Source organism: Rutidosis leptorrhynchoides, chromosome 3 (assembly GCF_046630445.1).
Source record: "Rutidosis leptorrhynchoides isolate AG116_Rl617_1_P2 chromosome 3, CSIRO_AGI_Rlap_v1, whole genome shotgun sequence".
Taxonomy (NCBI): Eukaryota; Viridiplantae; Streptophyta; class Magnoliopsida; order Asterales; family Asteraceae; genus Rutidosis; species Rutidosis leptorrhynchoides.
The window spans coordinates 525,322,193-525,394,281 of record NC_092335.1 but is presented as its reverse complement, the minus strand read 5'-3'; the positions used below and the strand labels follow the sequence as shown (position 1 = coordinate 525,394,281).

At 34.5% G+C, this 72,089-nt stretch overlaps 1 protein-coding gene and 1 long non-coding RNA gene across 5 annotated transcripts; one reads left to right on the top strand and one right to left on the bottom strand.

Moving 5' to 3' along the window:
• Nucleotides 1-18,550: 18,550 nt before the first annotated feature.
• Nucleotides 18,551-21,516, bottom strand: LOC139898345 (uncharacterized). The gene is made up of 6 exons (XR_011776982.1): nt 21,257-21,516; nt 20,845-21,065; nt 20,673-20,757; nt 19,236-20,584; nt 19,031-19,082; nt 18,551-18,733 (listed from the first exon to the last, which is right to left on the bottom strand). It is a non-coding gene; the product is annotated as an uncharacterized lncRNA (long non-coding RNA).
• A 1,652-nt stretch (nt 21,517-23,168) lies between these two features.
• Nucleotides 23,169-49,893, top strand: LOC139898343 (uncharacterized). Of its 4 annotated transcripts, none has more exons than XM_071881076.1 (8): nt 23,169-23,307; nt 45,522-45,792; nt 46,632-47,201; nt 47,370-47,492; nt 47,788-47,949; nt 48,046-48,159; nt 48,253-48,689; nt 48,812-49,893. In XM_071881076.1, the coding sequence occupies exons 2-8, from the start codon at nt 45,561-45,563 to the stop codon at nt 49,484-49,486; spliced, it is 2,313 nt and encodes a 770-aa protein (XP_071737177.1). In that variant the 5' UTR covers nt 23,169-23,307; nt 45,522-45,560; the 3' UTR covers nt 49,487-49,893. The 4 variants fall into 4 exon arrangements, with proteins under 4 accessions (XP_071737177.1, XP_071737178.1, XP_071737176.1 ...); XM_071881077.1 differs by lacking the exon at nt 23,169-23,307 and adding an exon at nt 44,502-44,676; XM_071881075.1 differs by lacking the exon at nt 23,169-23,307 and having other exon boundaries at nt 45,358-45,792.
• Nucleotides 49,894-72,089: the final 22,196 nt, after the last annotated feature.

Below are 72,089 nucleotides of genomic sequence, written 5' to 3'. Positions count from 1 at the left end.
CGCTCTAAAAGTTCTTGTAATTGGCTTTACAGTTCTTTCATCTCGCTGGGTGCGAGTCTGTAAGGAGCACGAGCTATTGGTGCAGCTCCTGGTACAAGATCTATTTGAAATTCAACGGATCGATGTGGGGGTAATCCCGGTAATTCTTTCGGAAATACATCGGGAAATTCTTTTGCAATGGGAACATCATTGATGCTCTTTTCTTCAGTTTGTACTTTCTCGACGTGTGCTAGAACAGCATAGCAACCTTTTCTTATTAGTTTTTGTGCCTTCAAATTACTAATAAGATGTAGCTTCGTGTTGCCCTTTTCTCCGTACACCATTAAGGGTTTTCCTTTTTCTCGTATAATGCGAATTGCATTTTTGTAACAAACGATCTCTGCTTTCACTTCTTTCAACCAGTCCATACCGATTATCACATCAAAACTCCGTAACTCTACTGGTATCAAATCAATCTTAAATGTTTCGCTAACCAGTTTAATTTCTCGATTCCGACATATATTATCTGCTGAAATTAATTTACCATTTGCTAATTCGAGTAAAAATTTACTATCCAAAGGCGTCAATGGACAACTTAATTTAGCACAAAAATCTCTACTCATATAGCTTCTATCCGCACCCGAATCAAATAAAACGTAAGCAGATTTATTGTCAATAAGAAACGTACCCGTAACAAGCTTCGGGTCTTCCTGTGCCTCTGCCGCATTAATATTGAAAACTCTTCCGCGGCCTTGTCCATTCGTGTTCTCCTGGTTCGGGCAATTTCTAATAATGTGGCCCGGTTTTCCACATTTATAACAAACTACATTGGCATAACTTGCTCCGACACTACTTGCTCCGCCATTACTCGTTCCGACACCATTTGTTCCTTTCGTTCTATTAACCCCTGGTCCATAGACCTCACACTTCGCCGCGCTATGACCATTTCTTTTACACTTGTTGCAAAATTTGGTGCAGAACCCCGAGTGATACTTTTCACACCTTTGGCATAGCTGCTTCTGATTGTTGTTGTTGTTGCGGTTATTATTGTTGTTGGGATGATTGTTGTAGTTGCTGTTGTTGTTGTTGTTGTTGTTGGGCCGTTTGTTGTAGTTGCGATTGATATTGCGATTGTTGGGATAATTGTTGCGATTATTGTTGTAATTGCTATTGTTGTTGTATTGGTGATTCTTATCACCGTTTTCCTCCCACTTTCTTTTGACTTGCTTCACATTGGCCTCTTCAGTAGTCTGTTCTTTAATTCTTTCTTCAATCTGGTTCACTAGTTTGTGAGCCATTCTACATGCCTGTTGTATGGAGGCGGGCTCGTGTGAACTTATATCTTCTTCGATTCTTTCCGGTAATCCTTTCACAAACGCGTCGATCTTCTCTTCCTCATCTTCGAATGCTCCCGGACACAATAGGCACAATTCTATGAATCGTCTTTCGTACGTGGTAATATCAAATCCTTGGGTTCGTAACCCTCTAAGTTCTATCTTGAGCTTATTGACCTCGGTTCTGGGACGGTACTTCTCGTTCATCAAGTGCTTGAATGCTGACCACGGTAGTGCATACGCATCATCTTGTCCCACTTGCTCTAAATAGGTATTCCACCATGTTAACGCAGAACCTGTGAAGGTATGCGTAGCGTACTTCACTTTGTCCTCTTCAGTACACTTACTTATGGCAAACACCGATTCGACCTTCTCGGTCCACCGTTTCAATCCGATCGGTCCTTCGGTTCCATCAAATTCCAAAGGTTTGCAGGCAGTGAATTCTTTGTAGGTGCATCCTACACGATTTCCTGTACTGCCAGATCCAAGGTTATTGTTGGTATGTAGCGCAGCCTGTACTGCGGCTATGTTTGAAGCTAGAAAAGTACGAAATTCCTCTTCATTCATATTCACGGTGTGTCGAGTAGTCTGTGTCATTTCCTTCAAAATAGTCAAATGAAACAAGTTAATCATACAGAATATTAAGAGTAGTTAATAGTATTTCGTAGCATAATATGAACTCATTTATAAAAGCTTTTTCTTCATATTAGCGTTTTATAAGTTTAAATTCGGGTAGTACCTACCCATTAAGTTCATACTTAGTAGCTAATATACAATTCAACTACTACAATTCTATATGAAAAACTGATTGTAATAATATTTCGCGTTCAAACTTTTATACAATATTTTACAAACTTACAATACCGCTTATTTTACATAAAGCATGAAATATAGCACACAATAACTTTGATACAAGATAGTTGTGAAGATAATTCTAGCTAGTACACAAGTCGTTCAGCAAAGGCAATAAAGACACGTAATTCATACGTCCAGAAACAAGTCATGCATTCTGGTTTTACTAGAACTACTTCCCATCCTTGGTCTTGTGGAACATAATCGTTATGGCTGTTGATAAGACAGCGTGTTGTAACGTCGTCAAAGGGACGAGGGTTACGTAATGACCAACAGTCTCGTAATAACCTAAAAACCTCATTTCTTACCCCAATTACCAACTCCGTCACTTGTGGGAACGTTTTGTTTAATAGTTGTAGCCCGATGTTCTTGTTCTCACTTTGGTGAGAAGCGAACATTACTAACCCGTAAGTATAACATGCCTCTTTATGTTGCATGTTAGCCGCTTTTTCTAAATCACGAAGTCCTATATTCGGATATACTGAGTCAAAATAATTTCTTAACCCGTTGCGTAAAATAGCATTTGGGTTCCCCGCAATATATGCGTCAAAGTAAACACATCGTAACTTATGGATTTCCCAATGTGATATCCCCCATCTTTCAAACGAAAGCCTTTTATAAACCAAGGCATTCTTGGAACGTTCTTCGAATGTCTTACAAACTGATCTCGCCTTAAATAGTTGTGCCGAGGAATTCTGACCGACTCTAGACAAGATTTCATCAATCATGTCTCCGGGTAGGTCTCTTAAAATATTGGGTTGTCTATCCATTTTGTGTTTTTATACTGTAAAATAGACAAGAGTTAGATTCATAAAAAAAAATACTTATTAATACAAGCAATTTTTACATATATCATAAAGCATAAGCACACTATATTACATATATTACACCACACGAATACAACTATCTTATTCCGACTCGCTCGTTTCTTCTTGTTCGGTTTTGGTTCGTTTTGCCAAGTTTCTAGGGATATATGATGTTCCCCTAATACGAGCCGTCGTTGTCCACATTGGTTTAGAAAAACCTGGTGGTTTAGAGGTTCCCGGGTCATTGTTACAACTTAAGGACTTTGGGGGTTGACGATACATATAAAGTTCATCGGGGTTGGAATTAGATTTCTCTATTTTTATGCCCTTTCCCTTATTATTTTCTTTTGCCTTTTTAAATTCAGTTGGGGTAATTTCTATAACATCATCGGAATTCTCGTCGGAATCCGATTCATCGGAGAATTGGTAATCCTCCCAATATTTTGCTTCCTTGGCGGAAACACCATTGACCATAATTAACCTTGGTCGGTTGGTTGAGGATTCTCTTTTACTTAACCGTTTTATTATTTCCCCACCGGTTCTATTTCTTCTTCCGGTTCCGATTATTCTTCCGGTTCCGATTCTTCTTCCGGTTCCGATTCTTCTTCCGGTTCCGACTCTTCTTCCGGTTCCTCTTCGGGAACTTGTGAATCAATCCACGAATCATTCCAATTTACATTTGACTCTTCATTATTATTAGATGAGTCAATGGGACTTGTTCTAGAGGTAGACATCTATCACATAATATCAAACACGTTAAGAGATTAATATATCACATAATATTCATATGTAAAAATATATAGTTTCCAACAAAAATTGTTAAGTAATCATTTTTAAAGAAAACACGGTCGAAGTCCAGACTCACTAATGCATCCTAACAAACTCGATAAGACATACTAATGCAAATTTTCTGGTTCTCTAAGACCAACGCTCGGATACCAACTGAAATGTCCCGTTCTTATTGATTAAAAACGTTCCATATTAATTGATTTCGTTGCGAGGTTTTGACCTCTATATGAGACGTTTTTCAAAGACTGCATTCATTTTTAAAACAAACCATAACCTTTATTTCATAAATAAAGGTTTAAAAAGCTTTACGTAGATTATCAAATAATGATAATCTAAAATATCCTGTTTACACACGACCATTACATAATGGTTTACAATACAAAAATGTTACATCGAAATCAGTTTCTTGAATGCAGTTTTTACACAATATCATACAAACATGGACTCCAAATCTTGTCCTTATTTTAGTATGCAACAGCGGAAGCTCTTAGTATTCACCTGAGAATAAACATGCTTTAAACGTCAACAAAAATGTTGGTGAGTTATAGGTTTAACCTATTGTGATGACCCGAAAATTTCTGACCAAATTTAAACTTAATCTTTGTATGATTAACATTTTCGACACGATAAGCAAAGTCTGTAAACTGAATCTCAAAATTTTTGAACTACTTTTATATATTTAAATACCCTTCGGTTGTTTTCGACGATTCGCGAACAATTATATGTATATAGATACATATATATATATATATATATATATATATATATATATATATATATATATATATATACTATAACTTGAAAACGTAACAATGTATTAATTGTTTAATACCGTACATTAAACTTATTGGTTTAAATATTTATTTGAATATATATGATAAGTTAGAATATTAATTGTATGAATAACTTGCGACGTATATTTTAAACCGTGTTTAAAAATATTGAGAATAGATATTAACTTGGTTATGAAACGTTTGATAAATACTATTATATTAATAAATAACGAGACAATGATTTATAGAAGTAAATGACCAAAACACTCGAAAGATTAAGATATACTTTGAGTGATATAGTTTATGGATAATTTAAGGCTATATTTTGACAAAGGTACGTGTCACGAAACGTAAAATGCAAGTTTTCTAAGTGTACGAAAATGCATTTGAGAAACTGAAACCGGGACATAAGTTGAGTAACAACGTACGAGTCATCGGAACGAAAATTACAGATCAACTATGCACATGAATTTAATATAATATATAATTAATTATATAAATTAAATATATTATATATATTTAAATAATATGTCGACAAACAAGAAAACAAAAGTTTGTGAGCTGGATCAGAGGGCCATGCGATCGCATGGCCTTGAAGCACAAATCCCATGCGATCGCATGGGGTGCTTTTTCAGAAAAAGTTCTATAAATTGCACGATTCTGGTTCAGTTTTCTCACACTTTATATTACTCCGTATTACTTATGTTATTTATTTAATTTATTATTTATAATTATTATAATTATAATAATAATAATAATAATTATTATTATTATTATTATTAATATTAAGATTATTATTATTAATCTTATTATTAATAGTATTAGTATTATTATTTTCACGACGGAGGGATGTCCAAATGATTTCAAAACGGGTTTCCGAGCAAGCTAGAGCTAAGGAAATTATGGGTTATTGTCAAAGAGGTTATGGGTAATATTCGGGGATATATTTGTGAATCAAACCTAGTGTTTATCATCTCTGTTGCGTCTACGTAATTTCCTACAATATTAAATCTCAATATTGGTACGTAAGCACTCATATTTTATCTTTTATATATTAATTGTGTATTCATATCTAGTGCTCGAGTATATATATTTATACATGCTTGTATGCTAAATTTCGTCGCTAAACAGTTTATAATGATTCACGAATTAAATACATATATTACTGGTAAAAAGTATATGATATACATGTTTTTGGAAAGCTGGCGAAAAATCAATAACTTTTCATTTAGATATCGAATAGTTTCGATAAACGGATTAAAAGATACGATCAACTGAATTATGATTGACGTTAATTGGAATTGCTTTTGAATCTGCAATTAATATTTAAAACAACTTGTTTGCAAGATTGATAAATTGGATTTTTGAATATTACCAACCGAGTAAATGAATCCTTATATAAGGTATGTCTCGTTTTGTTGAACTATTGTCAAAATTGACTTTTTGAAACGACTTTGGATAACTTTTGTATGTCGATCTCGAGCATTAGGATTGTTATACACTATGACCTGACCTAGCTTGATAGACATTTATTGACCAACATATGTTCTCTAGGTTGAGATCTACGGTTATTTGATATTCCGAGTTTCGGTCACGTTTTGGTGAACAACTTTATGTGCTGCTAAGGTGAGTTTCATTGATCCCTTTTTAATTGCTTTTGCAATATATATTTTTGGGCTGAGAATACATGCGACTATTTATAAATACTGAAAATACTAGATTTATATGCGTGAGTTTCATTTGCTCCCTTTTTAATTGCTTTTGCAATCTATATTTTTGGGCTGAGAATACATGCACTTTATTTTAAACGCAATGGATACAAGTACATACTAAATTCTACACTGAGTTTAAACCGAAAATCCCTTAGCTTTGGTAACTAGTAACTGCCAGTTATAAGAACTGGTGGGCGCGAGTAGTAGTATATGGATCCATAGGGCTTAATATCCCCGTCCGAGCTAGAGCACTAGCCTTTTAACGGACGTATGCTATTTGAGAAGCGTACATGTTGGTTTGCGTGTACTATTAAGATGATTATACAAAGGGTACAAATTATATATACGTTAAGTTTAGTTACCAGGATGCTCAATCTTGTAGAATATTTTGATAAACGTTTCTGGATGAAACAACTGAAATCTTGTGATCCATCTTTATGTACAGATTATGCAAAACATTAAAACTATGAACTCACCAACCTTTGTGTTGACACTTGTTAGCATGTTTATTCTCAGGTTCCCTAGGAGTCTTCCGCTGTTTGATTATATGTTAGACAAGCTATGTGCATGGAGTCTTACATGGCATATTTTTCAAGGAAACGTTGCATTCACCAAATCATCACCATGTATCTTATTTTGACTGCATTGTCAACAGAAGTACTATTGTAAACTATTATTTATGGTGATTTTCTATATGTAGAAATCATCAGATGTCGAAAACCTTTGATTTAAATATTCATTTATGGTGTGCCTTTTCAAAAGAATGCAATGTTTACAAAACGTATCATATAGAGGTCAAATACCTCGCAATGAAATCGATGAATGACGTGTTCGTCCATATGGATTTGGAGCGATCGTCACAGTTGGTATCAGAGCGTTGGTCCTAGCGAACCAGGTCTTGCATGAGTGTGTCTAACTGATAGTGGTTAGAATGCATTAGTAAGTCTGGACTTCGACCGTGTTTACATGTTAAAAGTTTTTCTTATCATTTCTTGTCGGAAATTACATGCTTATCATCTTAATCTAAACGCGTCTTATTGCATTGATTGCATAGATAGTGTATAGACAAAATTCATATCTTAGCGTATCTGTTACTGTAAACTATTCCTGACATATTCCGAAAATTTCTCTGTAATTTACGGGATTTTGGTATTATATATACATATGTAAATTATGTATTGAAGAGTACCAATCAAATTCTATAATCTATTTCATATCAAAAATCATCTCTCTAATTATACAAGATGGATCCCGTATCTAGTTCAAATTCCTTAAATTCCGACAGCTATTCCGATATGGATATTCACCTGAACTCTGAAGAAAGTGTAACCGGAATGGATCAACCAATCAACCATCACCTATTCTGGATGAATTGGGGATGGGTTCATAGCCTACTTAATCATTGGAGACAAGAAGAAGGTGATCCCTTCCATCCATCACATTGCCCTCTTGGCGAAGAACTTGCAGCACTTACTGGCGAACCTGTTCGTAATATCATTTTCTCTCTCATTTCTAGAGTATCTAGTCATGATTATATACTATCTCACATTCTAAATCTTATTCGTCCGCTCGTCCGAACCACCGATCATCCTGGTATAATAGAAGAAGTCAACGAGCTTCGCGCTCGGGTAGTGGCTTTGGAGAATATGGTGCGAAGGTTACAAACACCAGCAGCAGCACCAACAGCATAACCAGTACCACCATCATCAACAACAATAGTACCATTACCACCACCAACAACCACATCCACATCCCACACCTCAATATCACATCTAAAAACTGTACTTCGGATATCAACATCATACGCACCGTGGATACCAAGGAGTGCCAACAACAATAAATGATGAAGTACTGATTCATAACTTCATCGAAGAAATATTCTACGGTGATTATGTAATCTCTAAAATCTTAGAGATTATTTATCCCAGTTCTAACCGTAAATCAGATAAATAGAAGGAAAAATAGAAACCCTGACAAGAATGATGCGTAAGGTACAAGCTAGACTTGTTTTACCAACAGCATCAATAGTACCCTTAGCCTCACCAGCACAGTTAGTGCTGTCAACATCATTAGAATCATCAGCACCTCTAACATCACAAGCTCCGCCAGTTTAAGAAAGCACCGTGGATATTATTACAACAACGCGTATATTTGTATCAACGAGTTATGAAATATTAACTCATTCCCTCTGAAGAATTTATATGTATATCTTATATATATTTTAAAACCATCATAAATCTTTTCGTACTAAGCTATTAAGTATGAATTGAAAAAGGGTAAATACTACTCGGTTAAATTCATATTACTAATATGCTATGATGTACATCCTTCGTTAACAACTTAACCTTCGTTAACTACAATCTCTGTTTCCAACTCAATGAATTCCATTTCATAATAAACTAAGTATATTATTCAATTATATGGTTGATTTTATACTTTCATCTTCGATGTATTCGAAACTTTCTATAAAACATCATTCGTACCTTGCGAAGTTAGCAAGAGTTCCATGAGCACCAACATGATTCACTGAGAAAATATCAATAAATAATGAAGTATTGATTTCATTAGCGAAATACTCCGCAAAGATTATGTAATCTTTAATATTTTATAGATTATTCATTTCTAATTCAAGCCGAAAATCAATTGAGCTTAATATGATATTAACTCATTAAATCTGTATTACATATGAAGAAAATATACATACATATATTTTCATAAAAACGGTAATAAAAATTCTTTTGTACAAAGTATTAATTGTGAAATCTTTAACGGGTAGGTAATACTCGGGAAATATATAAGTTCACAATTAATATGTTATATTGTACATTCTTCAACTTTGATTCAAAAATTATTAACTATTCTCATAGCGATATACAATCGTTTTCATACAAATTCAATTACATATTCTGATATTGACGGATCAGAATCCAAGTCATAACTCTGAATCGGTGAAATCATTCTTAGATCTCTACATCTTTCAAAGCTATACTTTGACTTCAAAACTGTGAAAGATCCTTTGGTATTGTTTATACCAAAAATAACCTTGCAATTTCTTTTCAAAGTATCCAGTATTATCAACCGTTCAACCAGTCAACGACGACCTTTCAGACTTGTAACTTTGGCATATACGTTTTTGTTATCGGGGAATCTTTCATGTTCCACCACATTAGCAGTAAACTTACCAACAACTTCATTGATCTTTGACCTTCCGAAAAATCCTTATACTCATTGAAACTGTATCATGTACTCATCCACATCTTGTAATGGCAATTGCCATACCAACTATCGGGAATTAGCAATCAGTATTTTGAAATCTTGTAGCACGTCTACGCCAACAGTTATATGTGTACATATAACGTCTACCTCCTGGAATTACATACTTCGAATGTGAAGTTTCCGTAAAACACCCCAAACTACGAAACTAGTTCTCCGAATTTTGGAAAAATGTTGATGAAGCAGCAAAAACTATAAACGACCTTAACAGTCAAAAGTTTGATGATAAAGAATAGTATGGTGGTAAAGCTGAGAAAAAGAGAAGGTTTGGAATTGAAAAACGGATTGAGCAGACCATGAAGGAGGCTGTGGACAAATCACAAAGACTAAATCTACCTTCAAAGAATGCAAATGATTCAGAGTCTGCTGAAATCATTAGCGAATACCTTGCTCCTTACTCTAAAACCTTTGCGGACAATATTCTTCATCATCATCTTATCTTAAATATTCTAAGATATCATCGTATCTCCCATTATAAATATCCTCCATATTTCTGAAGATATTTTTCGAAGCCATTCTTATCTGAAATCATTACCTCTTCGCGCTATCTGTGTTACATCATAAAAGAAACTATTTTAGTTTCTAAAATCTGAAAAATTCGAAAAAATGGATGTTTTGAAGTAATGTTGGGAACTGAAGCATGAGTTAGTATAATATAATGACACTTGATCAACGTGATTATATTACAGTAAGTCATGTTGAGTTTCTAATGGAACGTGACAAAGGTTCACATATCATACCCTCATCATGAACCATGTTACATAACTCTTTTATTCTATTTAACCTCTAAACATATAAAGAAAATATTTTTCTTGATGATTCGGTCTTTTTCGAGGTATTCTGGTAATTTGACAAGTCAGATTGTGCCATTACCGTTTCTTTCTTAGAACATTAATTATGTTCATTCTGAAATTCATACCTACGAATTCTGGACCATTATTCGCTTAACTTAAGGTCGGGAAGAGAAAACGAAAGCATGAAGCTCCGAAATATAATGGAGAACATAAAGCCCGATAACAACCCTGAAATTACAAACCGTGAATATCAATGCGTATAGCAATATAAAGACACGGGAGAATGAAAAACACTATAACCCCAAGGTAATAGTAGAAGAAAATAACCTCCTCTGGTGGCAGATGAAAAAGAAGAATGAATGATATGATAGCCAAGAAAATATCAAGAATCAGAGCTGGATTAAGCATTTTCACAATCTATTGGGATGTATGAAATAAGAAAGAAGATTATAGGAGTGGTGAAAATAAATGCGGAATAGGTCAATTTATAGCGAAATATCAGACATAGCAATCGAGGCAGATTACGCATTTAATCAAAGAAAATCCTAATTTCCGCAAATTCCGAAGAATCAAATTTTATTTAGATTATGAAGATTTTCTATTCCTTAAATTTCGTAAATCAATCGTAACTACGTCAAAAGTTAAGACGAATCTCTATTCTTTCATTTCACTCTTTTACGATAACTTCTCTCATACGCTTCAAGAAATCGGATTGTTTTATCCATATAATTCAACGGTGATAAAATTCTATTTATCAACTCATATCTGTCATGAAAACATTTTTATTGTTAGCCATGACGACCTCACTCAAATTTCGGGACGAAATTTCTTTAACGGGTAGGTACTGTGATGACCCGAAAATTTCTGACCAAATTTAAACTTAATCTTTGTATGATTAACATTTTTGACACGATAAGCAAAGTCTGTAAACTGAATCTCAAAATTTTTGAACTACTTTTATATATTTAAATACCCTTCGGTTGTTTTCGACGATTCGCGAACAATTATATGTATATAGATACATATATATATATACTATAACTTGAAAACGTAACAATGTATTAATTGTTTAATACCGTACATTAAACTTATTGGTTTAAATATTTATTTGAATATATATGATAAGTTAGAATATTAATTGTATGAATAACTTGCGACGTATATTTTAAAACGTGTTTAAAAATATTGAGAATAGATATTAACTTGGTTATGAAACGTTTGATAAATACTATTATATTAATAAATAACGAGACAATGATTTATAGAAGTAAATGACCAAAACACTCGAAAGATTAAGATATACTTTGAGTGATATAGTTTATGGATAATTTAAGGCTATATTTTGACAAAGGTACGTGTCGCGAAACGTAAAATGCAAGTTTTCTAAGTGTACGAAAATGCATTTGAGAAACCGAAACCGGGACATAAGTTGAGTAACAACGTACGAGTCATCAGAACAAAAATTACAGATCAACTATGCACATGAATTTAATATAATATATAATTAATTATATAAATTAAATATATTATATATATTTAAATAATATGTCGACAAACAAGAAAACAAAAGTTTGTGAGCTGGATCAGAGGGCCATGCGATCGCATGGCCTTGAAGCACAAATCCCATGCGATCGCATGGGGTGCTTTTTCAGAAAAAGTTCTATAAATTGCACGATTCTGGTTCAGTTTTCTCACACTTTATATTACTCCGTATTACTTATGTTATTTATTTAATTTATTATTTATAATTATTATAATTATAATAATAATAATAATTATTATTATTATTAATATTAAGATTATTATTATTAATCATATTATTAATAGTATTAGTATTATTATTTTCACGACGGAGGGATGTCCAAATGATTTCGAAACGGGTTTTCGAGCAAGCTAGAGCTAAGGAAATTATGGGTTATTGTCAAAGAGGTTATGGGTAATATTCGGGGATATATTTGTGAATCAAACCTAGTGTTTATCATCTCTGTTGCGTCTACGTAATTTCCTACAATATTAAATCTCAATATTGGTACGTAAGCACTCATATTTTATCTTTTATATATTAATTGTGTATTCATATCTAGTGCTCGAGTATATATATTTATACATGCTTGTATGCTAAATTTCGTCGCTAAACAGTTTATAATGATTCACGAATTAAATACATATATTACTGGTAAAAGGTATATGATATACATGTTTTTGGAAAGCTGGCGAAAAATCAATAACTTTTCATTTAGATATCGAATAGTTTCGATGAACGGATTAAAAGATACGATCAACTGAATTATGATTGACGTTAATTGGAATTGCTTTTGAATCTGCAATTAATATTTAACACAACTTGTTTGCAAGATTGATAAATTGGATTTTTGAATATTACCAACCGAGTAAATGAATCCTTATATAAGGTATGTCTCGTTTTGTTGAACTATTGTCAAAATTGACTTTTTGAAACGACTTTGGATAACTTTTGTATGTCGATCTCGAGCATTATGATTGTTATACACTATGACCTGACCTAGCTTGATAGACATTTATTGACCAACATATGTTCTCTAGGTTGAGATCTACGGTTATTTGATATTCCGAGTTTCGGTCACGTTTTGGTGAACAACTTTATGTGCTGCTAAGGTGAGTTTCATTGATCCCTTTTTAATTGCTTTTGCAATATATATTTTTGGGCTGAGAATACATGCGACTATTTATAAATACTGAAAATACTAGATTTATATGCGTGAGTTTCATTTGCTCCCTTTTTAATTGCTTTTGCAATCTATATTTTTGGGCTGAGAATACATGCACTTTATTTTAAACGCAATGGATACAAGTACATACTAAATTCTACACTGAGTTTAAACCGAAAATCCCTTAGCTTTGGTAACTAGTAACTGCCAGTTATAAGAACTGGTGGGTGCGAGTAGTAGTATATGGATCCATATGGCTTAATATCCCCGTCCGAGCTAGAGCACTAGCCTTTTAACGGACGTATGCTATTTGAGAAGCGTACATGTTGGTTTGCGTGTACTATTAAGATGATTATACAAAGGGTACAAATTATATATACGTTAAGTTTAGTTACCAGGGTGCTCAATCTTGTAGAATATTTTGATAAACGTTTCTGGATGAAACAACTGAAATCTTGTGATCCATCTTTATGTACAGATTATGCAAAACATTAAAACTATGAACTCACCAACCTTTGTGTTGACACTTGTTAGCATGTTTATTCTCAGGTTCCCTAGGAGTCTTCCGCTGTTTGATTATATGTTAGACAAGCTATGTGCATGGAGTCTTACATGGCATATTTTTCAAGGAAACGTTGCATTCACCAAATCATCACCATGTATCTTATTTTGACTGCATTGTCAACAGAAGTACTATTGTAAACTATTATTTATGGTGATTGTCTATATGTAGAAATCATCAGATGTCGAAAACCTTTGATTTAAATATTCATTTATGGTGTGCCTTTTCAAAAGAATGCAATGTTTACAAAACGTATCATATAGAGGTCAAATACCTCGCAATGAAATCGATGAATGACGTGTTCGTCCATATGGATTTGGAGCGATCGTCACACCTATATATATCAAATCGTAACAATAGACCACAAGATTTCATATTTTAATACACATCCCATACATAGAGATAAAAATCATTCATATGATGAACACCTGGTAACCGACATTAACAAGATGCATATATAAGAATATCCCCATCATTCCGGGACACCCTTCGGATATGATATAAATTTCGAAGTACTAAAGCATCCGGTACTTTGGATGGGGCTTGTTGGGCCCGATAGATCTATCTTTAGGATTCGCGTCAATTAGGGTGTCTGTTCCCTAATTCTTAGATTACCAGACTTAATAAAAAGGGGCATATTCGATTTCGATAATTCAACCATAGAATGTAGTTTCACGTACTTGTGTCTATTTTGTAAATCATTTATAAAACCTGCATGTATTCTCATCCCAAAAATATTAGGTTTTAAAAGTGGGACTATAACTCACTTTCACAGATTTTTACTTCGCCGGGAAGTAAGACTTGACCACTGGTTGATTCACGAACCTATAACAATATATACATATATATCAAAGTATGTTCAAAATATATTTACAACACTTTTAATATATTTTGATGTTTTAAGTTTATTAAGTCAACTGTCCTCGTTAGTAACCTACAACTAGTTGTTCACAGTTAGATGTACAGAAATAAATCGATAAATATTATCTTGAATCAATCCACGACCCAGTGTATACGTATCTCAGTATTGATCACAACTCAAACTATATATATTTTGGAATCAACCTCAACCCTGTATAGCTAACTCCAACATTCACATATAGAGTGTCTATGGTTGTTCCGAAATATATATAGATGTGTCGACATGATAGGTCGAAACATTGTATACGTGTCTATGGTATCTCAAGATTACATAATATACAATACAAGTTGATTAAGTTATGGTTGGAATAGATTTGTTACCAATTTTCACGTAGCTAAAATGAGAAAAATTATCCAATCTTGTTTTACCCATAACTTCTTCATTTTAAATCCGCTTTGAGTGAATCAAATTGCTATGGTTTCATATTGAACTCTATTTTATTAATCTAAACAGAAAAAGTATAGGTTTATAGTCGAAAAAAGAAGTTACAAGTCGTTTTTGTAAAGGTAGTCATTTCAGTCGAAAGAACGACGTCTAGATGACCATTTTAGAAAACATACTTCCACTTAGAGTTTAACTATAATTTTTGGATATAGTTTCATGTTCATAATAAAAATCATTTTCTCAGAATAACAACTTTTAAATCAAAGTTTATCATAGTTTTTAATTGACTAACCCAAAACAGCCCGCGGTGTTAATACGACGGCGTAAATCCGGTTTTACGGTATTTTTCGTGTTTCCAGGTTTTAAATCATTAAGTTAGCATATCATATAGATATAGAACATGTGTGTAGTTAATTTTAAAAGTCAAGTTAGAAGGATTAACTTTTGTTTGCGGACAAGTTTAGAATTAACTAAACTATGTTCTAATGATTACGAGTTTAAACCTTCGAATAAGATAGTTTTATATATATGAATCGAATGATGTTATGAACATCATTACTACCTCAAGTTTAGTAGGTAAACCTACTGGAAGTGACAAGAAATGATCTAGCTTCAAAGGATCTTGGATGGCTTGAAAGTTCTTGAAGTAGGATCATGACACAAAAACAAGTTCAAGTAAGATTTTTACTCGAATTAAGATAGTTTATAGTTATAGAAATTGAATCAAAGTTTGAATATGAATATTACCTTGAATAAGAAAGATAACCTACTATATATAACAAATGTTTCTTGATCTTAGATGATTACTTGGAATGGATTAGAAAGCTTGGAAGTAAATTAGTAAACTTGAAGGGATTTTTGAAGTGTTCTTGAAGTGTTCTTCCTATGATGATTATAGCTTGATTCTTGAAGTGATTTTTGATGAAGATGATGATTAACTACTGGAAAAATACGTTCATAATAGTGTGTGTGTGTGTGTGTGTGTGTGTGTTTAGAGAGAATTAGAAAGAGAATTGGAAGTGAAATGGAGTGAATGATGAGTGGTAATTGGTGAGTGGTGAGTGGGGTTAAAAGGAGTTCTAGTTAGTTGACTAGCTCATGGTAGAAGTTAAAATTGATTAGTCATACATGACATAATCAAGAGTGGAATCCCATGCTAGTTCCTATTGGTATATACTCATAGTAAGTACGTTTTGAAGCTGTGTATAATACGGGTAAGAATACGACTAGAATTCTTGATGAAAGAAAAGAATGGAAAAGTAACTGTAACCATTTTCGTTAAGTATGAGTGTTTTGATATATGTCTTGAAGTTTTACAAAAGTATTTTAATACATCTAAATACACTACATGTATATACATTTTAACTGAGTCTATACATTTTAACTGAGTCGTTAAGTCATCGTTAGTCGTTACATGTAAGTGTTGTTTTGAAACCTTTAAGTTAACGATCTCAATTAATGTTGTTAACCCATTGTTTATTATATCTAATGAGATGTTAAATTATTATATTATCATGATATTATGATATATTAATATATCTTAATATGATATATATACATTTAAATGTCGTTACAACGATAATCGTTACATATATGTCTCGTTTCGAAATCCTTAAGTTAGTAGTCTTGTTTATATGTATATAACTCATTGTTAATATACTTATGGAGATACTTACTTATCATAATCTCATGTTAACCATATGTATATCCATATATATATCGTCATGTTGTTTTTACAAGTTTTAACGTTCGTGAATCGCCGGTCAACTTGGGTGGTCAATTGTCTATATGAAACATATTTCAATTAATCAAGTCTTAACAAGTTTAATTGCTTAACATGTTGGAAACATTTAATCATGTAAATATCAATCTCAATTAATATATATAAACATGGAAAAGTTCGGGTCACTACACGTTAGGCCCAATAGATCTATCTTTAGGATTCGCGTCAATTAGTAGATCGGTTTACTAATTCTTAGGTTACCAAGCAAAAGGGGCATATTCGGCTTCGATCATTCACCCATATAATGTAGTTTAAATTACTTGTGTCTATTTCGTAAAACATTTATAAAACTGCATGTATTCTCATCCCAAAATATTAGATTTTAAAAGTGAGACTATAACTCACTTTCACAGATTTTACTTCGTCGGGAAGTAAGACTTGGTCACTGGTCAATTCACGAACCTATAACAAATATGTACATATATATCAAAGTATGTTCAAAATATATTTACAATATTTTTAATACGTTTTACTGTTTTAAGTTTATTAAGTCAGCTGTCCTTGTTATTAACCTACAACTAGTTGTCCATAATTAGATGTACAGAAATAAATCGATATATATTATCTTGAATCAATCCACGACCCAGTGTATACACGTCTCATGCTATATCATAACTCATAAAGTATATATATTTTTAGAATCAACCTCAACCCTGTATAGCTAACTCCAACATTACTGCATATAGAGTGTCTATGGTTGTTCCAAATAATATATATACATGGGTCGATATGGTATGTCAAAACATTTTCATACGTATCTATGGTATCCCAAGATTACATTAAAATACATGTATAATATAATATAAGTTAGCTAGAATATGATTTGTATAGAATTGTTACAATATTTCCCATAGCTACAACAATAAAAAAAATATCTAATCTTGTTTTACCCATAACTTCAGAATAAGCTATCAAACAACTTATTTTCATCATTTAATTTTGAACCATTTCAGTGCTAGAATACTCAGTTTTATCGAAAACAGCCTAAAATCAAGGATTGTTGAATTATAACGAAAATCATCAGCAACAAAACAAAGATTGATATTTGACCAAGTCAAGAGGCTCAGATCTGCAAATTATGGAAACGGGTTAAGGGGTTCAAACACCGCCATGGCTGCAAACACACAAACTTATCAATTCGGGTTGCCCTGCCAAGATACGGGCCGAATTTCACCCAGATCCGATATCCTTTTCAATACATGCTCGGAAAATAATTTGCAGAAAAAGGTAATCATCATAGCCTCAACATGTTGTATAAATAAATTAATAAATAAATAAATTGATAAATAAATAAATAAATATTACGGAGTATAATCTTAAGTATCTTTCAGGTCTCTGATTTCATTTGCTCCGCAAGCTTTGTTGATTTGATAGAAGTAGAGTATTAAAAAAATGGAGTGAAATCATGGGCTCAAACGCGCATCATTTACCGATTAACAAATCTGTATGGATGCTGACGTGGCAATAGAGAGGTGGCAACTACCCTTTTGAAACCTTCCCTCTCTTTCGCCGGAGCATCATTCAATACTTTCCGAGCGTTCCCCATTTTTAACCCTAATATCGGCAAGTATGTTTATATAGGATTCAGTTTTTTGCAATTTACCCCAGTTTTTGTGGTTATTTACATTTGAAGGACAAAATCGCTCGTGAGCTGATTTTTTTTTTTTATTAACAAGAGTTAGAGGTTCGCGCGTTGCTGCTCTAAGGTTTATGTGACTTTAACGCAAGCTATCGATTTAGACGGCACATTTTACTTCATGTTTTTTTTTTTTGCGCACACAAACTACAACTAAAAACAATTATAGTCTCCCAAAACGACCTATCATTTATTCAATATGTAATTGAAATAACATTGGTCCAAAGGCCATGTCTATCAATATGTAATTGAAATAACATTGGTCCAACAGAAAATGAGTACTAATTGTAAGTTAATATAGATGTTAGAACGTTAAAGAAAAAACCTTGCGAATCTTTAAAAACACTCCATCCTCTTTAATTCTCCCTAAGTTCTTGAACTCTTCAAAAACTTCCAGAGTAGTAACAGTATATGGCAAGTTCCTCACATAAACAGACTTCGATTCACCTAGTAATAACATAAATAGTACTTGAACATTAATAGGTATTTTTCACCATTCTTGATGATTGTGCAAAATATATTCAAACAATGTTACACAAATATAATACACACAACCCACCTTAATCAAACAATATTATTGAAAATAAACTGAATAGTTTCGAAGATTATAGACTAATACTGACTAGTGCTACGGGCCAAGTCAAACAGAGAGTTTCAACCTTAACCTATTTGACCCATTACCAGAGACGCCCATTTTATCATAGATAACCAAAAGAAAGACAAAAAAATAGTTAGAATGAACACCTTCTTCATTAACTAAAGTTTCCTCTGTAACTTGATAAGTGGGCTCAGGCAACTACAACGACAAACATATACCAAAAAAATAGTTGATCAAAGTTAGCGTGGAGAAAAAAAATAATTGAAGCCCTAATAAGAATCGACTATGAGAAACACAAAAGAGAAAGAAGATTAAGGTACGAACCCTAAAATGAAGAAAAGTGAAGAATACCTTTTTTCAAGTGATGATATCAAATGCGCAGATCAGAAAGCGGATCTCTAAAATTGGAAGCTAAAAGATGATTGGATTTCGGTTTGATTTTTGCAATTCACTTCTTGAAAGTTAGATTTATAATACTCAAAAATATATACAATAAATCGTAAACAATAAAAACACTACAACAATTTCAGTGCATAAATTAAAATGACTATGAACCTCGATGGCTAATTTGCTTCCCGTTACATCAAAATCGTCAAATGCCAACGATGAGGAATTGTGTTCACTGCCTGTAGATAGCACAACTATCTAATACAGAGTATAATAAAAAGTTAAAATGTAGCATATGTAGAGGAGAATTATACGATATGAACTTAAAATATAAGCAAATAACATAGCATTTTCAGTCACGATAGTCTAATAACCTGAGAATTGTGCACTTCTCATAAGTACGCATACGGGTCAATATCAGGGGCGGATCTATGTTATGGTCACTGGGGGCACGTGCAACCAGTGACTTTGGCCAAAACACTACTATTGTAAGCCTGCGTAGTATCAATGAATTAATAAACGGGGCAGTTTACTAGTCTTTGGGTGCACCAGACATCTGAAAGTCAAAGTGGCTACATGTTGTCAAGGAGTGGAGCCATGTGATTTTGTTCATTCCGGATTTCGTCGTTATAAATTGTAATACCGTGAATTTTAGTTGGAAAAAAGCTTGAATATGCACTTTAATGGAAGTATGAAAAATTTGTATTGAGAAGATAACTCGCACTCTCCGAAGTCCATGACCTGTATCTTTATATTATTTTTTTCTTTTAAACACCCGTACTATTATTAATTCACATTTAGTCCCTATATTTAATATTTATAGTGCTACCGAGGAGTACATACAACAACAACAACATACCCAATCTCACGTGTGTGAGGTATGGAGGAGGTGAGACGTAGGGTACATAGTACTCTGTAATATTTATCCATTCTACATATTTTTTTTTAAACACCCATATAAGGATAGAGTTTATCTCAGAGATTGAAATACTATGTATTTAAATAAATTTAGGTGTAAATAGTACTCCGTAGTTAACTTATCTTGGTTCAAAGTTTTAAATATTATAGTGCCGTCACTTAGTAAAATTTTATTAGGAGATTTTTCAAATGTTTCGCCCGGATCAAAATCGGTAAGATCGGTCCTGATTGCACGCTTCTTATTTGTGCTACCAGTGATTAAAAAACCTAGATCCGCCACTGGTCAATATAGGCGCATATGACCAAATTGGGTTATGAACTTCCATGTCAATCAAAATACGCCCGTATGCTTGGTTTCGAGTGTGCACCAGCTTAAACAGTCAGAGATGGTTGACCTTCAAAAAGTATGAAGTAAAATTTTTTTTAAAACATACATGTAACAAAGTGTACCTAAAAACATTAAATATGCAAAAAATAACATACCGACGTCGTTAGTAATGTTTTGAAAGAAACTCAGTGGTCTTCAAAGCGCCTACTGTTTGTATTGTTACCGAGTTAGCACCTACAACTACAAAATATATCATATTAAAAATGAGATATGCATTACTAAAACATGTGACAAATAAATTGTAAAGTACATCACTACTTGACATACATGGGACGAATTTGTAGAGGAACCCTCAATGGACACGGAAGCCAACTGAAGCAAATCAATAGTCAAAGCAAATCAATCCATACTGTTTTGGGCTGCTGTCCCAAGCCTACCTTTGAAAAAGCTTTTGTCTTAGTCTCCTTTTCACGGATCTTAATCAGTTCCATTTCACGCTCAATCAGCTTCCGAGAATCCATCAAAGCCTGCTCATAAGAGGCACTAACCTACATCAACCCGTATGAGAAAACAAAACCGGATGTCAATAAGGTGTAGAGTAACTAAAGTGAAGTACAGTTATCCATCTTTTCACATATAAATTTTAAAACCAGCTAAAATTTCAAGTAGCATCTACATGTGTAAATGTCAATTAAGAGTGAAACAATACGGTAATAATGAATCAGAAAATACAAATAACCTTTTTATCCTTGATCTCACTGGATTGTATCCATGTCTTAATCTAATCTCTATACCTTTGAAGCTTCTTTATTTTTTTCTTCAAATCAGCCTCAAACTTCTCTTTTTGATTCGCATTATCAGTATTGTAAATATTGTAAACCTAAATTACGTAACTTTCAGTATAATTAAGCGTTGAGCATAATAAACATTACACAAAAAAGTTAATGAATTAAAATAATTAGAAAGGCTTACAAAATTACGTGCATGAATACCTTGTAATTACAAAATAATTACATATGGCTATTGGCTGTCAATACAAAAATACATATGCCCACCATGGATAAAAAAAATTATTTCAGTTCACTAACTCTTGAACAAATAACATTTATCCAGTGGCGATTCTAGGATGAAATGCCAATGGGTCCTAATTTTTTTTTCTAAGGCTAATTATATTTGAAGGGTACTTTAATGATTATTTACCTCTAAAGAAACACAAATTTTAAAAATATATGGGGTCCTATACTTAAATTTAGTGGTGTCCTGTACAATTTGAAGTATACATTGTATAAAAAAAATTTCCACTAGTGGGGTCACAGGACCCCACTCCCTTCAAGGTAGAGTCGACTCTGCATTTATCCAAATAAATGGAATTTGATATTTTATATAGGTAAATTCCATCAGAAATTCTCATAAATTTTCTCACAAAAATTCAAAAAACTATCAAATTACTCCTATTCGCAATTAATTAACTTCATTCAAAACATTAAAATTAACTTCTTGTTAATCTTAAAAGCTGAAAAAAAAAAAAATTATAAGAAAAACATGACTATGTGATTGATGATTCGAAACATGACCGACGGCCGGCGCAACAACATCAACAGAAAAAAAGAAAAGAGGCAGACTCATAAAATATGCTCAAGATGGGTTAGTCTGAAAAGCTTTATCACCAAAAACCATCTCATCTGCCGCTCCGCCGGTCGTCGATATAGGGGTAAAAGAATTATTAAAGCCATTAATCAGAAGAAGCAATCACAAAATCACCATTCTCAATTGCCTCAAACAGGAAGGGAGAAATGGATGTATGGTTATGAAGCGGTGTAAAAAAAGAAAATCAAGAAGAAGGCGTGCAGGGTATGGGAGGAGATGTGTTTGAGTAAAGGGCGGTAAAGATAAAAGGAAAAGAATTGTGTGGTTGAGAAATAAGGAAATGGTGAACAGAAAGCTTTTGTGAGAGGGAGGGATAAACATGGCCCAATCAAATGAAAGGAAACTCACTTGTATTTAGTAGTAGGATAATAATTTTTAGGTTTAGAAGACACGATTTTATTTACTCCGTAAGAAATGTAACTCAACTCAAATCCAACACTAAATGATGCTCAAACACGTAATAAAATGACGATGTTTTACGTTGCACAAATCAAAATTTTGTGAACATAATATTGCAAGGAATAAAGAATAAAACGAGGCTCAAATATGTAAACTATGGAACAAAGTACAATCTACAAAGTCCGCAATTACATATGTCATTGCAATACATACTCGATTTTCAGGTTGCCAAAGATAGATTGTATGTCATTACTCATTGGGATTAAACTTACCACACCTCGATGTAACTTTGCTTTACAAAGATGGGGAGAGGTCGATTGCAACAAGTCTACAACAAGTGGAAATTGTAGTGTAATAAAAACAAAAATCGGTAGACAAGCAAGTCCACATATCAGAGAGTACTAAATTAATCGTTTTTGTTTCGATGTTTTTTCTCCTTCTTATGAAGCATATTGACTAGAGAGTACTAAATTAATCGTTTTTGTAATTTAGGATGGTGAAATATCTAATTACCTACCTTGAAGTATACCAAAATTCAATTTGAGTTTTGAGTACTACTTAAAGGACATAAATAACTTGTTATTTGGTCTTTAACAAACTTTAAAGTTCAAACATAAATTATCATCACCCAAAACAAAAGAATGTAAACTACTTCCACTCGTACTAGAAATGAGGCCGTATTAGAGGAAATTTTAAGGTTTCTAGGGATGGTTGCTCTCCTCTCCTCTGTTCAACTCAAAAAAGGTTCAGTTTTGACTCTTTCTATTAATTTAGGCAAAGTAGTTGTGAACTAATCGGTCCCAAATCAGACTGTTAACTTTTATGCATAGTCGAGTTCATTCAATGTTTACAAATACACAGTTACTTTCAACTCTGTTCTTATTTGGCCTGGCCTTTTGGTTTTGTTTGTTACAGAAATTTGTGGCGTTATATATTTGAGACCAAATCGATGGCTCCGAATTTGTGATTCAGTTCATAAAAGGAGTTTGAGAAAGTTTATAGTTCAAAAGTTATAACCAAATACTACAATGATATGAAAAGTAGAGTATGAAGTTGTGATGAAAGATTTCATGTAGAAGCACAGTGCTATCTGCATCATTGCTTACATTAAAAAAATCTCAGTTTCTCTCCTCAATTATTTGTCTACCTAAACTCAGTACTTTTCATTTATGCTTCCACCTAAACCTATTAATAAATCAACTTCTATTTCTATTTTTATTTTTTTATAAGTTGCAAGGTATAGAACTAAGGTACTATATAATATCAGTTTCACTTACAAAAAGTATCTATCTTTTATAAAAAGGACATGGTTAGTCTAGGAGAGTTGTACCTTTTATCTTATTTTTGTCACTTTTTGCTTATCAAATGTTTATAAAAAGGGAATTATCTAATCTTTATCATTTTGACTTTGTTAATACGTAGTATCCTATTATCTATACATGCATATGCACGTTTTTACTTATTTAAAATGGGTAAAGTTTAAATCAAAATGATAAATATTGTGCTTTGAAAATTCTAAAACTATCTTTAAAATGATGCATACATTTTTATAAAAAGTTATGTTGTTATTCTAGCCTTAATGAAGGTTTATACTTTTTTTTTCGGCGAAAATATTAATATATATATATATATATATATATATATATATATATATATATATATATATATATATATATATATATATAAGATCGTAAAGATCCGGTGGAATACACAAACGATTACAATTGAAAGGTCTCGCTCTAATCGTCCTACACATTGGACGATAACATTCAAAGAGAGCGAGTACATTGATTGAAAAAGAAATTGAAAGATACAATACGTTCGTACAAACCACGAAACCTAAATCTAAAACTATATAAATGTGATGACCCGGGAATTTCCAACCAAATTTAAACTTTATTCTTGTATGATTTCGACGCGATAAGCAAAGTCTGATAGGTTAAGTCTCAAAATTTTTGAACTGTTTTTATATATTCAATTGACCTTCGACTGTTCCCAACGATTCACGAACAATTGTGTGTAAATAGATATGTATGTATAAATATTAAATATCAAATATATGTTATTACATAGTATATGTTAAATAATTATTAAATATTACATAATTAATAATATATAATATTAATATATTAAAATTTATTACAAGTTAAAATATAGTTGTTATATCATTCTTATTACTTTTATTATTAATATTAAGATTAATATTAATATCAGTATTATTAATTTTATTATAAAAATAATATAATTTATTATTACTATCATTAATAATATCATTATTATCATTTGCATAGTTAATATCATTATTATTTATTATTATTATTATTATTATAATTACTATTAATATAATTATTATTAGTATTAGTATTATTAATATTAATATATTTACCAAGTATTAATAGTTATTAAATACAAATTTAACACAGTAATTTACAAAATCTGTTTCCAATCCTTTTAATACTTTTAAATTTGTCTACTTGATTGATATTTATGTTGAATTAAAACCACAATATAGACAAAATCGGTTAGGGATCCATATCAACTTTTTTATATTTTTGTTTGGCTGTGATTCCTTGTCGATCACCTACACTAAATAACAATCAAGAACACTGTTTCAATTATTCAATTAAGATTATTGTTATCATTTATATAAAGCTTGATCAACCCATATCTTCAACCGAATACCCCACTCTTCCTCTTCAAACAATCACGGCAACCACCCTAGTCACCAACGGCCAACGGGTACTATATTTTTCTTTCCCTTTCTTTTCTTTTCGTGAAACCTAAACTGAAACAAATGATCACCATCGTGAATCAATTACTAACCACCACTTGAAACTCTTAAACCATCAACATAAACCGATCATGGATTGCCACTATTCGAGTTTTCTGTTTCGTTTCTCTTGATTCAACACAACAGATACAACCATGAATAATCACCACCCTACAAACACCACCATCACCACCACTAATATAAATTATTGCAGCTGCTATTAAACTTACATTTTTTTTTCGTGTCTCTTCTTTCTATGCTTGCTGCTACACTGCCGATCCAACTGCTATTGCGGTATAACTAAATCACCTCTTTAAACTATTATACATTGCTGCTACCATATTTTTTATTTCTCTTCTTTCTTCTCCTTCTTTTTCTTTTCGACGGCAACTAATGAAACCATCATCTTTATCGTGATGTTGCTGCTGTTTTCTTTTCCTTCTTATGTTTCTATATCCTGGAACAGTTAATTGACAATTATAGGATGTTGAAGGAAGTTGTTGAAACCGTAAATTCTTGATAATAATAGTTAAAAATGATGGGTCACGTTTGGTAATTTAGATGTAGAGAACATTATTATATAAAGCACTAGCATATTCCTAGACAAATGATAATGCTTGTTGGACAAAGTAAAACTTATTGGAAGACAAACTAATTAACCAATTTGGACTTATTTTCTTGATGGGGTCGTAAATGGCGTTGGATATGCCAAAGTATTAGGTACCGAATTTTAGTACTAGATCTTATACATACCCTTTACTATTTGAAAAGCTTTTGTGATGAACTCAATGGAAGTATAACGAAGAAAATATTGATGATGATTGAGGGTATTATGAAAAACGAATATGATGAAGTTGATGATCGATAGAGATGATGCAGTGTTGAAACGGGGAGGTTGATAATAATTTGATGATGATAACAAAAGGTTATGATTTTATGTGGTGATGTTTTGATAAAAGATATTGATGAAATAAGTTTATATGGATATGGTTATAACGATGATGATGAATATGATCTTAAAGATGATAATAATAGAAAACGAAAATGATAATGATAGAAGTTAGGATGATGGAAATCATGAAATGGGTTTGATTATGATTAAAATGATGAGGAAGAAGAAGAGAATAGAAACAGATTATAAAATTGGGTTAAATAAAATTTGTGCGAAGATTATAACAGAAAGACAGATTGGCTCAGGTGATTATGGGTGTTCGCAAGGAATGAGAGGCCTCGGGTTTAAGCTCGGGCAGTGACAGTTTTTCTTTTTGGAAGCCTATTAATCCATTTAAGGTTCGTGAATCCGAGGCCAACCTTGCATTGTTCAATATAGTCATATGTATTTTTACTACAAAATACAATATGGTGAGTTTCATTTGCTCCTTTTTTAAATGCTTTTGCAATATATATTTTTGGGACTGAGAATACATGCGCTTTTATAACTGTTTTACGAAATAGACACAAGTAATTGAAATTACATTCTATAGTTGAATTATGGAAATCGAATATGCCCTTTTTTATTAAGTCTGGTAATCTAAGAATTAGGGAACAGACACCCTAATTGACGCGAATCCTAAAGATAGATCTATGGGCCCGACGAACCCCATCCAAAGTTCCGGATGCTTTAGTACTTCGATTTGTTTTATATCATGTCCGAAGGGTTTCCCGGAATGATAGGGGATATTCTTATATGCATCTTGTTAATGTCGGTTACCAGGTGTTCACCATATGATTGACTATTTTTGTCTCTATTCATGGGACGTATGTTTATGAGAATTGAAAATATGAAATCTTGTGGTCTATTAAAATTATGAAATGATTATTTATGTTAAACTAATGAACTCACCAACCTTTTGGTTGACACTTTAAAGCATGTTTATTCTCAGGTATGAAAGAAATCTTCCGCTGTGCATTTGCTCATTTTAGAGATATTACTTGGAGTCATTCATGACATATTTCAAAAGACGTTGCATTCGAGTCGTTGAGTTCATCAAGATTATTATTAAGTCAATTATAGTTAGATATATTATGAAATGGTATGCATGCCGTCAACTTTCGATATAATGAAAGTTTATCTTTTCAAAAACGAATGTAATGTTTGTAAAATGTATCATATAGAGGTCAAGTACCTCGCGATGAAATCAACTGTTGTGAATCGTTTATAATCGATATGGACTTTGTCCGGATAGATTAGGACGGGTCTCTACAGTTGGTATCAGAGCGGTGGTCTTAGCGAACCAGGTTTGCATTTGTGTGTGTAACTGATAAGTCGTTAGGATGCATTAGTGAGTCTGGACTTCGACCATGTCTGCATGTCAAAATTTTTGCTTATCATTTCTAGTCGGAAATCATCTGCTTATCATGCTTAGGAAATTACCTGCTTATCAATGTTAGTCTAGACATGTCTTACTGCCTCTACTGCATAGACAGTGTATAGATAAATTCATATCTTAGCATATCTGTTATTGTTACCATTGCCTGACTGCTTTCGTAGATTCCTCTGTAACTTATAGGATTTTAGTATTATATATGCATATGTAAATTATGTATTGCATGGTACTAATCTACATCCTATAATCTATTTCTTATCAAAAATCCTTCATCTGATCGTACGAGATGGATCCCTCAACCAGTTCGAGTCCCTCAGATTTCGATATCTATTCCGATAGTTATTCCGACAGCTATTCTGATATGGAGTTTCATCTAAGCTCCGAAAGCAGTGTCACCAGAATGAATCAACCAATTTATTTGATGGGTTCGTAGCCTACTTAACCGATGGAGACGAGAAAAAGGCGATCCTTTTCACCCACCAATCTGCACTCTTGGCAATGAACCCGAAGCTCTTACCGGCGAACCTGTTCGTAACACCATTTTCTCTCTCATTTCCAGAGTATCTCGCCACGACTATATCATAACTCAGATTCTAAACCTTATTCATTCGCCCGTTCTTACCGACAATCATCTCGAAGTAATAAGTCAACGAACTACGCGCCCGAGTTGTAGCCTTGAAAAAATATGGTGCAAAACGTACCAGCTTCAGCAACATCAACGGCACCAACAGTACCACCAACATCAATACCAGTACCACCAACAACCTAAGTTCAAAATCTCACACCTCAACATCACAATCGGTACCCCGAACACAATCATCGTTCTACGTATCTTTCTGTAACATCCCGCCTTTTTCCGGTTACTTTCCGTTTAACTATTTTAAAGTCCGTTATATATTTATAACATCTTTCGTTAATACGCGTTTTAAATTATCTCGATTAGGTAATTCACGCACCCGATTCAAACTTGAGGGACTAAACTTGCCAAAATTCCAAAATGGTGACTAGGTCAAAGGAGTCAAACTCCTCTCATCCATTCATTTCATCTTCTCCATCTTTCTTCTTCTTCTTTTTCTCTCAAAAACACCAACAAGAATTCATCATCTAAATTCGGATTAGGAAGTTAGCAACAAAACAAATTACAAATTCGTGATCCTTGCATCTTCCTCTTCGATTCCATACCGATTTCATTACATTTGGGTAACTTTCTAAAATCACTAGATTTTGTGTTCTTGATGTTTTTAACTTATAAAAGTGTTAATTAGTGTCTATGGCTCAAGTCTAACATGAATATATGAATTGTATGCTCGATCTTGTTGTTTTGAAGTAACTAGCATGAACTTGAATTTTGGTGTGTTGTTCTTGAGTTTTGGATGATCATATGTTGTTAGATGTTAAAAGTTCATGTTCTAATTGTGTTCCTAGTATCACTAGCTTCAATTTGATGTGTAGGTTGCTTTAGAAAAGTTCATGAACTTGATTTATGATTTTGGTGAATTTGGGTTAGGGTTTGATGAACTTGAAATGGACTTTTGATGCATTGAATGCCATGGATTATTATTGGTAAGTGTTTAGTTGGATTGTATGCTTGATTACCTTCGAAACGGCATATCATTCATGTAAATTGGTTGCCCGAATCATTGAATTGCATTTATGAACTTGTATGCGATTAATGTTAAGCATTAGATGCGGTTTTGGTTGTTGTAATAGGTAGATTGATTGATGAAATGTGTTTAGTTGTTTTCCTCGTCAAATTACCTTCCCAACGGTATAAGATACTTGTCTTGATTGTTTGCGGATCATAAATTGTGTTTGTTTGGATTTTGGTTCGTGCACTTGAGACTTTCAGCAAACAGAACCTGAATACTAATCTGGACGCCGTCCAGATATTAGGACGCCGTCCAGTTCTTCGATACTGGACGCCGTCCAGATATTGGGACGCCGTCCAGTCCTTTAATACTGGACGCCGTCCAGAAAATCTGGACGCCGTCCAGTTACACTTGAAGTTTCTGTTTCGTTTTACCATTTTTCGAAAAATGTTTACTATGCTACGCACCTCCGATTCACATGTAACTTGTTCTAACGTGCTCATATATGATTAAAAACCTCAGAGAAATAGTTCGGGACCCGACCCGAAATTGTTGACTTTTTCGTTGACTTTGACCCGACCAAGTTGACTTTTAATCAAACTTAACTAAATGTTTGTGCAAATCGTTCTAACATGCTTTTATACTCGTATTTTGCATGAAACATGACAATTTGACTCACATGTTGTAGTATTCGAGTCGTAACGAGCCATAGGACTAATTGAACATCTTTGACCTATCGTGTTTACCGTTATTGATACAACCTATTGTTTAGGTCAAGACTAGCATTGTTCTTTGCACACGTTTACTTGTTGAAGTACTTTACTACTCGTGCACTCAAGGTGAGATCATAGTCCCACTTTTAATCTTTTGAAACTTACATTTGGGATGAGAAAACATAAACGTTCCTTTTTAACTAAGTGAACACAAGTACAGGAAAACAAACATTCTACATACGAGTTTAGAACAAAAATCCTCAATTCGATTATCATTAGTTACACTTGCCGGGTGTAAGCGAGAACTTATGTTATATGGCCATATGGGTTTGACAAACCCTCATTCAAACGGTTCGCTACCGTTTACGAATGAAATATATTTTCGAGAAACAGTGTATGTTCTAGCACTAAGGTGATGGGGTTCTATGGAAGGAATGTTAAGCATTGATAATTGGGTGCTCGTGATAACAAATTTTTGGAATGGTTAACTATTATTGAAATGTTATAAATCTTGTGGTTCATTTGTACTTACTTACTTAAACCTATGATTTCACCAACGTTTTCGTTGACAGATTTCTATGTTTTTCTCAGGTCCTTGAACGATACATGATACATGCTTCCGCTCATTATTTTGATACTTGCATTGGATGTCGAGTATATATGCATACATGGAGCGTCTTTTGGCTACTTTTAAATTGTGTCGCATAAGTTTCATTTGTACTTATAACTTTGTAACGTAACTTGTGGTGGAACTATTCTTGTAAACTTTGAATAATCTTTACATTTGAAATGAATGCGACATATCTTTTGGTCAAACGTTGTTTAAAAGACTTATGACCACGTAACGGGACCTAAGTAGACGGCGCCGTCAATGACGATTTTTTCGGGTCGCTACAGATGGTATCAGAGCGTTGGTTGTAGGGATTTAGAGTTCATTGGTGTCAACCTCGAGTCATAGGGTACATTGGTGAGTCTAGACTACAACCGGCATATAGACTTGAAGTAGGAATTACTTGACTACTTGTGCATTTATACTCGAACGCTTCTACTCATATCTACTCTTAGTTCATCTTAATCTCACGTTGTTTAATTTGATTGACACGCCACCTTGACTATATGAAATGATGTCGAATGCACATATGAATCAGGGTAATATAATTTTCGGGATTATATTACGGTGACTCATATGAACGTTCCGACATTGTGGCATAAAGAATTTAAGGCGAGTCAAGGAAAATTTTCTCTCTATCTTTATTCCATATCACGGTTAGTATTATTTAGAATACTAACCAACGGTATTCTTTTGTTTTGAAGGAACAATGCCTCCTCGCCATGCGCCACGCCGTGAAACTCCCGAACAAGCTCTACAACGCATGATAGCCACCGCCGTAGATGCGGCCATGGCCGGTCACTCATCCAACAACAATAATAATAACAACCACAACAACAACAACAACAACAACAACAACAATGGAGCCGGTAACTCAAACGAGGGATGCTCCTATAAAGCTTTCATGGGGTGTAAACCTCACACTTTCGATGGAACCGGAGGACCGGTTGCTCTCACTCGATGGTTTGAGCAAAAGGAAGCCGTTTTTAGCATAAGCGGTTGTCGGGACCAAGACAAGGTCAAGTACTCCACTCACACTTTCTCCGGCGTCACTCTCACTTGGTGGAACACCTATGTACAATCGGTGGGTACCGATGAAGCCCACGCTCTCTCTTGGTCCGATTTGAAAGGAAAGATGATCACCGAATACTTTCCGCGCGAGGAAACCCGAAAGCTCGAACAAGAGCTAAGAACTCTAAAAGCGGTCAGAAACGATCTCAAGGCCTATAATCAACGATTTTCTGAACTAGCCTTGATGTGCCCAAACCTTGTGAACCCCAAGTCTTTAAGGGTTGAACTTTACATGGATGGTCTTCCAAAGAGCATCAAACACGGAGTAATGTCATCCAAACCCCCTAATCATCAAGAAGCTTTGAACATGGCCCGCAAATTGATAGAGACGGTGGACGAAATCGTAGTACCGGCACCTAAAGCCGAGGACAAGTCGGGTAACAACAAAAGAAAATGGGAAGCTCCCCAATCAAGCAACAACAACTTTGCCAAGAAATCTTTCACCTCCGACGGCAAGAAGGGTTATGCCGGAAATCTACCTCTTTGCAACAAATGCAACAAACATCACTTTGGCGAATGTAGTAAGCTAATTTGCCATCGGTGCCAAGGAATTGGTCATAAGGCCAACGATTGTGAAAGTGCCACTCCCGTCGCTCGAAAGTGGCCCCATGCACCAAAGACGGGCACTTGTTACGAATGTGGCCAAACGGGTCATTATAGAAATGCATGCCCAAAGAAGAAAGATAACCCCAACACGCGCGGCCGAGCTTTCAACATCAACACCGAGGAAGCCCAGGATGACACTGAACTAGTCACGGGTACGTTTCTTCTCAACAATTCTTATGTCTCTTGCTTATTCGATTCGGGTGCCGATAAATGCTTTGTATCCAAGACTTTGACTCATTCTTTTAGCACTCCACCTCTTCCATTAGATACCACTTATACCATTGAAGTGGCTAACGGGAAACTATTAAGTGCCGACACATATTACCGGGGGTGTACGTTAAACATTTTGGGTAAGGAATTTGAAATTGACTTGATACCCATGGAACTAGGAAGCTTTGATGTAATAATCGGTATGAATTGGTTAGTCAAAACAAAATCTCACATCCTTTGTGATCTTAACGCAATCCGAATTCCTATCGAGAATGGTGAACCTTTGATTGTTTATGGCGATAAGAGTTGCACCAGACTCAACCTCGTTTCGTGTCTTAAAGTTAGAAAACTACTCCGTAAGGGTTGTTTTGCGATCCTTGCCCACGTTAAGAAAGTCGAGTCCGATGAGAAGCATATCGATGATGTGCCAATTGTTAGTGACTTTTCCGATGTATTTCCCGACGAATTGCCGGGTCTTCCACCTCATCGACCGGTAGAATTCCAAATCGATCTTATTCCGGGAGCCGCACCCGTAGCACGTGCACCGTATAGACTTGCTCCATCCGAAATGCAAGAATTGCAAAGTCAAATCCAAGAACTACTTGACCGTGGTTTTATCCAACCTAGCCATTCACCATGGGGCGCTCCGATTTTGTTTGTTAAAAAGAAAGACGGATCCCTACGAATGTGCATTGATTATCGTGAACTAAATAAATTGACGGTTAAGAACCGATATCCTCTTCCTCGCATCGATGACCTCTTTGATCAACTACAAGGGTCTTGTGTATATTCGAAAATCGATCTCCGCTCGGGTTATCATCAATTAAGGGTTAAGGGGGAAGATGTCTCCAAAACCGCTTTCCGGACTCGTTATGGTAGTTATGAATTCCTTGTCATGCCATTTGGTCTCACTAACGCACCGGCGGTGTTCATGGATCTTATGAACCGTGTGTGCAAACCGTATCTCGATAAATTCGTTATTGTGTTCATCGATGACATATTGATCTATTCTAAAAATGAAGAAGAGCACGAACAACATCTCCGACTTGTGCTTGAACTCTTGAGACAAGAACGACTTTATGCCAAATTCTCCAAGTGTGAATTTTGGTTGAAGGAAGTTCAATTTCTTGGTCATGTTGTAAGTGATCAAGGTATTAAAGTCGATCCCACGAAAATCGAAGCCATTAGTAAATGGGAGACTCCTACTACTCCTACTCACATTCGTCAATTCTTGGGTCTCGCCGGGTACTATCGTAGATTCATCGAAAACTTCTCTTTGGTTGCACGTCCTCTAACCGCATTAACTCACAAGGGAAAGAAATTCATTTGGGCGACCGAGCAAGAATCCGCGTTTCAAATCTTGAAGACAAAGCTAACCACCGCTCCTATCTTGTCACTTCCCGAAGGCAATGATGATTTTGTTGTATATTGCGATGCCTCGAAACATGGTTTTGGGTGTGTATTGATGCAACGGAAGAAAGTCATTGCTTATGCCTCTCGACAACTAAAAATTCATGAACGGAATTACACGACTCATGATCTCGAACTCGGAGCCGTTGTCTTTGCACTTAAAATGTGGAGACACTATCTTTATGGAACCAAGAGTACTATCTTCACCGATCACAAAAGCCTTCAACACATCTTCGATCAAAAGCAACTAAACATGAGACAACGACGGTGGATTGAAACTTTGAACGATTACGATTGCGAGCTTCGTTACCATCCCGGGAAGGCAAACGTAGTAGCCGATGCCTTAAGTCGAAAAGAAAGAGCGGTGCCTCTTCGTGTCCGAGCTTTAAACATCACCATTCACACCAACCTCAATAGTCAAATTCGTGTAGCCCAAGACGAAGCTCTCAAGGATGAAAACATCTCTCTCGAACACTTGAACGTCCTCACCTCTCGATTCGAAGTTAAAGAAACCGGACTCCGATATTTCGCCGGAAGAATTTGGGTACCTAGTTATGGGGACTTGCGAAGCCTTATTTTAGACGAAGCCCATAAGTCAAGATATTCGATTCACCCCGGTGCCAATAAGATGTACCACGACCTCAAAGAACAATATTGGTGGCCGAACATTAAAAGGGACGTCGCTACTTATGTTGGAAAGTGCCTAACTTGCTCCAAAGTTAAAGCCGAACATCAAAGACCGTCCGGACTACTTCAACAACCCGAAATCCCGCAATGGAAATGGGAAAGGATAACGATGGATTTTATCACCAAACTACCAAAGACGGTTGGCGGTTATGATACTATTTGGGTCATTGTTGACCGACTCACCAAATCCGCGCACTTCTTAGCCATGAAGGAAACCGACAACATGGAGAAACTCGCACAACTCTACATCAAAGAAATCGTAGCCCGACACGGTGTACCCTTATCGATTATCTCCGATCGAGATGGCCGTTTTGTTTCTAGATTTTGGCGTACTTTGCAAGAAGCATTGGGAACGCGTTTAGACATGAGCACCGCATATCATCCACAAACTGACGGACAAAGCGAACGCACAATTCAAACCTTGGAAGACATGCTACGAGCTTGCGTTGTCGACTTTGGAAAAGCTTGGGATAAGCACTTGCCTCTCGCCGAATTCTCCTACAACAATAGTTATCACGCGAGTATTAACGTCGCACCATTCGAAGCATTATATGGCCGAAAATGTCGTTCTCCTCTTTGTTGGGCCGAAGTAGGCGACAAACAAATCACCGGTCCCGAACTTATTCATGAAACAACCGAGAAGATCGTTCAAATCCGAGATAGGCTTAGGACGGCCAGTAGTCGTCAAAAGAGCTATACCGACACTAGACGCAACGACCTCGAATTCCAAGTCAGTGATCGCGTAATGTTAAAAGTCGCACCTTGGAAAGGTGTAATTCGTTTCGGGAAACGCGGGAAGCTAAATCCGCGGTATATTGGTCCTTTCAAAATCTTGGAGCGTGTTGGAACCGTTGCTTATCGTTTAGATCTTCCTCCTCAACTGAGTTCCGTTCATCCTACTTTTCATGTATCTAACTTGAAAAAGTGTTTAGCCGAACCCGAACTCGTCATCCCTCTCGAGGAGCTTACTATCGATGACAAACTTCATTTTGTGGAGGAACCGGTTGAAATTGTGGACACCTCCGTCAAAACGTTAAAACAAAGCCGAATTCCAATTGTCAAGGTCCGTTGGAATGCCAAAAGGGGACCCGAGTTTACTTGGGAAAGACAATATCAAATGCAAAGGAAGTATCCTCATCTATTCGTGAATTCGGAAACGCAAGATCTCGAGGAAGAAATAACGACTACTACGCCTACTTAAATTTCGGGGACGAAATTTCTTTTAAGGAGTAGGTAATGTAACATCCCGCCTTTTTCCGGTTACTTTCCGTTTAACTATTTTAAAGTCCGTTATATATTTATAACATCTTTCATTAATACGCGTTTTAAATTATCTCGATTAGGTAATTCACGCACCCGATTCAAACTTGAGGGACTAAACTTGCCAAAATTCCAAAATGGTGACTAGGTCAAAGGAGTCAAACTCCTCTCATCCATTCATTTCATCTTCTCCATCTTTCTTCTTCTTCTTTTTCTCTCAAAAACACCAACAAGAATTCATCATCTAAATTCGGATTAGGAAGTTAGCAACAAAACAAATTACAAATTCGTGATCCTTGCATCTTCCTCTTCGATTCCATACCGATTTCATTACATTTGGGTAACTTTCTAAAATCACTAGATTTTGCGTTCTTGATGTTTTTAACTTATAAAAGTGTTAATTAGTGTCTATGGCTCAAGTCTAACATGAATATATGAATTGTATGCTCGATCTTGTTGTTTTGAAGTAACTAGCATGAACTTGAATTTTGGTGTGTTGTTCTTGAGTTTTGGATGATCATATGTTGTTAGATGTTAAAAGTTCATGTTCTAATTGTGTTCCTAGTATCACTAGCTTCAATTTGATGTGTAGGTTGCTTTAGAAAAGTTCATGAACTTGATTTATGATTTTGGTGAATTTGGGTTAGGGTTTGATGAACTTGAAATGGACTTTTGATGCATTGAATGCCATGGATTATTATTGGTAAGTGTTTAGTTGGATTGTATGCTTGATTACCTTCGAAACGGCATATCATTCATGTAAATTGGTTGCCCGAATCATTGAATTGCATTTATGAACTTGTATGCGGTTAATGTTAAGCATTAGATGCGGTTTTGGTTGTTGTAATAGGTAGATTGATTGATGAAATGTGTTTAGTTGTTTTCCTCGTCAAATTACCTTCCCAACGGTATACGATACTTGTCTTGATTGTTTGCGGATCATAAATTGTGTTTGTTTGGATTTTGGTTCGTGCACTTGAGACTTTCAGCAAACAGAACCTGAATACTAATCTGGACGCCGTCCAGATATTAGGACGCCGTCCAGTTCTTCGATACTGGACGCCGTTCAGATATTGGGACGCCGTCCAGTCCTTTAATACTGGACGCCGTCCAGTTACACTTGAAGTTTCTGTTTCGTTTTACCATTTTTCGAAAAATGTTTACTATGCTACGCACCTCCGATTCACATGTAACTTGTTCTAACGTGCTCATATATGATTAAAAACCTCAGAGAAATAGTTCGGGACCCGACCCGAACGTGTTGACTTTTTCGTTGACTTTGACCCGACCAAGTTGACTTTTAATCAAACTTAACTAAATGTTTGTGCAAATCGTTCTAACATGCTTTTATACTCGTATCTTGCATGAAACATGACAATTTGACTCACATGTTATAGTATTCGAGTCGTAACGAGCCATAGGACTAATTGAACATCTTTGACCTATCGTGTTTACCGTTATTGATACAACCTATTGTTTAGGTCAAGACTAGCATTGTTCTTTGCACAAGTTTACTTGTTGAAGTACTTTACTACTCGTGCACTCAAGGTGAGATCATAGTCCCACTTTTACTCTTTTGAAACTTACATTTGGGATGAGAAAACATAAACGTTCCTTTTTAACTAAGTGAACACAAGTACAGGAAAACAAACATTCTACATACGAGTTTAGAACAAAAATCCTCAATTCGATTATCATTAGTTACACTTGCCGGGTGTAAGCGAGAACTTATGTTATATGGCCATATGGGTTTGACAAACCCTCATTCAAACGGTTCGCTACCGTTTACGAATGAAATATATTTTCGAGAAACAGTGTATGTTCTAGCACTAAGGTGATGGGGTTCTATGGAAGGAATGTTAAGCATTGATAATTGGGTGCTCGTGATAACAAATTTTTGGAATGGTTAACTATTATTGAAATGTTATAAATCTTGTGGTTCATTTGTACTTACTTACTTAAACCTATGATTTCACCAACGTTTTCGTTGACAGATTTCTATGTTTTTCTCAGGTCCTTGAACGATACATGATACATGCTTCCGTTCATTATTTTGATACTTGCATTGGATGTCGAGTATATATGCATACATGGAGCGTCTTTTGGCTACTTTTAAATTGTGTCGCATAAGTTTCATTTGTACTTATAACTTTGTAACGTAACTTGTGGTGGAACTATTCTTGTAAACTTTGAACAATCTTTACATTTGAAATGAATGCGACATATCTTTTGGTCAAACGTTGTTTAAAAGACTTATGACCACGTAACGGGACCTAAGCAGACGGCCCCGTCAATGACGATTTTGTCGGGTCGCTACACTTTCTACATCAATTATCTTCGTTCTTCATGGCGAATAAGTAATCTCTAAATGTTTTAGAGATTATGCATTCTAGTTCTAACGGTAAACCAAATGAGTTTAATATCATATTAACTCAATGAATCCATGATTACATCTGAAGAAAATATATATGTATATATGTTTTCATAAAGATTGTAATTAAAAATTCTTTCGTACAAAGTGTTAATTGTGAAAATATTTTAACGGGTAGGTAATACCCGAGGAATATTCAGATTTCACATTAATAAGTTAAAATGTACATTCTTCGAAGCTGATTCAACAGTCGTTTACTATCCTACTTACATCCATCGATATACAAATCCGTTCACCACAGAATAGCTATATTCATCCAATTCCGTATTTGGATTTTGATTTATCAGAATCCAACAAGTGGCATAATGAAGAAAACATTTGACAAAATAAAATTTGTTAGAAACAAACAAATTAACTATGAGGAATTTTGTTAAGAATCCACGCTAACTATTCCTAGCTAACTGATTACATTTTATTAATCGCAATTTAATTATCGCAATTTAATTTATCGTCATTTAATTTCTGTTATTTATTTTACGCACTTTAAATATCGGGACACGTATACAAGGTTTTGACATATCATATCGACGCATCTATATATATTATTTGGAATCACCATAGACACTCTATATGCAGTAATGATCGAGTTCTCTATACAGGGTTGAGGTTGATTCTCAAATAATATATATACTTTGAGTTGTGATCGAGTCTGAGACATGTACACGGGTCACGATACGTATTAATTAATTCGAATATTATATATTAAGCTACATATGAAATATTGGACTGTCAACTGTGGATTATCAACTGTGGACCGCCGACATTGGACAATTAAAATGAATTAAAATATTGATTATAACATATGAAACTAATCGATTCTTCAAGTTTGCCACTTGATTTCATCTTAAACCTCATTTGTATCTTGACGATTACAATCTACGATTCAAACCTTTCATAATTCTTGAAAACACTTCAAGCGATAGGATGAACCAACCGCACTCCATCTACGGAAGAAGAGATTGATGCATATAGTTATGCACCTGAAAACACTCGGAACCTGTGTAAACATTTAACGCATAGCTGAGCTAATTCCTTTATCGTTATTATTACCGAAAATAACTTTGCAATCTCTTTCCAAAATAGCCAGTTTTGTCACAGCTTCAGCAAGTCAACTTTGACTTTTCATCCGGATTGGTTTTATCATAACCTTGATATATAAGTTTGCCTGTCGTCATCATTACCGGGGAACCGTTTATATTCCACCATATTAGCAGTAAAACTTACCAGCAACTTCAATGAATATGGACTTTCCGAAGAAAAGAAAAAAACATTATATTCAGTGAAACCCCATCGTGTATTCATCTATACCCTGTAACAATAATTGCCATACCAATTATCGAGAATCAGCAATCAGTATTTCGAATCTCGTAACAATTCTACACCAATAGTTATATGTATACATATAACAATTATCTCCTAGAATTACGATCTTCAATTCTGAAATTTTGAAAAGCACCCAGCCTACGAATCAATACATTGAACTTTGAAAAAGCTGAATGAAGCAGCAGAAATTGTAGGCAACCGTAAACAACCTTAATCGTCGGAAGTTTGATGATAAAGAATAGTACGTTGGAAAAACTCAGAAAAAGTTTGAAACTGAAAAACTGATTGAGCAAACTACGAAGGAGTCTCTGAACAAATCACAAGGACTAAACTTGTACATTAAGAATTCTGATGATTCTGTTTCTGATGAAATCTTTAGCGAATACCTTGCTTCTGACTCCAAACTCTTGCGGACAAAATTTCTTCACCATCCTTCGATATTAGAAATTCCAAGATATCACCGTATCTTTCATTATAAATATCCTCCATATTTCTGAAGATATTTTCATAACTATTTTTATCTGAAATCATAAATCTTTTGGTGCTATCAGTGTTACATCATATAGAAACTGTTAGTTTCTATATTCTGTAAACTTTCGAGCTTAAAATATGAATGTTATTGAAGTAATGTTGGGAACTCATGCATGAGTTAGTATAATATAATGACACTTGATCAACGTGATTATATTACAATAAGTCATGCTGAGTTTCTAATGGGACGTGATGATTCACAGATCATAACATCATCATGTGCCATGTTACACGACTCTTACATTTTATCTGATATATAAACATATCAAGAACACATTTTCTTGATAGTTCTATCTTTCCCGGATATTCTGGTAATTTGACGAATCAAGATCGTGCTATTACCATTTCTTTCTTAGAACATTAACTATGTTCATTTCGAAATTCATATCTATGAATTCTGGACCGTTGCTCGCTTTACTAGAGGTCGAGAGGATAATAAAAAGGCAAAGAGATCCAAAATATAAGAGAAAATATAAAGCCCAATGACAACACCGAAATTACAAACCGTGGATATCAGTACGTATAGCAATATAAAGACACGGGAGGATTATAAATACAATAATCACTAGAGCATAATAGAAATAAACTAATTCTTCAGGTGGGAGTTGGAAAAGAAGAACGATCATTGCGATAGTTAGAATAAGAACAAGGATCAGAACAGGGTTAAGCATTTTCATAAATCTTTTGAATTTGGGAATTGAGTATAGAAGTGGTGAAATCTAATGGAACGGAAAAAGGTAAATTTATAAAGGAAATATCAGACGTAGTAATCGGGACAGATCATCGCATTTAATTAAGGAGATCCTAAATTCCTTAAATCTCGAAGAATCAGATCTTATAGATTTCCAAGATTTTCTTTTAAATCCCTTGAATTCCGGAATTCAACCCTGACTCTGTCAAAAGTTAAGACGAATCTTTACTTTCCCTATTTCAATCTTTTGTGATAGCTTCACTCGTACGCTTCGAGTAATCGAATTGTTTTATCCATATTTCTCAATAATGATAAAACTCTATTTATCAACTCATATTTGTCATGAAAACATTTTTATTGTTAGCCATGACCACCTCACTCAAATTTCGGGACGAAATTTCTTTAACGGGTAGGTACTGTGATGACCCGGGAATTTCCAACCAAATTTAAACTTTATTCTTGTATGATTTCGACACGATAAGCAAAGTCTGATAGGTTGAGTCTCAAAATTTTTGAACTGTTTTTATATATTCAATTGACCTTCGACTGTTCCCAACGATTCACGAACAATTGTGTGTAAATAGATATGTATGTATAAATATTAAATATCAAATATATGTTATTACATAGTATATGTTAAATAATTATTAAATATTACATAATTAATAATATATAATATTAATATATTAAAATTTATTACAAGTTAAAATATAGTTGTTATATCATTCTTATTACTTTTATTATTAATATTAAGATTAATATTAATATCAGTATTATTAATTTTATTATAAAAATAATATAATTTATTATTACTATCATTAATAATATCATTATTATCATTTGCATAGTTAATATCATTATTATTTATTATTATTATTATTATTATAATTACTATTAATATAATTATTATTAGTATTAGTATTATTAATATTAATATATTTACCAAGTATTAATAGTTATTAAATACAAATTTAACACAGTAATTTACAAAATCTGTTTCCAATCCTTTTAATACTTTTAAATTTGTCTACTTGATTGATATTTATGTTGAATTAAAACCAAAATATAGACAAAATCGGTTAGGGATCCATATCAACTTTTTTTATATTTTTGTTTGGCTGTGATTCCTTGTCGATCACCTACACTAAATAACAATCAAGAACACTGTTTCAATTATTCAATTAAGATTATTGTTATCATTTATATAAAGCTTGATCAACCCATATCTTCAACCGAATACCCCACTCTTCCTCTTCAAACAATCACGGCAACCACCCTAGTCACCAACGGCCAACGGGTACTATATTTTTCTTTCCCTTTCTTTTCTTTTCGTGAAACCTAAACTGAAACAAATGATCACCATCGTGAATCAATTACTAACCACCACTTGAAACTCTTAAACCATCAACATAAACTGATCATGGATTGCCACTATTCGAGTTTTCTGTTTCGTTTCTCTTGATTCAACACAACACATACAACCATGAATAATCACCACCCTACAAACACCACCTTCACCACCACTAATATAAATTATTGCAGCTGCTATTAAACTTACATTTTTTTTTCTTGTCTCTTCTTTCTATGCTTGCTGCTACACTGCCGATCCAACTGCTATTGCGGTATAACTAAATCACCTCTTTAAACTATTATACATTGCTGCTACCATATTTTTTATTTCTCTTCTTTCTTCTCCTTCTTTTTCTTTTCGACGGCAACTAATGAAACCATCATCTTTATCGTGATGTTGCTGTTGTTTTCTTTTCCTTCTTATGTTTCTATATCCTGGAACAGTTAATTGACAATTATAGGATGTTGAAGGAAGTTGTTGAAACCGTAAATTCTTGATAATAATAGTTAAAAATGATGGGTCACGTTTGGTAATTTAGATGTAGAGAACATTATTATATAAAGCACTAGCATATTCCTAGACAAATGATAATGCTTGTGGGACAAAGTAAAACTTATTGGAAGACAAACTAATTAACCAATTTGGACTTATTTTCTTGATGGGGTCGTAAATGGCGTTGGATATGCCAAAGTATTAGGTACCGAATTTTAGTACTAGATCTTATACATACCCTTTACTATTTGAAAAGCTTTTGTGATGAACTCAATGGAAGTATAACGAAGAAAATATTGATGATGATTGAGGGTATTATGAAAAACGAATATGATGAAGTTGATGATCGATAGAGATGATGCAGTGTTGAAACGAGGAGGTTGATAATAATTTGATGATGATAACAAAAGGTTATGATTTTATGTGGTGATGTTTTGATAAAAGATATTGATGAAATAAGTTTATATGGATATGGTTATAACGATGATGATGAATATGATCTTAAAGATGATAATAATAGAAAACGAAAATGATAATGATAGAAGTTAGGATTATGGAAATCATGAAATGGGTTTGATTATGATTAAAATGATGAGGAAGAAGAAGAGAATAGAAACAGATTATAAAATTGGGTTAAATAAAATTTGTGCGAAGATTATAACAGAAAGACAGATTGGCTCAGGTGATTATGGGTGTTCGCAAGGAACGAGAGGCCTCGGGTTTAAGCTCGGGCAGTGACAGTTTTTCTTTTTGGAAGCCTATTAATCCATTTAAGGTTCGTGAATCCGAGGCCAACCTTGAATTGTTCAATATAGTCATATGTATTTTTACTGCAAAATACAATATGGTGAGTTTCATTTGCTCCTTTTTTAAATGCTTTTGCAATATATATTTTTGGAACTGAGAATACATGCGCTTTTATAACTGTTTTACGAAATAGACACAAGTAATTGAAATTACATTCTATAGTTGAATTATCGAAATCGAATATGCCCCTTTTTATTAAGTCTGGTAATCTAAGAATTAGGGAACAGACACCCTAATTGACGCGAATCCTAAAGATAGATCTATGGGCCTGACGAACCCCATCCAAAGTACCGGATGCTTTAGTACTTCGATTTGTTTTATATCATGTCCGAAGGGTTTCCCGGAATGATAGGGGATATTCTTGTATGCATCTTGTTAATGTCGGTTACTAGGTGTTCACCATATGAATGACTATTTTTGTCTCTATGCATGGGACGTATGTTTATGAGAATTGAAAATATGAAATCTTGTGGTCTATTAAAATTATGAAATGATTATTTATGTTAAACTAATGAACTCACCAACCTTTTGGTTGACACTTTAAAGCATGTTTATTCTCAGGTATGAAAGAAATCTTCCGCTGTGCATTTGCTCATTTTAGAGATATTACTTGGAGTCATTCATGACATATTTCAAAAGACGTTGCATTCGAGTCGTTGAGTTCATCAAGATTATTATTATTAAGTCAATTATAGTTAGATATATTATGAAATGGTATGCATGCCGTCAACTTTCGATATAATGAAAGTTTGTCTTTTCAAAAACGAATGTAATGTTTGTAAAATGTATCATATAGAGGTCAAGTACCTCGCGATGAAATCAACTGTTGTGAATCGTTTATAATCGATATGGACTTTGTCCGGATAGATTAGGACGGGTCTCTAAAATAAAAACCGGTCACGAATCTAACACCGCGATCGCGAGTACACAAAAGCCGCACAACTAAAAAGAACGTCGGGCACTCCAGCAGCACCTAACCCGAGGCCTGCAAACCAAAGTAGCCTCTAGTACCCGAAAACCCTGTAAAACTCCAAAACCAGAGAAACACAAGCCCGTTGAATAAGATCAAATCCCCGTTCGAGCGAAAAAAGGACCTCGAGAGAACACTCCAGTAAACATTAATTTTCCGAGGTCAACTAAGTTGACACACGTCGGCAACGACATCGAGCCTACTCGAATAGACCCGACTACGGGAAAAGCAAGAACTAAATAGACAAACAGCATCCACCCGAAGGTTTATACTTTATACAATGTATTTTTACAATAACCCAGATGCAATATAATAATAACTAGTGAAATGACCCGTGGAAACACGGGTTTCTTTAAACGAAACAGTTTAATGATATGTCTTACGTATTAAGTGAATGTAAATGTTAAAGTCATTTATTTATGGTCCGTTGAACCACGAATTACGACTAAGAAACGTGTCATTGATTTTACAAACATAAAGTTCGCTCAAAGTTGAGTATTTATATTTATATTTTTAATAATAATAATAATAATAATAATAATAATTAATAATAATAAATGCCTTTTCAATTTTATTAGAAAAATAAAATTACAAATTTAGAAGAGATTAATATTTCCTTTTATAAAAAAATTTGTATTATTTTTAAAATTAATTTAATATATAATTATGGCATCATCATTATGAAAATTAAGCTTAATGATGACATCATCATTTTAGAGGTTTATTAGAATATATATATTTGGTCTTACGTAATTTAGGATGTATAATAATAATAATAATACTAATGCTGTATACAATTATTTTACATTAAAAATCAACACAAGGGGTAGTTGGTTTTGAAAAGAGTACTAGATACAGACAAAGAAGAGTAATATTTAATGAATTATTTACGACTAGATCCTAAAATCATGATAGCCAAAAGTCTTTAGGAGTTGCAGACTTAATTAAATACCTGTAGTTTGTCAAATGGTATGGAAACATGCACAATTGCACATCAAGTAGAAATGGCAAATTCAAATGCAGTTGATCATGTTGTTTCTACACAAATACAAGATTTGAAGTTTTTGTATGCATCTAATGTTAATGTCTCTAACATTGTATCCGTGAAGCTTTCTGATGACCAAAATTACCAGTTATGGAAGACGCAGATGCTTTGCCTAATGGAAAGTCAAAAGATGCGTGGAATCGTGGAACCCAAGTTTGATGGTCCCGGTGCTACGAGCGTAGAGATCATGAAACAATACGATAGCCTTCTTAGAGGTTGGATTTTGGGTTCACTCAGTGAAGAGGTACTCAGCACTGTTTTACACCTCGAATCAGCAAAAAGTGTATGGACAAAACTAAAATCCATATATGATCCCGACATAAGCTCCCGCCAAGGTATGTGTGTATTTTTTCATGGTAGACCATGATGCATATAGACATATAGTTGGTAAAACAACAACACACTACAACTAATCTTGTAGTGTTTTAACACTTTTTTAAATGAGTCTTTCAAGTTTAAAAGGTGAATATAAGTTAAAAACGTGAAAAATATGGCGACAAAACATTTGAAGCGTGAAAAATATGGTGTCAACATTTTTAACAGTTATTAACTTTTTGACACTTTTAAATGTCATTGGGTTCAAAAACTATGTAACACTTATAGGTGTAAAAAACGTGTCAAGATATTTACGCTTTAAAGCGTCAATGATAATGAAATCGTCAAAATGAAACTTTGTTTGTAGTGACACTACTCCAATTCTCCCGAGTGTGGGTTCAAAGGTAAAGACGTAGACAACAGTGTTGTAAACGATGTCCATTGCGACGCTCGTTGTGGCGTTTTGGTGAATATCCTGTCTCGACCCCGTCCCGTCTTCTAATAAGTCGGTTAACGTTCAAAAGTCGGGTCAAATACGGGAAACGTCGGGTCAACACCGGTCAAAAGTAAAATATTCGGTTAAAATCGGCCAAATCAATCAAAATTGGCGTAGTTTAGTACTCTTTTGTATTATATTAACGATAATAGCGATTATATGTAGAAACTGATCAACGAAGGTTTTTTGGCTTTAAAATATGTGTATATTTAAATTTATCTAAATAAAAGTCAACCTTCGTCTCGACCCCGTCTCGCGTCTTTTTGGGTCGTCTCGCGTCTTTTGCAACCTTGGTAGACAGTCATATCTCTCGACGTAATGACATTTAATTGAATAGGATATTGATATTTAAATGAAATGCAGATTCAGCTTCACCGGATTCAGTGATGCATACAGAGATAGTGACAGTAATCGACTCAAAAACAGAAAACATAGACATCACGAAACGCAATAAAGAGTTGCGCAAAGCTACGGTCGAAGGGCGTTGGTGGGAAGCAGAATCCATACTGAAAAAACATGAGGATGCAGCTACCGAAGCGATCAGCAATGATGGAAACACAATGCTCCACTTAGCAGTTGGAATAGGCCAAAATGACTTTGTTGAAAAGTTGCTTAACTTTATACAAAACGGGGAAGATATCGAAAAGAAAAATTCAGATGGGCGCACTGCGCTTCACATTGCGGCAATCGTCGGCAATAAATACGCAACAGAACTGTTAGTCTTAAAAAGGAAACAACTGTTAGGAATTTCGGATCATAAAGCATACGTACCATTACTCAGTGCTTATTACAATATGCAGCTTAATACATTTGTATATTTGTTGGAAGCCACCGAAATCAAACAGCAACCACTTCCTCTTGGACTATATCCTGGTTCCGGTGTTCAAACGGGCGTTAATCTTCTCATTACTGCTATCTTCACAAAAAAATATGGTGAGTAGTTAATGTGTAAATATTGATTACTAGCTACAGTATTATCTCTAAACCAACCAATTTATAAGTGAACTGGTCATAGTTGTCACCTCTTATTGTTAGTAGTGGACATATATAAATAACTGATGAAGTAAATTAAATTTTAAAAATTGTATCATATCATTGCAGATTTAGCATCAGCATTACTCAACATATATCCTGAATTGGCTACAAGAGATGATCAAGTATTAATGGCTATGGCTAGAACCTTTCCAAGTGATCTTGACTTTGGCGAAAGATTGATCTATCCATGTTTGTCTCAAATCCCTTATCCTTATTCAACTTTTGTTATTCATTTTTGTACAGATACTGGTACTGTGTCTGATATGATTATAAAGTTATTTGTTTTGAATAATAACATCTTTGTTTTTTAATGAGCAAAAATCGAGCAAGTATTCAAAAAACATTATAGGCTACTTTCGGTGCAGTTCCTAAACAGATAAACCTTTTCAGACTTTTAAGCTCTTATATGCAAAACAGAGCCCCAAAACAGACCCAATTATAAGTAAATGGGTCAGAATTGACGTATATGGTATACATCTTGCAGCCTTGAACAATATCCGTCGCAAAATAGTAAGCATCAGTTCGTTGCTGGTGTATTCACATGTTTTTTTGTATACAACGGCCAAAGATGTGTTATGGATACTGAGAAGGTTTAAAAGCACCTACTATACCTGGTTCTTGCCAGAATTTGTCTTGACACTACTTGGTGAGTTTCGTGATAACTATAAATGAAACTTGTGATAGTTCATATACCATAAACTAGTTTGAATCTTGTCTAATAAACTTTTTGGATTGTGTACAGTTCCAACATTTGTGCTTTATCCAATATATCAGTTGATTCGTCTCCTCGCTTTATTGCTAATCTCCCCCTTGTTTGTGCTTTATTTTCTTCTGTGGAAGGTATTAGCAACTAAAGGTAAGAGATTATGTTGTTAATATTCTCATCAACTGACTAGTTTTGAGACACAACAACACTTCAAATGATGGTAATTTATTTGTTAATTTTCAGTGGGGCCGGTTAAACGTATTGAGAAGAAGAAGGAGGACTACAAAAAAGCTAAAAAAATCTTGAACTTGATATGTAATGAAATTGACAAGATTAGCTTCTCGGGTACTCACCATCCATGTTTCATCAGGCCAATTCTTGAGGCTGCATGTCAAGGTGCTTATGAAGTTGTTGACGAGATTCTATTTAGGTCACCCAAAGCAATCGACTGTAAGAATAAAAAGGGGCATAATATTATTCAGTTAGCAGTGATTCATCGTTCGGAAAAAATATACAACCTTATTTATCACATAGTGGAACGTACCGATTATTATAAAACCATCATGGATTCTTCTATGAACAATATCTTGCACTTGGCTGGAAGATTGGCACCTCCACGTATACTCAGTCATACAACGGGTGCAGCGCTGCAGTTACAACGAGAGCTACAATGGCGTGAGGTACATACCAAATAAATTAAATAATTCATCAATTATATTTCTTGTGTTCAAGTCAACAACTCATCCTTTTTTTCGGGTCAAAATTGCAATTTATGAGTAGCTGACATACATGAATTCGGCAGGAAGTGAAAAAGCTTGTGTTTCCTACATACCTTACGAAAGAAAACATCTTTAAGGAGACCCCGGAAATGGTGTTTACTAGGGAACACAAAGATTTAGTTAAGGAAGGTGAAATGTGGATGAAAACGACAGCTGAATCATGCAGTATCACTGCTGCACTTATTACCACAATCGTATTCGCAGCAGCAATAACTGTACCAGGTGGAAGTAATCAAGAAACAGGCATTCCCATATTTACAGATAATATCGCCTTCACTATCTTTGCAGTAGCGGATGCAATTTCACTATTTGCTGCTGCTACTGCACTATTAGTGTTCTTATCAATTCTCACTGCACGTTTCTCTGAGCAAGATTTTCTTGTAAGTTTACCCAGACGGTTGATCATCGGTCTCTTCACACTGTTCTTATCAACGACTACGATGATGATAGCTTTTAGTGCAACTCTTTACCTTGTCTTTGTTAATCAAAGAACATGGATGTTGGCTCCAATAGGTGGACTTACATGTTTACCGATTTCTGTTTTTGTTACTCTACAATTCCCACTCATCGTTGACTTGTTCCGATCAACATATATTCCCATCTTTGGAAAGCAAAGTTACATTGAGCGTGGTAAGTTTAATCCTAATGACATACAATCTTTTTTCGGTAACCGGGGGGTCGAGTATGTATTGCAATGACCCGGTGTCTAAAAATTAAAGGTTAGGTTGAGTGAATTTTATTTTATTATTCATCAAAGCAGTTGTTGTTCAATTGTTCACATATTTAAGCCTCATTTTATTCTTTCCTCTTTGGAATATTAATGCTCACAAATTTTCACTTACAGCCCCGTTTCTCTCGTCTTTTTGTAATCCTTGTTGGGGACGTTTTCTATTAAAAAAACGACCTCGGTTCTATGTAAGTTTTCGACGCAAAGCATCACTGTTTTTGAGTCCACAATAATTCGTATCAAGTGATGGGGGTTGTGTATTATACTAGTAATATATACAGGGTATAAGTAGGCAAGTAGCCCTTTATTTCTTGTACATTATTATGTAAGCCTACTGATATTTTGTTACATTGTGCATATTATTTACTTTCTAAATAAACAAACCTTCACTCTCTAGATCTCTCTTATTCAAACACATATTCATCGTTATACTACATAAATACATCAATATAAGTTTTGCTACGAGCATGGGCGAGAATAAGGAAGGACCGGGGTCGCCCGCCCCCGGTGGATTTGTAATTTTTAGTACAAAAATTTTGGATTTTTCGATTTTGACAACAGTGAACTTTTTTTACCCAAAGTCTTCATATTTTGCCCCAAAGCCTCCAAATTTTGCCCCAAACCTCCAAATTTTGCCCCTACACCTCTAAATTTTGCCCAAAATCTCCATATTTTGCCCTAAAAAGTTGCTACATTTTCAATTTTTTTCGCCCCCGATGAAATAACTTCCTGATTCCGCCACTGGCTACGAGTTCCAAGACATTTATAACGAAGTAAAATATAATTGATGTAGCAGTCGAAACGATGACAACATTTTAGAAGAAGCTCCTAAAATGTACAAAAGTAATCATGGAAAACCGTATAAGATGATGGATTATTGGTTAGTGTTGAACTTTATGTAGGAAATTATCTTTTAGTGGGTTAAGAATCAATAACCGGATTGATACTAGAATCGTGTGAACACTTTCTTAATAGAGTACTTCGACCCACTTGGTCACGAGTTACACGAAATCACTACTAGAATAAGACTAGTATGAACAATCTTTCTTGACCAAAGGAATATTTGTTCCTTGCAATTCTAGAAAGTAAAATCTAGAAGTTTAATGTTGAAAGTGTGGTTAGAATCATCAAAATTCTGGAACCCTTCTTCAATGAATGAAGACATATATTTATAATGGGTCAAAAGGTGCAATGAAGTGTTGCAAGTCTTCAAAATGGGTCATGATTAAATGACACATCTCTTGGCTATAGACATGTTTGAAAGGGTGCATTTATACCCTAATAAACCACTTAAACATGTCCCAAAACGTCCATGTAAACAAAGCAACCATTTGTGAACCATTGCAACTCGTATGGGTAAACTTTGCAACTTTTCATCAGTCCATGCCTTCAGGTGCGGCTCATCTTAACACATAAAAACTTTTGATGTGCGTAGAGGTGTATACGAAATAGCTTATATTTTACTACGAAATACTATTAAATACTATACAATTTTACACAAGTTATTTATTTATTTATAGAGTAAAAATACCCGAACCTTGCTACAACACTTATAGGCAATGTACCTAATCGTACAGTAGTGTAGTTTTTAGTAAGTCCGGTTCGTCCACAGGGAACTAGCCAAGTTTAACGCTATATTTTTAAAAACTATATTTGTATATAAATATATATAAAAATATAAGAAGTATTATTATTATTATAAAAGGGGGTTTTTACCGTTTAATGACCGGTTTGTCGATTTAAAAACTTAAGTCGCAGTTAAAACCTAATGTATAATATTAAATATATAAAAGACTTAATTTAAAGCGTAAAGTAAATAACAATAATTAAAGTGTGATAAATTAAAGTGCGATAAATAAAATGACAATAAATAAAATTGCGATAATTAAAAAGTACGATAATTAAAATGACAATAAATTAAAGTGCGATAATTAAAAGTGCAATTAAATATGAAATAAAGGAATTATGCTTATTTAAACTTCCATAATCATGATGTTTGACATGTTGATTTTAATTTATTATCATGTGTTAATTGTCCTTTGTCCTGGATTATTCGATATGTCCATACGGTTTTGTCCATAATAGTCCATCAGTTATAAATATAAAGTGCGAGAGTCTTCGTCAAATTATCCTTACACCCGAAGTCAAATATTCCAACTAATTGGGGATTCGAATTGTAACAAGGTCTTAATACTTTGTTTAATGAATACACCAGGTTATCGACTGCGTGTAGTCCAAGGTTTTACTACTTTGTTAACAATTACACCAATTATCCTTGAATGTAATTCACCCCTGTTTCAACAAGTCTATTAACTATTAATCCAGTTCCGTGTCCAGTAAAATGAACAATTATTGGTATTTATAGATATCCCGCCCACCGTACCCGACTAAGCGTAAGTGGTTATTTATAGATACGTCAAATTATAACCTTTATATTAAATTAACGAGGTATCGTTTAGTTAATATTAAGCCCATTAATAGCCCATATTCTAATTTTCATAAGTGTCGTTCTTTTATCCAAACCCCAATTATGGTACAAAAAGTCCAATTACCCAATTTTAATATTTAGCCCAACACCACGATTACTTCGGCATTAAATAAGCATAATAATAACTTAGCTACGAGACATTAATTTAAAAAGGTTGAACATAACTTAGAATGATTAATAATAGCGTAGCGTTACACGGACATAATTTCGACTTACAAACTTAAAACATTCGCTAACATACCCTTATTATTAAAATTAAATTAAAATTAAAATTATAAATTATAAATATAAATATATATATTGAGAGATAGAGTAAGGAAAAGAAAAAGATGTGTATGTTTCGTGCAGAATTCGATGGCTTTTATAGGCCCACAATTTACTGTGCAGCTCCGCGAGTGCGGAGTTTTTGCACTTTAGAACTCCGCGAGTGCGGAGGTCTTAAATACAGCTCACATTATGATCCAAAACGTGGGCGGCTTTTAATTAATATATATAATAATATATATAATTAATTATATATTATATTATATTCTTGTGCACAGTTGACTTGTAATTTTTGGTCCGTTGCGTCGCGCGTTGAGAGTTGACTTTGGTCCCGGTTCCGGATTCTCGAACGTCCTTGCGTATAATTTAATATCTTGTACTTTGCGTTTTTCGGCTCGTACTCTTGTAATTTTTAGACGTTCCTCATCAATAATTTGAACCTCTTTGATTGTACTTTGTACTTTTTAGCTTTTTGGTCGTTTGCGTCTTCAATTCGTCGAATCTGCCTTTTGTCTTCACCTTTTATTATTTAAACGAATATCACTTGTAAATAGGACAATTGCAACTAAAAGCTTGTCTTTCTTGAGGGATAATGCTATGAAATATATGTTCGTTTTTAGCATTATCAAATATTCCCACACTTGAATGTTGCTTGTCCTCAAGCAATATAGTCTTGAAAAAAAATACTAGAATCACTTCTTTATTCTTCACACTTTGTACATCAGTGATTTCAATACGGCGGTATGAACAATGATAGTAACGATGTGTTTTAAAGTCCCACATGACTATGAAAATTTAGATCCGTTAGGAAATTGGATCTTTATGAAAACATTTGATCTTTTGAAAATTTAATCTAGCTTTTACCCTAGATAAGTTTTCCGGAATAACCCTTCACCGGTGTTTGTAAAATATTTTTGTGGGTTTTGTGGGTTTCAGATTTGAAAATTTTAGCTCAAAACTTATGGTTTTGTGTCACCCACTTGCTAACCTTGTATTGGGAAAGCAACACGTCCAGTATACTTGCTCCGTATATTACCTTTCGGTAAACTACCGTCCGGTTGTAAAGGAAAGCATTGAACAAGCAACTGTTGAGGCAATGTCCCGTGACATGCTTTTAATTTTGGTCTATAACGTGTCGGATGCAATTACTATCCTTTGTAGGAGCAATAATAAAGATCACCCTATAGTTTTTCGGTCTGGCACAAGGTCTTGTCTTTGACCATGCTATGCAACCACCGTTCTTACGGTTGACACCCGATTTGGTTCAGGTGACCTAATGAATTCCAGGTGAATTCCTAAAATTTTACGTTCAATGGTAATGAATGCATTAAAAATGGGTTTTCAGAAAACAAATCGGTTTGTAATTTTGATCAAAATATTTTCTCGTTCAAGCTCGAGTTTAGATATCATCGAATTCCATGAGTTTGAATTCTCAATCTTTAAGGTCAATCTCAAGGATTGAGTAATATCAGTCTTAAAAGCTGATTTTTGATCTTTAAGGAGATTATCCTTTCTGGGGATCTGATTCATTAGTCTTATAAGCTAATTTGCACGGTGCCCCCCCCCCCCACATTGTACGAGACAGATCCTCTCATGGTTAGGATAAGTCTGACCACTTGGCGACCCTGTTTGATGCTGAGGTCCGTGGATTTCCTGCTGATTTTAGAGATGATTTTTCTAGATTTTTCATCAACCTACAGCTGGTCTGGATGACAACTTCCTGACCTAAATCAAGAAGTGCGCGTGTTTTTCGAAAGACTTTACTTCCTTTTAATGATGAAATTGATTCATCGTGTAAATCTATATTTCTTTCAAATATATTACAATTTACCGGGTAAAACAGTTAATTTTGTCCAAAACAAAAGTATCTTCAATCATTTGTACAAAAATATGTGACATATGTTCTAAATAACTTGGTAAATTTTTTCCACACTTGGCTTTTATTTTTTCTTTCTTTGCCTTTTTATTGTCCTCTATTCCATTTTAAATGAATTCTAACATTTTGGGTTGTTTCTCAATTTATGTCCTTTCCGAAGTAACAATAATTTCGGTGTTAATACCTAGTTTTATCGTTCATAAATTTGTATAAACATGATTTTGAGTTCATTTAGTTGAAAATTTTGAATTTTTTTTTTACTAGAATTGAGTAGTCAGTATATAAGACTAGGGCTGTTCTTTATTATCAGAGAGCACTAGATTCTAATACAACTACTGCGTTACTAGTATTTTTTAATGGTAACCAAGTGTTTATGTTTAAAATTTTTAAAAATCCCAAAGAATTTAACCCCTTCCCACACTTAAGATCTTGCAATGCCCTCATTTGCAAGAAATCAGTACAATTTAAATTATTGAGGGTGATTAGCGTAGAAAAATGATTAAATTTTACCAAAGTTTCCCATCAATTTGGCGTTTGTTTGTTGAATGATAAATGGTGCACATCATTTGTTCATATCTGCAGTTGTTATTTCACATATATTTTGCATCTTGTCGTCAAAATTAGTTGCTTTTGCTAAACTTAATGCCAGTCTTTGAAAATGCGCTGTTTTACCCTGTTTTGTACATGAGATAAACTACAAATATATATATACATATTTTTGAAGTTGGGTATATCACCCCACATTCAAAAATTATTAAGATCTAATAATAAAAGTTAGAAAATTATAAAAACTATTATAGTATCAAAAGAAATATTAAAAGTATAAAATTACAAGTTACCAAATAAATAAAAATAAGCATAAAAGAAATTGAGGGTTGATGAGGATAGTGCCAGTAGGGATCCCATTCATAGCCGTATGTGCTGTAGAATGCTTGAGCTGGGTCATATGTAGGGTACGGTGGTCGGGTCTGTATAGTCCAGGGAGGAAATACGGGCATTGGAGTAGCAATGTAGTTTGCATTTATGTGTGCACGATGACTTATGATTTGTTTTTGATGATACTGCCAATCTTGAAATGCTCGTTGTCTAGCCATTTCATACTCATGATGAGCCATAAAAAGTTGCATTTCTGTCATCTGATTACCCCCTCCCGCATTACCTTGCTGTTGATCTCTCTCGACCTGTGGATGCCTGCCATCATATGGTGCTGCAGCGTTGTTTCGTTTCTTTAAAACCTTAGTACCATGATACACGCGTAAATCTATCCTATCACAGGGTTCTGGTTCTGCCATTAATAATCTCTCCCGACTTCTATCCACACCGAGATGTTCAGCAATTAATGTAACAAAGATACCACCTCCTATTATGCTATTAGGCCGCATACCCCTAATCATAGTCGATAGATAATAACCCACACAATAAGGTATACTTACAGCGCTCTATGGGTCTCGAATACACATGTGGTAGAATAAATCCTGTTCATTTACCTTCTCTTTGTTTCTACCTCGCCGTGTAATCGAGTTGGCTAAAAACCTGTGGATTACTCTTAATTCAGCTCTATCAATATCAAGATAAGAGTAAGATCCCCTTTTGAATCGGTTATGGCTAGTCATTCTACTCCATACACCATTCATATCAAAATTCTCATCAACCCTCCTACCATGAACTATCAACCTCTGACAATCAGGAGATGCTAGATCCTCAGGCGTATATATACGTAAAGCCTGAGCCATATCTAGTAAAGACATATGGCGCATCTCACCTCCTAATAAAAATCTAAGAAAACTTCGATCGGTTAAAGTAGATACCCGATCATTTATTTCAATACTACATAACAACTCCACACACCATTCTCTATATACAGACCTATATATGTTGAATAAACGTACCCAATCATTAAAAGTAGAATTACCATACCTTTGTGTAAGTAATTCTCTGATTGGTTCGGCTAATCCAACTGCTTCTAACGGATCTCATTCTATTATTCTAGGCACCTCAACAACATTAGACTGAAGGATGTGCAAGTTCCTCTGATATTTTGGATAGTCTATCCAAAGTCTGTCAAACCTCAAGTTTAGGTGTAAATTCGGCACATTGATATTTGAAAATGAAACGATTGGATGCGGTACATTTTGTCGATAAAAGTCATTAACTTCCTGTTGTTCCGCAGTCTCAGGAGGAGGAGCATTGCGAGCCTGGGATGAAGATTCACCCCTTTCAGTCTGAAAAACACATCAAACACATTTTTTGTGCATCCAAATATGTATTAGTGTTAGCAAAATCATAAATCAAAACAATTACAATGACATGTTTAAACCATATTAAACTTTATACACATTTTCATAATACTAACAATTCTATATTTTTACAAATAAACTTATATGAAAATGTATACAACATTCCTAAGCATTTAACTTCTAAAACATGTCAAAAATAATCATTATAGCAATTAAACAGGTTCCACATGGCATTCATATCAATTAGATCAAGTTCATGTATTTTTGACTCAAAAAGTCCACTTTGATCTTCATAAATTATGTTTAGGATCAAAGTTTTGATCATTTATCAACCCAAACATGTTACACAACTCAATTTAGCATAAACTAACAACAAAATTCGGCCATAACTCATTTATATCAGAAAGCCCCAATTTTGCTCAAGAACACAAACCCTAGATTACTCAAAATTTGAAGTTTAAGGCTTCAAATTATGTTAAATAGCGTCAATCTAGGTTATACAAGTGATAACGCTATTTTTATACATATATTTTGGGCGTTATCTTGTTCCATTTGTTGGTATTTTGAAGACTTTGATGGAGATATCGAGTTATTTGAGTTTAAAATGAAGAAAGTGTCAAGATATGGTTCGTTGGCTCAGTAATGTTGATTTTTATTGAAGATATAGCCAAAACGAAGTTAGAGTTGAAGATAAACGTGCTTCGGGTGAAAAAATCAGTTTCCATCGCTTCAGGATGAAGTTTATCGCGTTTTAGTCATCATGATACGTGATGAAGTGCATCAGAACACGACATGGAAAAAAGGGCATTCTGACCATTTTATCGCGTTTCAAGTGACTTTGTCGCGTCCTGGTCATTGCGTATCGCGATGAGGTTGTCGCGGATCGCGATGGGTTGTCGCGGATCGCGACTTGGGTCGGTTCCAGCTGTTTTTCCAGCTCCTATAAATAGACGAATTTTACCCAAATTTAGGGTATGCAGTTTTATTTACGAATTTTCTTTCACAGCAACATTAGTTACGAATTTCTTTGTCTTTCTTCATTATTTACAAGGGTTTAAGCTACAATATCATTCTTGGTTAGTTTTGATCTTAAATTTACTTTGTTTGCTTTTAATTTTAATTAAGACAATGCTCATGCTTAATTGTTCTTCTTATTTATTTGTTCTTTGCTTTACCATGAGTAGCTAATTATTTAGTATTCGCTTAGATTCATGAACCTAGGTGATGGATTGCGATCTTTTGGTTAACAACAATTAACTAAAATTACACAAGTTTATGTCTAGCTAAGATCCACCGTTATTAAAGCTTATTGATTGTTAGATCACGGAAGTTATTGATTAACTAACGACAGTTAAATTGATTAATAGCTTTTACTAGATTATTGAACGTGAATAATTTAGGAATACATGAGATTTTATGAGGGACACCGAAAATAAAATTAATCGTATAGTGGTTAAGCTTGAAATTAGTTGCAATAATTGTGAGGTTGTAAGGGGCACCAAACCAACCTAAGTTAGATTATAATCTTGAGTAATACCATTGTGAATTGGTTAGTAACTCTAGGTTAACGACAGTTATACTTAGGTTGCTAGTCTTAAACTGTAGGAATCGACAGATAAATACAGTGTCACATCATTGTAATTGTTTAATTAACGGGTTTAAACGAGCAATACTAGCCTAGGGAATTGTAGCTAAGTGGATACCTTTGTTTCTTATTGAGTTAAGTTTAATTTACTTTCGCGTTTAATCAGTTTTACAACAAAACTCCCCTTTTTAAATCTTAGAATAATTAATAGTTCAAGTTTTCAATTACCTGCTCTCTGTGGAACGAATTGGTCAAATACTTGCTTAATTACTACACGAACTGGTTATAGTTGCCTGTATTGTGTGATAATCGATAGGTATTTAGCTAATAATTTAGAGTACGAAATTACACATCAACTTTTTGGCGCCGCTGCCGGAGAGCGGTGTAATTATTGGGAATTTGGTTAAGCTTTTGATTATTCGATCCTTTTGTTAGAAGCAATTCTTGCAAAAGTTATTTTTCTGTTTTATTATTTTTGTTTGGATTTACGCGCGGTTTTGTTGTGGTGTGATCGCAGGTTAGGTACCAATAACTCTGGAACCGTCTAGAGTTTACTACACACGCAGCAAAGCTAAAGAAGAACAGGAAATCGCCGAGGATTTCACTGAGTTACCTTTTTATATTCCGGATTTTGAGTATATTAAGGAAGAAGTTAACATGGCTGAAGGAGCAGCATGACAGACTATGGAAGCATTGATGAAAGCCACAAGGGCTGGCAACGGACACGCTATCAGGCAACCACCAGTCACTACAGATTTTGAAGTCAAGGGACAGATTCTTAATATGATAACTCACCAATGCCAATTCAGAGGTACACCGAAGGAGGATGCATTCGAGCATCTCCGTTCCTTCAAAAGCATTTGCAACTTGTTCAAGATTGCAAATATCGCGGACACAGTTATCTATTTGAGGGTTTTTCCTTGGTCTTTGAAAGATGATGCCAAGGATTGGTTAGACTCATTGCCTGAAGGTGAAATTGATAGTTAGACTACAATGGAAGATAAATTTTTGCAGCGTTTCTTTCCAGCTGCAAAGGCCGCTCAACTTCATAGCGACATTAATCACTTTGTTCAGAAGCCACATGAGACACTTTATGATGCTTGGACACGGTTCGGAAAAATGTTACGAAATTGTCCTCAACACGGGTTGAACAACTTCAATAAGGTTCAAATTTTCTACAAGGGGGTTAATGTGCCGACGAGGAAAGAACTTGATATTACTGCAGGTGGTTCTTTGATGAAAAAGACTCCGGATGATGCTTATGAAATCATCTCAGATACTGCCATGCATTCGTATGATTGGCATCAAGATTTAGGTCTTTCTCGCTCTTCTTATGTTGCTGGTACCGAAACTAGTGACGAGCTCGCTGCAGTTAAGGCTCAACTTGCGACTTTCAAGAGACAGATGGAGTCAATGACTAAAGAGATGCATGCTATAAAAGTGGGTTGTGAATTATGCCAAGGACCGCATCTTACCAAAGATTGTGATCAAGCATCAATGGAGGAACAGGTTAATTATCTGGGTTATGTTAAGAAGAGTGATTTTGCCCTTAGTGAATTTTCGGGTGGGAGACAGTTTTTCAATCAGGCGAATAACATGGGTGGTAACAATTATCAGAGTGGTAATCAGGTTTATCAGGGCAATCAGAAGGTATAACCGTACAGGCCGCCTGGGTTTAATAACAGAAATCAGCAAGAGCCACCTAGGATTTTCTAGCAGCCTGTGCCACCAGTTCAGCAGCCAGAAAATAAGATGCCTCCGTTGGAAGAATTGCTACGGGGTTTTATTATGAAAATGGATGAAAGTATCACTGCTTTGAGGCAAGATGGGGAATCTACAAAACAGCAAGTTAGAAATCAGCAGGCTTCGATTCAGAACTTGGAACGGGATGTGGGGCGTATTGCTCAATCTCTATCGGAGAGACCACTGGGTGCTCTCCCAGCTAATACGCAATCCAATCCCAACAACAAGATGTCGGCTAGGAATGAGCACGTGAATGCTATAACCACTCGAAGTGGTTTGGTTATTAACAAGGAGACTCGGAAGTCTTATCCTATTATTTCTTCTAATGTTTTGCAGGTACCTATTAATGAGGACCAAAAGGAGGAAGAGCCCGAGTTAGAAAAGTCTCCTGACGAAGAGAAAAAGCAAGACGATCCACCGGAGATCATAACTAAATCACCGCCGTTGAAGGAATACAAAGCACCAATTCCTTACCCGAAAGCGTTGAAAAAGGATAAGCTCGCTAGTCAATATCAGAAATTTGCAAACATGATTAAACAGATTAGCGTGAACATGCCACTTGCGGAAGTGCTCTAAGGGATGCCTAACTATGGGAAGTTTCTCAAAGATCTTATCTCCAAGAAAGGTAAGTACCATGAGGTATCCGCCGCATTCCTCCATAAGGAATGTTCGGCCATCTTGAAAAAGAGCAAGATGCCTCCAAAATTGGGCGACCCGGGTAGTTTTATTATTCCTTGTGTTATGGGTAATTCGGAAGTGTACGATGCACTTGCCGACTTAGGTGCTAGTGTTAACCTTATGCCATATTCATTGTATCTTTAACTCGGCCTAGGAGACTTGAAACTTACAAGAATGGGGATTCGGTTAGCGAACCACTCTTTTGATACCCCCATTGGAATAGCCGAGGACATATTGGTAAAGGTTGAGTCACTTGTATTTCCAGTTGATTTCGTGATCTTAGAGATGAGAGAGGACACTAAGGTGCCCATTATTTTAGGTCGACCATTCCTTAACACCGCGGATGCTATCATCCACGTTCAAAAAGAACAACTTAGCTTAGGTGTTGGGAATGAGAGGGTGATTTGTCACATTAATAAAGCCATGAGACACCCTATTTCAACCGATGATGAATGTTTTGCTATTGATGTTATTGACGATTGTGTTGAGCATGATTTGCAGGAATTGTTAAGTGTAGACACATCGGATGTAATCATGATGGGTGAAGTCAACGGTGACTTCAACCCGGAAGTTGAGTTGGAGGAGTAGCTTAAAGAGGATGAGCTTAAAGCATCGGAATCATTTGAAACTATCCGGTTGAAAAATGAATTCCGTATCAAAACATCTCTCGAAGTACTGCCCACCTTGGAGCTTAAGGAGCCTCCACCTCACATGGAGTATGCTTATCTTCAAGGTACGTCCCAATTGCCGGTTATTATTTCTTCGACACTTACCGGCAACCAAAAGGGTCGGTTGGTTTCCGTTCTTAAATCCCACAAAAGGGCAATAGCTTGGAAAACCTCGGACATACTGGGCATCAATCCAGCCTTTTGTACTCATCGAATCCTGATGGAAGATGATTTTAAACCCGTGGTACAAAGGCAACGTTGTCTAAACCCGAATATGAAAGAGGTCGTTAAAAAAGAGGTGGTTAAATTGCTCGATGCCGGGTTAATTTATCCCATCTCGGACAGCCCGTGGGTAAGCCCTGTTCAAGTTGTGCCCAAAAATGGAGGCACGACTGTTGTTCTCAACGAGAAGGACGAACTTGTCCCTACTCGTACCGTCACGGGATGGAGAGTTTGTATAGATTATCGTCGTTTGAACGACGCCACTAGGAAGGACCACTTCCCGCTTCCATTTATTGATCAAATGCTTGAATGTTTAGCGGGAAGGGAGTTCTATTGTTTCCTAGATGGATTTTCAGGCTACTTCCAAATCCCCATTGATCCGAAGGACCAAAATAAAACCACATTTACTTGTCCTTTCGGTACCTTTGCTTATCGGCGAATGCCATTCGGGCTATGCAATGCCCCGAGCACCTTTCAAAGGTGTATGGTCGCCATCTTTCATGACATGATCGAGGACTTCATGGAAGTTTTCATGGACAATTTTTCTGTCTTTGGAGACTCTTTCGATTCGTGTCTTGCTAATCTTGAAAAAGTGCTCAAAAGGTGCGAGGAATCAAACCTTGTCCTTAACTGGGAAAAATGCCACTTCATGGTGAGGGAAGGCATTGTCTTAGGGCACAAAATCTCTCGTGCAGGTATTGAGGTTGATAAGGCCAAAATTGATGTTATTTCAGGCCTTCCCAAACCTACAAACGTTAAAGCCATTCGTAGTTTTCTTGGTCATGCGGGATTCTATAGACGGTTTATTAAGGACTTTTCTAAGATTGCCCGACCATTGACTAAACTCCTTGAGAAGGACGTTCCTTTCGACTTTAATATCGAATGCGATAACGCTTTCAACTTCTTAAAAGAGAAGCTCACACACACTCCTATCATGGTATCCCCCGATTGGTCTCAACCTTTCGAGCTTATGTGTGATGCTAGTGATTTCGCGCTAGGCGCGGTTTTAGGTCAACGCCACATTAATCACTTTAAACCTATTTATTACGCGAGTAAGACACTTACAGGGGCTCAATTAAATTATACCACCACGGAAAAGGAGCTCCTTGCGGTCGTCTTTGCGTTTGATAAATTTAGGTCATATTTGGTGTTGTCTAAAACGGTCGTTTACACCGATCATTCGGCCCTTAAGTACTTGTTCTCCAAACAAGATGCTAAGCATAGACTCATTCGTTGGATTCTTCTTCTCCAAGAATTTGACATTGAGATCAAGGATAAAAAGGGTGCCGAAAATTTAGCCGCGGATCATTTATCTCGTCTTGAAAACCCAAACCTAGAGGAACTCAATGAATCGGACATTCATGATACATTCCCCGATGATTCCCTTATGGGTATCGAAATTGAATCCGAAACTCCTTGGTTCGCCGGTATTGCTAATTATCTAGCCGCGGGCATTCTTTCCAAAGGTTTAACTTACCAACAAAAGAAGAAATTCTTTGCGGATATTAAGTTTTACTTTTGGGATGCCCCACATCTTTTTCGAATTGGGGCGGATCAAGTGATTCGTCATTGTGTTTATAGGAAGGAAGCTCAACAAATTCTAGAGCATTGTCACCAAGGACCCACGGGTGGGCATCTTGGAGCTAATTATACGGCTAAGAAAATCTTCGATTCGGGATTCTATTGGCCTACCATTTTCAAAGATGCTAGTGCCTTTATCAAAACTTGTGACGCTTGCCAAAGGGCGGGAAACATCTCCAAAAGAGATGAGATGCCCCAAGCGAGTATTCAAGTTTGTGAGATATTTGACATTTGGGGGATAGACTTCATGGGACCTTTTCCCGCATCCAACAAATGCAAATACATCCTTGTGGCGGTTGACTACGTGTTAAAGTGGGCCGAGGCCAAAGCTTTTCCTACTAATGATGCAAGAGTCATTGTTGACTTCCTTAAAAATCTCTTTTCGCGTTTCGGGCTTCCAAAGGCCTTGATTAGTGATCGCGGTACGCACTTTGCAAATCAACTACTCGAGAAGGTGCTCAAGAAGTATGGAGTAACCCACCGTTTCTACACGGCTTACCACCCTCAAACGAGTGGCCAAGTTGAGAATACTAACCGCGCACTAAAACGCATTCTTGAAAGAACGGTGAAAAACAATCCTAAGATTTGGAACCGGAAGTTGAATGACGCGCTATGGGCATTTCGAACTGCGTATAAAACGCCCATTGGTACTACACCATTCCGTCTCATTTATGGAAAGGCGTGTCATTTGCCGATTGAAATGGAGCATAAGGCGTATTGGGCACTTAAACAGTGTAATACCGACCTTAAGGAAGCGGGAGAACATCGGTTTTTGCAAATTCATGAACTTGAGGAATTGCGAAACCATGCTTATGAGAATTCGTGCATTTATAAGGAGAAAACGAAGTTATGGCATGATGCGCGTTTGAAGATGAGAAAAGAATTTGAACCGGGCGATAAAGTTCTGTTATTTCAATCTAAGTTCAAATTCTCCGCCGGAAAGCTTAGGTCACGATGGTCCGGTCCATTCGTGGTAAAGAAAGCTTTTCCGGTCGGGCACGTGGAATTGTTAGATAACGAGGGTAGAAGCTTTAAGGTGAATGGTCATAGGTTAAAATTGTATAACGAGGCATTCGATAACACCGAGAGGGAGGACCTCACCCTCTACCCGAAAGACACATGAGCATGGGGATGAGTCGAGAAAATGACTCGTTAAAAAATCACTTCTTGTAGAGTTTTGTATTTGTTTTTGTAAGTATTCGTGTGATTTTATTTTTTTTTTATTTGTGTGATGACCCAGAAATTTCTGACCAAATTTAAACTTTATGTTTAAATGATTTAACGTTTCCGACACGATAAGCAAAGTCTGTAAAACCGAATCTCAAAATTTTTGAACTATTCAAGTACCCTTCGGTTGTTCTCAACGATTCGCGAACCATTACATGTAAATAGATACATATATATACTATAACTTGAAAACGTAATAAAGTTTTAATTGTTTAATACCGTACATTAAACTTATTGGTTTAAATATTTATTTGAATATATATGATAAGTTGGAATATTAATTGTATGAATAACTTGCGACGTATATTTAAAACGTGTTTATGAATGTTGAAAATATATATTAACTTGGTCATAAAACGATTTGTTATTATATATATATATATATATATATATATATATATATATATATATATATATATATATATATATATATCAACAAATAGCGAGACAATGATTTATAGAAGTAAATGACCAAAACACTCGAAAGTTTAAGATACACTTTGAATGATATAGTTTATTGATAATTTAAGACTATATTTTGACAAAGGTACGAGTCACAAAACGTAAATTGCGAGTTTTCTAAGCGTACAAAAATGCGTTCGAGAAACCGAAACCGGGACATAAGTCGAGTGACAACGTACGGGTCATCGGAACGAAAATTACAAGTCAACTATGCACATGAATTTAATATAATATATAATTAATTATTTAAATTGTATATATTATATATATTATATAATAATATGTCGACAAACAAGAAAACAAAAATATTTTGAGCTAGATCAGGCGGCCATGCGATCGCATGGCAAATACACTAAAAACCCATGCGATCGCATGGGCATCAGATTTCAAAAAGTTGCCTATTCTGCTCGAGTTCTTACACATATATTACTCCATGTGTAATATTATTATTATTTATTATTTATATTTATTATTATTATTATTATTATTATTATTATTATTATATTATTAAGAGTATTATTATTATTATTATTATTATTATTAATCTTAATATTTTTAGTAATATTATACATAAAATACTACGACGAGGCCAAGAGCTTGTCACTTTCAAAATGGTTTTTCGAGAGGGATAGAGCTAAGGAAATTATGAGTTATAGCTATGGAGGTTATGGGTATGATTTGGGGATTATGCTCGTAAAGTCAAACCTAGTGTTTATCATCTCCGTTACGTTTACGTACTTTCCTACAATATTGAATCTCAATATTGATACGTAAGCACTCATATTTTATCTTTTATATATTAATTGTGTATCCATGTCCAGTGCTCGAGTATATATATTTATACATGCTTGTATGCTAAATTTCGTCATTAAACAGTTATAATGAATCACGAATTAAATACATATATTACTGGTAAAAGGTATATGATATACATGTTTTTGGAAAGCTGGCGAAAAATCAATAACTTTTCATTTAGATATTGAATAGCTTCGATGAACGGATTAAAAGATATGATCAACTGAATTATGATTGACGTTAATTGAAATTGCTTTTGAATCTGCAATTAAGATATAAACAACTTGTTTACGAGATTGATAAAATGGATTTTTAAATATTACCAACCGAGTAACTGAAATCTTATATAATGCACGTCTCGTTTTATTGAACAATTGTCAAAACTGATTGTTTTATCATATTTTAAAGCCTTATAAAAACTATAGTTTAATTTTACAAGAATTGGAAAACTATGTGAAATATTAAAATGATTCGATTGCCATGATCATTCAACTATTGTATGGAGTCAGATTGACTTTTTGAAATAACTTTTGATAACTATTGTATGTCGATCTCGAGCATTAGGATTGTGATACACTATGACCTGACCTAGCTTGATAAACAATTATTGACCAACATATGTTCTCTAGGTTGAGATCTACGGTTATTTGGTAATCTGAGTTTCGGTCACATTTTGGTGAACGACTTTTTATGCGGCTAAGGTGAGTTTCATAAGATCCCTTTTACTCTCTACATTTTTGGGCTGAGAATACATGCAAATGCTTTATTAACCGATATACAATATTTATATGTGTGATTTTCATAAGATCCCTTTTACTCTCTACATTTTTGGGCTGAGAATACATGCAAATGCTTTATTAACCGATATACAATATTTATATGTGTGAGTTTCATTGATCCCTTTTTAATTGCTTTTGCAATATATATTTTTGGGTTGAGAATACATGCACTTTATTTTAAACGCAATGGATACAAGTACATACTAAATTCTACACTGAGTTTGAACCGAAAATCCCTTAGCTTTGGTAACTGTTAACTGCCAGTTATAAGAACTGGTGGGCGCGAGTAGTAGTATATGGATCCATAGGACTTGATATCCCCGTCCGAGCTAGAGCACTAGCCTTTTAACGGACGTATGCTATTTGAGAAGCGTACACGTTGGTTTGCGTGTATTATTAAGATGATTATACAAAGGGTACAAATTATATATACGTTAAGTTTAGTTACCAGGGTGCTCATTCTTGTAGAATATTTTGATAAACGTTTCTGGATTAAACAACTGAAATCTTGTGATCCACCTTTATATACAGATTATGCGAAACACTAAAACTATGAACTCACCAACCTTTGTGTTGACACTTGTTAGCATGTTTATTCTCAGGTTCCTAGAAGTCTTCCGCTGTTTGCTTATATCTTAGACAAGCTATGTGCATGGAGTCTTACATGGCATATTTATCAAGGAAACGTTGCATTCACCAAATCATCACCATGTATCTTATTTTGACTGCATTGTCAATAGAAGTACTATTGTAAACTATTATTTACGGTGATTGTCTATATGTAGAAATCATCAGATGTCGAAAACCTTTGATTTAAATATTCATTTATGGTGTGCCTTTTCAAAAGAATGCAATGTTTACAAAACGTATCATATAGAGGTCAAATACCTCGCAATGAAATCGATGAATGATGTGTTCGTCCATATGGATTTGGAGCGATCGTCACAGTTGGTATCAGAGCGTTGGTCCTAGTGAACCAGGTCTTGCACGAGTGTGTCTAACTGATAGTTGTTAGGATGCATTAGTAAGTCTGGACTTCGACCGTGTCTGCATGTTAAAAGTTTTGCTTATCATTTCTTGTCGAATATTACATGCTTATCATTCTTAAATCTCGACATGTTTTCCTGCATTTATTGCATAAATAGTGTATAGACAAAAATTCATATCTAAGAGTATCTGTTACTGTAAACTTTTCCTGACATCTTCCGAAAATTTCTCCGTGATTTATGGAATTTGGTATTATATATACATATGTAAATTATGTATTGAAGAATACCAAACTAAATTCTATAATATAATTCATATCAAAAATCATCTCCCTAATTATACAAGATGGATCCCGTATCTAGTTCAAATTCCTTAAACTTTGACAGCTATTCCGATATGGATATTCACCTGAATTCCGAAGACAGTGTAACCGGAATGGATCAACCAATCATCCATCACCTATTCTGGATGAATTGGGGATGGGTTCATAGCATGCTTAGTCATTGGAGACAAGAAGAAGGTGATCCCTTCCATTCACCACATTTCCCTCTTGGCGAAGAACCTGAAGCACTTACTGGCGAACCTGTTCGAGGCACTATTTTCTCTCTCATTTCCAGAGTATCTCATCACGATAATATACTATCTCAAATTCTGAATCTTATTCATCCGCTCATCCGAACCGACAATCATCCCGGTGTAGTAGAAGAAGTCAACGAGCTTCGCACTCGGGTAGTGGATTTGGAGAATATGGTGCAAAGGTTATAAGCACCAGCAGAATCACCGGCATCAACAATACCACCGACAACAACACCAACAGTACCATTACCACCACCAACAACATTCGCACCGCAAGCCTCAACATCACAATATGTACCTTGAACATCAACGTCATACGCACCATAGATACCAAGGAATACCAACAACAACAAACGATGAAGTATTGATTCATAACTTCATCGAAGAAATATTTTGCAGAGAATATGTAGTTTCTAAAAGTTTTAGAGATTATATATTCTAGTCCTAGTCAAAAACCAGATGAGATTAATATTATGTTAACTCATTGAATCCATGATTACATCTAAGGAAAATATATATGTAGGTATATTTTCATGAAGATTGTAATTAAGAAAATTCTTTTATACAAACTGTTAATGGTGAGAATATTTTAACGGGTAGGTAATACCCGAGAGATATATAAATTCACAATTAATATGTTACATTCTTCGATTATGATTCAACAAATCATCAACTATACTCACTATTTTCACAACAATATATATTCTTTTATAAAAATCAAAGCAACCATCCTCATCCAAATTTGATTACATATTCTGACAGAACAGAATCCAAGTCATAACTCTGAACTAGTAACATCATTCTTAGATCTCTACATCTTTCAAAGCTATACTTTGACTTCAAAACTTTGTAAGATCCTTTAGCGTTGTTTTTACCGAAAATAATCTTGCAATCCCTTTTCAAAGTATCCAGTTTTATCACACTTCCAACTAGTCAACTTCGACTTTTCAGATTAGCCTTATTATAACCTTGACATATACGTTCTTGTTACCAGGGAACCTTTCATGTTCCACCACATTAGCAGTAAATTTATCAACAACTTTATTAATCCTTGACCTTTCGAAAAATCCTTATACTCATTGAAACCCTATCATGTACTCATCCACATCTTGTAACAATAAATGTCATACCAACCACCGAGAATTAGCAATCAGTATTTTGAATCTCGCAACATTTTCTACGACAACAGTTATATATAGACAACATCTGTCTTCTAGACTTACATACTTCGAATGTGAAGTTTATGAAAAATACCCCAAACTACGAAACTAGTTCTCCTTATTTTGGAAAAATGCTGATGAAGCAGCAAAAACTGTAAACGACCTTAACAGTCAAAAGTTTGATGATAAAGAATAGTATGGTGGTAAAGCTGAGAAAAGAGAAGGTTTGGAACTGGAAAACGGATTGAGCAGACCATGAAGGAGGCTGTGGACAAATCACAAAAATGAAATCTACCTTCAAAGAATACAAATGATTTAGTGTCTGCTGAAATCCTTCGCAAATACCTTGCTCCTTACCCTAAAACCTTTGCGGACAATATTCTTCATCATCATCTTATCTTAAATATTCTAAGATATCATCGTATCTTCCATTATAAATATCCTCCATATTTCTGAAGATATTTTTTTTATAACCATTCTTATCTGAAATCATTCATTTCTTCACGCTATCTTTGTTACATCATAAAAAAACTATTTTAGTTTCTAAAATCTAAAAAATTCGAAAAATAGATGTTTTAAAGTAATGTTGGGAATTGAAGCATGAGTTAGTATAATATAATGACACTTGATCAACGTAATTATATTACAGTAAGTCATGCTGAGTTTCTAATGGAACTTGATAAAGGTTCACAGATCCCACCCTCATCATAAACCATGTTACATAACTCTTTCATTCCATATAATCTCTAAATATATCAAGAAAATATATTTCTTGATGATTCGGTATTTTCCGGATATTCTGGTAATTTGACAAGTCAGATTGTGCCATTACCGTTTCTTTCTTAGAACATTAACTATGTTTATCCAAAACTCCATAACTACGAATTCTGGACCATTACAAGAGATGCCTAATCGCAAGAAGAAGAAACGAAGGGACAAAGCTCCGAAATAGAAATTGGAGTATAAATCGCAGCAAATAAGAGGGAGTATTAACCGTGAATGACAATGATTATAGAAGACAGAAGTAGGGACATTGAAATATAAAGGGAGATATAAAGCCCGATAACAAACATGAAATTACAAACCGTGTATATCAATGCGTATAGCAATATAAAGACACGGGAGAATGAAAAACACTATAACCCCAAGGTAATAGTAGAAGAAAATAACCTCCTCTGGTGGCAGATGAAAAAGAAGAATGAAGGATACGATAGCCAAGAAAATATCAAGAATCAGAACTGAATTAAGCATTTTCACAATCTATTGGGATGTATGAAATAAGAAAGAAGATGTAGTAGTGGTGAAAGAAATGAAACGGAAGAGGTCAATTTATAGCGAAATATCAGACATAGCAATCGAGGCAGATTACGCATTTAATCAAAGAAAATCCTAATTTCCACAAATTCCGAAGAATCAAATCTTATATAGATTATGAAGATTTTCTATTCCTTAAATTCTGGAAATCAATCGTTAATACGTCAAAAGTAAAGATGAATCTCTATTCTCCATTTCACTTTATTACTACGGCTTCTCTCATACTCTTCAAGTAATTGGATTGTTTTATCTATATTATTCAACAATGATAAAAGTCTATTTATCGACTCATATTCGTCATAAAAACATTTTTATTGTTAGCCATGACAACCTCACTCAAATTTTGGGACGAAATTTCTTTAACGGGTAGGTACTGTGATGACCCAGAAATTTCTGACCAAATTTAAACTTTATCTTTAAATGATTTAACGTTTCCGACACGATAAGCAAAGTCTGTAAAACCGAATCTCAAAATTTTTGAACTATTCAAGTACCCTTCAGTTGTTCTCAACGATTCACGAACCATTACATATAAATAGATACATATATATACTATAACTTGAAAACGTAATAAAGTTTTAATTGTTTAATACCGTACATTAAACTTATTGGTTTAAATATTTATTTGAATATATATGATAAGTTGGAATATTAATTGTATGAATAACTTGCGACGTATATTTAAAACGTGTTTATGAATGTTGAAAATATATATTAACTTGGTCATAAAATGATTTGTTATTATATATATATATCAACAAATAGCGAGACAATGATTTATTGAAGTAAATGACCAAAACACTCGAAAGTTTAAGATACACTTTGAATGATATAGTTTATTGATAATTTAAGACTATATTTTGACAAAGGTACGAGTCACAAAACGTAAATTGCGAGTTTTCTAAGCGTACAAAAATGCGTTCGAGAAACCGAAACCGGGACATAAGTCGAGTGACAACGTACGGGTCATCGGAACGAAAATTACAAGTCAACTATGCACATGAATTTAATATAATATATAATTAATTATTTAAATTATATATATTATATATATTATATAATAATATGTCGACAAACAAGAAAACAAAAACATTTTGAGCTGAATCAGGCGGCCATGCGATCGCATGGCAAATACACTAAAAACCCATGCGATCGCATGGGCATCAGATTTCAAAAAGTTGCCTATAAAAGTCCAGTTTCTGCTCGAGTTCTTACACATATATTACTCCATGTGTAATATTATTATTATTTATTATTTATATTAATTATTATTATTATTATTATTATTATTATATTATTATTAAGATTATTATTATTATTATTATTATTAATCTTAATATTTTTAGTAATATTATACATAAAATACTACGACGAGGTCAAGAGCTTGTCACTTTCAAAATGGTTTTTCGAGCGGGATAGAGCTAAGGAAATTATGAGTTATAGCTATGGAGGTTATGGGTATGATTTGGGGATTATGCTCGTAAAGTCAAACCTAGTGTTTATCATCTCCGTTACGTTTACGTACTTTCCTACAATATTGAATCTCAATATTGATACGTAAGCACTCATATTTTATCTTTTATATATTAATTGTGTATCCATGTCCAGTGCTCGAGTATATATATTTATACATGCTTGTATGCTAAATTTCGTCATTAAACAGTTATAATGAATCACGAATTAAATACATATATTACTGGTAAAAGGTATATGATATACATGTTTTTGGAAAGCTGGCGAAAAATCAATAACTTTTCATTTAGATATCGAATAGCTTCGATGAACGAATTAAAAGATATGATCAACTGAATTATGATTGACGTTAATTGAAATTGCTTTTGAATCTGCAATTAAGATATAAACAACTTGTTTACGAGATTGATAAAATGGATTTTTAAATATTACCAACCGAGTAACTGAAATCTTATATAA

Bases quoted from the DNA above. Each gene is read 5' to 3' on its own strand.
- LOC139898343 (XM_071881075.1), top strand. From the start codon at position 45,384: ATGGAAACATGCACAATTGCACATCAAGTAGAAATGGCAAATTCAAAT. The intron at 47,950-48,045 runs GTGAGTTTCGTG...GATTGTGTACAG, and splicing joins ATTTGTCTTGACACTACTTG to TTCCAACATTTGTGCTTTAT. The intron at 48,690-48,811 runs GTACATACCAAA...TGAATTCGGCAG, and splicing joins GAGAGCTACAATGGCGTGAG to GAAGTGAAAAAGCTTGTGTT.